Source organism: Halichoerus grypus, chromosome 7 (assembly GCF_964656455.1).
Source record: "Halichoerus grypus chromosome 7, mHalGry1.hap1.1, whole genome shotgun sequence".
NCBI classification, from domain to species: Eukaryota; Metazoa; Chordata; class Mammalia; order Carnivora; family Phocidae; genus Halichoerus; species Halichoerus grypus.
Window position 1 is genome coordinate 66,380,898 of NC_135718.1, and position 71,664 is coordinate 66,452,561.

The window sequence follows — 71,664 nt, forward strand, 5'->3', positions numbered from 1 at the left end:
GACTGGTGAGGCTAAGACTTCCAGTACTATGTTAAATAGTAATTGTGAGAGTGGACATCCTTGTCTTGTTCCTGACTGTAAGGGAAAGAGTCTCAGTTTTTCCCCATTGAAGATGATATTAGCTTTGGGTCTTTCCTATATGGCCTTTTTGATGTTGAGGTACGTTCCTTCTATCCCTACTTTGTTGAGTTTTTTTTTTTTTTATCAAGAATGGATGCTGTATTTTGTCAAATGCTTTTTCTGCATCTATTGAGAGGATCATATGATTCTTACCCTTTCTTTTACTAATGTGGTATATCACGATTTATTTGCAAATATAGAACCAGCCTGCAGCCCAGGAATAAACCCCACTTGATGGTGGTGATTAATTCTTTTAATGTACTGTTGAATTCGATTTGCTAGTACCTTGTTGAGAATTTTTGCATCCATGTTCATCAGGGATATTGGCCTGTAATTCTCCTTTTCAGTGGGGTCTCTGTCTGGTTTTGGAATCAAGGTAATGTTGACCTTGTAGAATGAATTTGGAAGTTTTCCTTCCGTTTCTATTTTTTTGGAATAATTTGAGGAAAGTAGGTATAAACTCTTCTTTTTTTAAAGATTTTATTTATTTATTTGAGAGAGAGAGTGAGTGAGAGATAGAGATAGAAGAGAGCACGCACAAATGGGGGGAGGGGCAGAAGCAGGGGGAGAAGCAGACTCCCTGCTGAGCAGGGAGCCTGATGCAGGACTTGATCTCAGGACCCTGGGATCATGACCTAAGCCAAAGGCAGATGCCTAACAGACTGAATCACCGAGGTGCCCCTCTTCTTTAAATGACTGGTAGAATTCCCCTGGGATTGTTGGGAGTTTGTTGGGAGATTTTTTATTACTGTTTCAATTTCTTTGTTGGTTATGGGTCTGTTCAAATTTTCTATTTCTTCCTGTTTCAGTTTTGGTAGTTTGTAGGTTTCTAGGAATTTATCCATTTCTTCAAGATTGCCCAGTTTGTTAGCATATAATTTTTCATAATATTCTCGTATAATTGTTTGTATTTCTGTGGTGTTGGTTGTGACCTCTCCTTTTTCATTCATGATTTTATTTATTTGGGTCCTTTCTCTTTTCTTTTGGGTAAGTCTGGCTAGGAGTTTATCAATTTTCTTAATTCTTTCAAAGAACCAGCTCTTAGTTTTGTTGATCTGTTCTACTATGTTTTTTTGTTTGTTCCTTTTTTTTTTGTTTTTAAGATTTTATTTATTTATTTGTCAGAGAGAGAGCAAGCACAAGCAGGGGGAGCTGCAGGCAGAGGGAGAAGCAGGCTTCCCGCTGAGCAGGGAGCCTGATGCGGGACTCGATCCCAGGACCCTGAGATCATGACCTGAGCCAAAGGCAGACACTTAACCGACTGAGCCACCCAGGCGCCCCTGTTTGTTGTTTCTGTATCATTTATTTCTGCTCTGATCTTTATTATTTCTCTTCTTCTGCTGGCTTTAGGTTTTATTTGCTGTTCCTTTTCTAGCTCCTTTAGGTGTAAGGTTAGGTTGCATATTTGAGACTTTTCTTGCTTCTTGAGGTAGGCCTGTATTGCAATGTACTTCCCTCTTAGGACCATCTTTGCTGCACCCCAAAGATTTTGGACTATTGTGTTTTCATTTTCATTTGCCTCCATCTACTTTTTCATTTTTTCTTTAATTTCCTGGTTAACCCATTCATTCTTTAATAGGATGTTCTTTAACCTCCATTTGTGGTCTTTCCAAATTTTTTCTTGTGGTTGACTTCAAGTTCCATAGTTTTGTGGTCAGAAAATATGCATGGTATGATCTCAATCTTTTTGTACTTGTTGAGGGCTGATTTGTGACCCAGTATGTGATCTATTCTGGAGAATGTTCCATGTGCACTTGAAAAAGAATGTGTATTCTGCTGCTTTAGGATGAAATGTTCTGAATATATTCATTAAGTCTATCTGGTCCAGTGTGTCATTCAAAGCCATTGTTTTTTTGTTGATTTTCTGCTTAGAAGATCTGTCCATTGCTGTAAATGGGGTGTTAAAGTCCCCTACTATTATTGTATTATTATTGATGAGCTTCTTTATGTTCATTACTAATTGATTTATATATTTGGGTGATTCCAAGTTGGGGGCTAAATACTTACAATTGTTACGTCTTCTTGATGGATAGAAATTATGATAAAATGCCCTTCTTTACCTCTTGTTAACAATCTTTGGTTTAAAATCTAGTTTGTCTGATATAAGTATGGCTACTTCAGCTTTCTTTCTTTTTTTTTTTTTTAAAGATTTTATTTATTTATTTGACAGAGAGAGACACAGAGAGAGACACAAGCAGGGGCAGTGGGAGAGGGAGAAGCAGGCTTCCCACGAAGCAGGGAGCCCAATGCAGGGCTCGATCCCAGGACCCTGGGATCATGACCTGACCCGAAGACAGATGCTTAATGACAGAGCCACCCAGGAGCACCTACTCCAGCTTTCTTTTGGCATACATTAGCATGATAGATGGTTCTCCATCCCCTCACTTTCAATCTACAGAATATTTTATTTATTTATTTGAGGAGTGAGTGAGAGAGCACAAGCTGGGGGAGGGGCAGACGGAGAGGGAGGAGCAGACTCCCTGCTAAGCAGGGAGCCTGATGTGAGGACCCTGGGCTCATGACCTGAGCTGAAGGCAGACGCTTAACTGACTGAGCCACCCAGGTGCCCCTGCAGATGTCTTTAGATTTAAAATGAGTCTTCTGTAGGCAGCATATGGATGGGTCTTTTTTTTTTTCATCCATTCTGATATCCTATGTCTTTTGATTGGAATATTTAGTCCATTTATGTTCAGAATGATTTTTGAAAGATATGAATTTAGTGCCACTGTATTACCTATAAAGATGGTGTTTGTGGTGATGTTCTCTGTTCCATTCTAGTCTTTGTTGCTTTTGGTCTTTTTTTCCCCCACTCAATGAGTCCCCCTTAATATTTCTTGCAGGGCTAGTTTAGTGGTTATAAACTCCTTGGGTTTTTGTTTGTTTGGGAAACTCTTTATCTCTTCTTCTATTCTGAATGACAGTCTTGCTGGATAAAGTATTCTTGGCTGCAGATTTTTCCCATTCAGGTTGTTGAATATATCCTGCCATTCTCTTCTGGCCTGCCAAGTTCCTGTGGACAGATCAGCTGTGAACCTGATCTGTCTTCCCTTGTAGGTTAAGGACTTTTTTTCTCTTGCTGTTTTCAGGATTCTTTCCTTATCTGTGTGTTTTGTGAATTTGACTACGATATGCCTTGGCAATGGCTGGCTTTTGTTGAGTTTAATGGGAGTTCTCTGTGCTTCTTGGATTTTGATGTCTGTGTCCTTTCCAAGACTAGGGAAGTTTTCAGCTATAATTTGCTCAATTGGATCTTTTGTCCCTTTTTCTCTCTCTACATCTTCTGGGACTCCTATGATACCAATGTTATTCCATTTTAATAAGTCGCTGAGTTCCCTAAGTCTACCTTCATGATCCATTACCTTTGTTTCCCTCTTCTTTTCACTTTCATTATTTTCCATAATTTTATCTTCTATACCACTGCGTCATCCATCCTCATTGTTATGGCATCCATTTGAGTTTGCATCTTGGTTATAGCATTTTTAATTTTGGCTTGACTAGCTTTTAGCTCTTTTATCTCTGCAGTAAGGGATTCTCTAGTGTCTTCTATGCTTTTTTCAAGCCCAGCTAGTATCCTTATAATTGTTGCTATAAAATCTAGTTCAGACATCTTACTTATATCTGTATTGATTAAATCCCTGGCCATCATTTCTTCCTGGTCTTTCCTTTGGGGTGAATTCTTTTGTCTTGTCATTTTGGAGATCAAAAAGAAAAAAGCAAAATAAAATAAAAATTAAAAATTAAAATAAATAAAATAAAGGAAGCTAGGTGTGTTATGGTTTGCTTGTTAAGAGATGCTTGATAGAAAAAAGACAGAGAAAAAGATAAAAAATTTAAAAAAATAAAAATTTAAAAATAGCTTTTTCTCTATCCAAAAAAACCCAAAACAAAATAAAACAAAAAACCCCCCCGGGGCGCCTGGGTGGCTCAGTTGGTTGGGTGACTGCCTTCAGCTCAGGTCATGATCCTGGAGTCCTGGGATTGAGCCCCACATCGGGCTCCCTGCTCTATGGGGAGCCTGCTTCTCCCTCTGACCCTCTCCCCTCTCATGCTGTTTCTCTCTCGCGTGCGCTCTCTGATAAATAAATAAATAAAATCTTTAAAAAACAAACAAACAAACAAACAACAAACAAAAAAAAAAACCCCCAAAACTGAACAACAACAATAAAAACTAAAGGCAGCTAAATCCTGTTTCACCTAAAACTGAAGCTTTCCAGCACTCTATGATCAGTAGACTTGGTGTGGGTGAGAGGTTTGTGCTGATGTTCTGGGGGAGGAGATTGTTATTCTGAGTCTCAGATGGATTTGCCCTAGTGGAGATGTGTCTGCAGGGCTCAGGGAGGGTGGGACTTGGTGTAGTGGCTCTCTCCACCTGGTGGCACTGTTTAGCTCACTGAGGTCGGTCAGTGCTGGTAGGAGAGGGGTGAAAATGGCTTTGCCCCACTTTCTTGTCTCTGGATTGGGAAATTCATGACCACCAGTCTTCAGGATGCCCTTACAGATGTGCAAACAGTCACCCCTCCTGTGTCCCCAGCTTCTGTCAGATCCCTGCCTTCACCCTGTCCTTGACTGAGTTGTCCACCTGCCAGGTGACATAGCATCCTGTGTTTTATCTCAGGTGTGGCCATGTTTCAAAACCCCACACTTCAGAGACACCCATGGCACAGACCTTAACTGATCCTCTGCAGGAGGGTCTTGCTAGGCTGTGGCCGATGCAGGCTTGTCCCAGTAAATAGTCACACGGCCACACAGCAGTTTGGAGTTTATGGTAAATCACTGGCACCAGGGTCTGCTGCCCTCAACCGGCATCTTTGTTCCTATACTGGTGAGCTGGGCAGCTAAATGGTGCCCATAGGGTCTGTTGGCTGCAGAGAGGCCATATCACCTCTACCAAGTGCATTTGTAGTGTAATATTGTCTGGCTGTTTGTTGTCTGTATTTATTCATGAATAAAAGGATCATGTTTGTTTTGTTCACTGTTGAACCTCCAGCACTTAATACAGTGGGTATCCTATGGTTGGCAGTCAATAAGCATGTATTAAATGAGTCTGCAGATTCGTCTATATTTATTTTTATATTTTATATTCCATAATAGTGGAAACCAGTTACTATTACACACGCAAAAACTTTTTTTTTCAGTTCAACTGTAAGTTTTTTTCACACAGGTGTGGTCTGAAATCCATCACGAGGGAATATCATGAAGATCGGGAGGGCTCATATTCTATGCAGGCACACATTCCAGTTTCTCAACCTTTGAATGAGTCAGTTCCTTTTTATTTTCTTGTCTTGGGATTAGAAAGCTTGGAAGCAGCTGACACTTGTGCAGGCGCCCTGACACGGGTGGGCTGTGGCCCCTCAGGAGGCCCACGCTGAGGACACGCTCTCGGAGTCTGTAACAGAGATGGGAGGAACTGGAGCTAAGGGTCAGTCTTTTCATGACATTGAAACAAAAGCATTGTCTTTCCCAGGAGGATTTTAGAAGAACAAAAAATTTCAGGTCTTTAAAACCATTGAAAAGTGCCTTTTTGATATAGCTACTTTGAAAGGATGCCTGGAATTGCTCCACTTGTTCTTATAATAACACTGTGTGTCAATCACCTGGCTGCCAAAAAGTACAGGGTACTTTACAAAGACAGAGCCAGAAAGTCTCAAAACACCGTCTGTCTAAGCAACAGCTTCCCCAGAACTGAAATGACCTCTTTCTGCTTCTAGGGCCCTTCAGTGCAGATTCTCAGAGGTTAGGGAGAATATCCGCCACCTGTGAACTAACTATACAGCCCCTGAGAGGATATTTAGTTCTACCATGGAGGGGGGCAGGTAGAATGGGGAGAAGGGTATCTTTATCACTTACCACCCTGATCCATTATTGTGAAAAACCTTTGCCAAGGCGAGCTACTATTACAGAATGATGCTGGAGACATGCCTTCTGGCATCTTGGTATAGGAAAAAGTTGAGATCAGCTTTAATGAAATGATCTTATCAGAGATGATACTTGCTTGCTGGCCAGTCATCTCCATTAATGAGAGCAGTGTCCCAGTCTCTTGTCAGTGTAATCCAGTTCTGTGTTCTGGGACCCAACACAGTACCCTTGAATCTGGCTAGCTATTGAAAAAATTTATTCTGGATCAGAAGAAAAGACAAGCGAAGGATCAGAATAATTCCAAGCCTCTCATTAGCACATTTGATTAACAAGGTAGTGTCATGTCCGAATGTAATACAGGACATACCTATAGATCATTTCACCTGGATCGACTTCCTTTGTGAAAAAAATTTTTTTTAAAGATTTTATTTATTTGAGAGAGAGAGAGAGAGAGAGAGAGAGAATGAGCAGGGGAAGGAGCAGAGGCAGAGGGAGAAGGAGACTCCCCTCTGAGCAGGGAGCCCGACGTGGGACTTGATCCTGGGACTCCGGGATCATGACCTGAGCTGAAGGCAGACACCCTATTGACTGAGCCACCCAGGTACCCTTTCTTTGTGAAAATTATGTTTGTTCTTATTCCATATGTAAAATATTGACTATATACCACAGTAAAGATGATTTGGTATGAAAAAAAATAAGATTCCAGAAGACCATTTTCTTGGGGTCACTTAAATTAGAAATTTATGTGTGAATCTGTGACAGGGAGAGGAAGAGATAACCTCGGGCTCCCTCACCCTCTACAAAAAATGTTTATCCATTCATGGGTTTCTAATAAATGGGCTAAGAGGAAACAGAAGTTTGAAACAGGAACAGTCAAGAGTTTGTTTCTAGACATGAGGAAATGTCAGGATGATGCAAATGAGTTTCAAGGACAGATGGAATCCACTATTAAGATTTGGGGCAGTTCAGGAGGTTTACTAGTTACCTATTGCCATCTAACAAATTAACCCAGAACATAGCTTAAAACATTTATTATCTCCTAGTTTATAGATAAGAATTAGGGAGCAGCTTAGTAGTTGGATGATTCTTGCTTGTGAGATTGTGGTTGAGCTATTGGCTAAGGCTGTGTTTCTTCGGAAGGCTTCCTTGATTTCAAGATGGCTCACTCACATAGTTGTTGGCAGGAAGCCTCCATTCTTCGTCATGTGGCCCTCTCCATATGTCTGCTTGGTGTTCTCATGACACGGTAGTTGGATTTGTAAGACAGAGTTAGAAGTCACACTCCTTCATTTCTGCAATATCCTATGAATAATATGAATATGAATCATCCCTACCTAGTGTGGGAAAGGACTACACAGGCTGTGACATCACTGGGGGCCAGCTACCACAAGAGGTTATGCCAAATGCCAGCCTAGGAGACTGTAGAAAATGCTGCACTTCATTGAAAGTAAGAACTGCCCTATCAACTGGATGAAGAAATGGGTTGGGACAAATATTAGACAGTCTTAGGGAACTTTAGGAGAGGAGGGAAGGGAAGATTATGCAAAGTAGCTACAAGGGGTCTTAAATCTCAGATGTAGAATATTTGGGAGATGTTAGAAAACTGCCTTTCTTAACCGGAAACCTAGAGACCAAAGTGTAATGGGAAAGATTAGAATGGTCATAGAAGGACATGAACATCTCTTCCTGGGACATGCCCTAGGAATGATCACATTGCAGATGACCTTGAAAGCTTAATGTGGGAGGCATTGAGTCTTTTACTAGATGGGGAAGCAGGTTTTGAGAGGGATCAAGCATTACACCAGACCTGGTAGCAAGGCCAACCTAAATCAGCTTCAGCTACGTGGCCAATAGAACAAAAGGTAGTGTGGTTTTAAAACTAAATATAACTTTATTTATGTATGTAGGTACATACGTATGTAATTTCTGCACCCTGTGTGGGGCTCAAACTCACAACCCCGAGATTAAGAGCCAGCCAGGGACCCTGAAATATAGCCTTTAATGACATTAATTCCACAGCACCTACCTTGAGGGGTTAAGGGAGAGTAGCAGGAGGAGTGAGATCTCCTGTTGGCTTCATGTGCGACATCAGTATTTGGCTAGAGTTTAGGTCAAGTAAGACTCAAAAAAATCTTCCTATGTCCTGTATTATTTTACTTACTCATCCATCCATCCATCCATCCATCCATCCATCCAATGTTTATTGATCACTTACTTTGTGCCTTGATTCTCTAGAGAAAAAACAAAATTGTTGAATTTTTAGTTCATAAAATTATATGTTTCCCAAAAATCATTACCACAGTATTGTGTCTCTGGAGCATGTTACTACACTAGTCAAGGAGAAGGGAGCTAAAATTTGTTGGAGGTGAAAGTCACACAATTAACAAATGGCAAAACTACAACTAAATTCAGGTTGGCCAGTCTGTTTATGCCCTTTGGATCACATCTCCAAAAATGATTTATCTTAATTTTTCTTAACACGGTAGCACTCTCTCCCCTGATGCTTCACCAAGAAGCACTGGCTATTGGTTTTTGTTTTGTTTTGTTTTGAGACAGAGAGAGAGAAAGAGTGCAGGAGTGGGGGTTAGGGGCAGAAGAAGAAGGGGAAAGAGAATCTTAAGCAGGCTCCATGCCCAACATGGAGCTTGATACGGGACTCATCTCATGACCCTGAGATCATGACCTAAGCCAAAACCAAGAGTCAGATGCTTAACTGACTGAGCCACCCAGGTGCCCCAGTTATTGCGTCTTTTGAGAAGAGTCTTTGCTCCCAAGGACACCTGAAATAATCTTAAACAAAATTACATTAAAATATCCCCATACCTTAAAAAAGTTAGAGTTAAGTATGCTTTTGTAAACATCTATTCTGGTCTCACGCTGTAATTATGAGACTTCCTAATAGATTATGGGCACTTAAGCAAAAAAAAATTTTTTTTTTTATTTTATTTGAGAGAGAGAGAGAGAGAGAGAGAGAGAGAGAGAGAGAAACAGCATGACAGGGGAGAGGGTCAGAGGGAGAAGCAGGCTCCCCGCTGAGCCGGGAGCCCGATGTGGGACTCGATCCCAGGACTCTGGGACCATGACCTGAGCCGAAGGCAGTCGCTTAACCAACTGAGCCACCCAGGCGCCCAAGCAAAAAAAATTTTGTGTACATAAATAAACATTTAAAGAACAGAGCTTTGTTTATCAGACATAATTCTCAATAGATAATATATATTGTTATTTATACATGATACATAATCAAAACAGAATATAATACTGTCTACTAGTAGATCGTCCTCATTGTTATAGGCTGGATTGTGTCTCCCAAAATTCATGTGCTGAAAGAAGCCCTAACCCCTTCTACCTCAGAACATGACAGTATTTGAAGATAAGGTCTTTGAAGAGGTAACTAGAGAAAATGAGGTCATTAGGGAGAGCCCTCATCCAATCCGATTATCGTCTTTACGAGAAGAGAAGAGGAGGACACTGGCAAGCACAGAGGGAAGACCACGTGAAGACAGGGAGAACCAGCCATCTACAAGCAGAGGAGAGAAGCCTCCGAAGGAACAACTCTGTTTACACCTTGATCTTGGACTTCTAGCCTCCAGGTCTGTAAGAAAATAAATTCCTGTTATTGAAGCCACCCAGTCTGTGGTACTTTGTTATAGCAACTCCAGCAAACTAATCCACACACTTATACAAATGAGGGGATTCAAAGTTGGAGAAGTAAAATGACCTGCACAGGTGTGTGACACTATCGGGCTCAGATGTGGGTTCATTTGACCAGAAGGCCATCTGCTGCACCGCACCCCCAACGGAACATGCTCTAGGGAAAGAATAAATAGTAACTATTGCTTCCCTCTAATGGAGTAACTTTACATCCTCCCATCCTCTGCCACCCAAATCCTTTCCACAGTCCTTTGCAGAGCAAGTCACTGATCACTGATGTCTCCATGTCACCTCAGGTTTCCCGACTCCCACCATGGACTGAGAATTTGTTACCTTGTCTTCCAAAACAGTGACTACAAAAGCTTCACGCATTTCAGAGGATCCAATAGAACATTTTTCTTCCTAAGATAAACAATATATTTTAATGCTTTTTAAAAGGATATTGACTGGAGTTTCGTTTTTAGTCAAAGTGGAGCCCAAAACCCCTATCGCTATCCCTTAAGTAAGCTTGGAACACACGTGGATTTTATCAGGCAACATGAACTCTGGGCATGTCTGTTTACTGACACAACCAGATCAATGTGCAGATCCTGTCGGTGTGCTGGACAAAGAAAAGCAGACTGTTTGGTTCCAGACTGTGTGCTGAGGACACTCCCCCATGATTGTCCAGACTTTGTCTCAACCTTTGTTATCCCTTCCTTCCCTGACATTCAACCCAGAACCAGAAATCAATGAAGCAATCAGTTTGTAAATAGGGTAGCTACAGTGCCATATTGTGTTTATTATTGGCGACCTTATAAATAAAGGAGACAGATTGTTTCAAATTCAAAAGGGGCCAAATGACTTACCGTGCAATGAGATGGTAGGTACCCATTCAGATAAGCTCTTACTCACACATGTGGTGCATTTAGCAGTTACTTTTCCATTTCTCCCTTCCCAGCTTTTGATATTTGGTCTTTCTTAATATTTGTAGCTTTTTAAATGTCTTTCCTTTTCATTTAACATTGGAGTCCCAGAGTTCAGCCCTAGGTCTTCTCCTTAGGTCCTCTCCTCTTCTTGGTCTATACTCCTTCTTTGATGATCTAATGCCCTCCTATCCTTCATCCATGTGCTGACATCTCTAGACAGCACCTCTCTCTGAACTCCAGACTTATATATTCAACTGTCTACTCAATATTTGCTCTTGGACATCTCATAGGCAACTCAACCTCATAGGTACAAATCAAATTCCTAATCTTTCTCCTTGAACCAGCCCCTTGGAGTCTTCCTTATCTTAGTTAATGACAACTTCAGTTTGTCAGGCCATGATCCTTGGAATTGTCTTGCCTCCTCGTGTACCCTCAAACCCCAGACCCAGTGCACCAGGAGGATCATGCTGGCTCTACCTTCAAGGTATGTCCAAAACCTTCCCACCACCACCTCTGCACTCCTGGTCAAGTCCTTCATCTCCTAATTGGTCTCCCCACTCCCCTTGTCCTTGACAGTTGCTTTTCATCTGTAGCCCCAGGGATCCTGGGAGCCTAAGTCAGATGATGCTACTACCCATCTCAATTCCAGCAGCTCTCAGCTCATGCAGAATTGACACTACATCTACCACGGCCTATGTGTGTTTTTCTTTTTTCATTTTTTCTATGCCTGGTCATGGAAGATGATTGCTAACATTTTCCTAGGCACATGAGGCTCCTTGCTGTTTCTCTGACCTGCTGACACAGTCCCTGCTAGCAGGGATTTTGCTGTTGCTCTTCCCTTTGCCTAGAATGCTCCTTCCTCATTCTATGATGAATCAAAGTAGCTCACTATGACTTACACAATAGAATGTTCCTTCCCCAGACACCCAAACACTTAGTGACCTCGATCCTTCAAAGTCCTTGCTCAGATGTAACCTGTGTGAGGCATTCTCTAACTACCTGATTAAAACATACCCCCGTCCCATTCCCTTTCCCTGCTTTTCCTCCTCTGTGGTGTTTTTCACCCTCTGACATGATATCTAATTCACTTATTTTGGTTGCAGCTCTGTGAAGGAGTGGTTTGTGTCTGTTGTGCTGATTGACATTATCCTCAACCACTATAGGCCTCGCATGCAGTGGGTGCTTAATAAATATTTGCTAAATGAGTGAGTTAATGGAATTCCTCCTACACAATTCCCTTATTTAGACAGGAAAACCCCACTGCCTAGGAAGAAAGAGTAAACCCATGGTGGCTTCAAAGGGAACTTTTGAATTAATCTAAACTAGTGGGTGTTGTTTTTGAAGTTCCCTCCTAAGATAAGGTAAGGTTTTTATTTATGTTAAATATGTGTGATTTGGAGGCTCTTCTTTCACTATGTTGATCTCCATTCTTTTAGACATTAAATATACCCCTTGATACACAGAAGCATTCAACAGATATGGGCCGAAGCCAGCCAAATCAAATTGATTGGTTTCATTTCCTTTCCTGGAACAAAGCAAACTTACCCATTTTTGGTTGGTTGTTTTTGAGTCTTTTCTTGTCTGATAGTATTTCTCTGCATTTTGATTTGATTTGATTTGATTTGATTTTAGTTGCTTTTAAAACTCAGGACCACTGTTATAAGGATTAAAGGAAAAGAAAACAAATATTTTTAATCAACAAAATCTTTCCTGCTGCTCATATTCATCTTCTGGGTTATTTCAGATTGATGAATTTGAAGGCACTCCCTTAGGGTATATGGTAGGAATTCACTCTGCACTCTCAAGTCCCAAAGGGCAGAGTTCAAATTCTACAGAAACTAGATCCCAACAGCAACTAGGCCCAGTCTGTATTCCTAGGGAGGAAGAGCCCAGAAGCATTTCTCACCTAGGGCTTCCCAAATCTGGTTCCCTGCCATGCTTGGGAGGTGCAGAGCTCTAGAAGTCATTTCCAGAAGGGTGTAGCGGCAGCAATCCCAGGGGCAGTTGCCACAGAGCCCTTCCCCCCAGCTTTGGAATCCTCCCCAGTGATATTGTGCACCTGTCTTTGCCCTCCATGTCCGTGGAGCTTGTGGGAGCTGAGAGCTGTCTGTGAGGGATGAGAATACCAAGGAAAGCACTTCCCAAGGTGGTGAGCACAGAGGCCAGAATGATGGCAATACCTCTAGCTGGACCTACAAAGATGCTTATGACTTAATTAGGTAAAGACAATGGAAAAGGCTCTCCAGGCAGGGATAACTCTATAAAATATATTTTTGTAAATATTTTATTTATTTATTTATTTGAGGGGGGGCACGAGATGGGGGTGAGGGGTAGGGTCAGAGGGATAAGCAGACTCCCTGCTGAATGCAGAGCCCATTGAAGGGCTCCATCCCAGGACCCTGAGATCGTGACCTGAGTCAAAGTCCTACGCTTAAAAGACTGACCCACCCAGGCGCCCCTAAAATATTTTTAATGTGACTTAAAACTTTCCAATTTTGACTGATTAGAAAGCCATCCGAATTAATGAAATTTTAGAATTACAGAAAAAATTTTCAAACAAAATATTTGATCATGAACAAATCCTTAAGTCAACAAAAGGCCTCAATCAATGTTTATGGAATTACTTTATTTATTTATTTACTTTTTATGGAATTACTTTAATGAATAGATAAAAAATGGTTTTAAATTCACAATAGGACAGTCCTATTATTTCAGAATTGCCGGCTCGGGTGATTACACTTATCGGGAAATGGTGACGTGAACAGTTCTTATCTTCAGGGGGGGCTGAAAAATTAGAGAAGGTCAAGGTTTTGCAATAGCTAAGAGGGGTTTCTAAAGAGTTCTTATCATCTGTAAGGATTTGGACAGCTGGACAATGTTTGACCTGGGGAGGTTCTGTGATGTGTGTTTGGGGAGGGAAGTTGGAAGCATATCAGTTGCTGCAAAGGTCTGGGAAGGAGGCTTTTTCTATCAAAAGGGTCCGAACAGCTGGGAGGGCAAATCCGGAAGGTCGCAGTAGGTCTCAGAAAATGGACTTGGTGTTTCTCATCAGTGGCAGCGTTGCAACAGCTGGGAAGACCCAGAACTGGGGATTTTAAAGAGGAAGAGAAACCAAGACTGGGGGGCGGGGGTGGGCGCGGGCACCTGTGTACGACATGAATGGCAATTCTGGCCTCTTCCCCAGCAAGGTCTTGGTGCCAAGTTGCCTGTCGTCCATCCAAGGGCCCTCCCTGGTGCTCTCATTTTCCTCCAGGAACTTATGTCTATAAATTGCCATTCACCTCTTTCACAGCAGTCCTGCAGGACCAGTTCAGTTTGTTAAAAATACTAGAACACCCACAAACAGCACTTGTGGAAGATGATACCTATATTAAAAGTAACTATTAGATGGGGTGGCTGGGTGATAGACATTGGGGAGGGTATGTGCTATGGTGAGTGCTGTGAATTGTGTAGGACTGTTGAATCACAGATCTGTACCTTTGAAACAAATAATACATTATACAAATTTAACATTATATGTTAAAAAAAAAAAGAAGAAGATAGTAGGAAGGGAAAAATGAACGGGGGGAAATCAGAGGGGGAGACGAACCATGAGAGACTATGGACTCTGAAAGACAAACTGAGGGTTCTAGAGGGGAAGGGGCGTGGGGGGATGGGTTAGCCTGGTGATGGGTATTAAAGAGGGCATGTACTGAACGGAGCACTGGGTGTTATACACAAACAATGAATCATGGAACACTACATCAAATACTAATGATGTAATGTATGGTGATTAACATAACAATAAAAAAGCAAAAAAAAAAACTATTAGAAATGTAAATAATGTACAGTAGTACTTCATGATATGTGGAAAAGTTTTGTATAAATAGGGTTTTGGCCAATCAAACCACATTGAAATTTTACTCTAAGGGTTTGTTATTCCATTCAAAAAGTGTACAATATGTATACCACTGTGCTAGGCTAAAGCAAACAGTTCTTTAAAATGCAAATAACCATCAGTCCTATTTAATACAATTTGTAGGTTTGAATATTTTAAACCATTATAATTTTGAAATATAATGAAATACATTAAGGTGAAAAAACAAAAATATGGTATAATAATTAATTAGTATAAAGTGAACACCTATGTAACCACCACTCAGAACATATCTGAACATCAGAAGCCCCCTATGGCCCCTCTCCTTCCCAAATGTAACAATTATCCTCAATTATTCTGACATCTAATGCTGTTTAGTTTTTCTCATTCCTAAACTTTTTGTACATCAAATCAGATAGTTTATGCTTTTCTTTTGTATCTGGCTTCTTTCCCTTCTCATTATGTCAGTGAGATTCGTTAGTGTTGTATTTATCTGCAGTTCATTCATTCTTTTGAGTAGTATAACATAAATTCCAAAATTAACTCATCCATTTTACTGTTTTGACACTTAGATTGTTTCCAGTTTTGAGCTCTTACAAAATCGCTGTTGCATGCCTGGGTACATGCACAGAAATGCATGGTACACAGAGAGAGCTGTAAGCTCTGGGAGTCATTTCCAAGATGAAGCATTTAATAGTTGGCACATGACCCTCCACATTCTCTTTCCTGAAAACCATATGTCCCAGGTGGCATAGTTATAAGACACAAGCAGATTGGATCCCTGAGTCACCACTTGGAAGAGAGCTGCCTTGGAGAACCACTAGATCTGCAGTGAATTTTGAATGACCAAAAAATAACTCCTATGTTTCTAGACATTACAATTTTGAGTTTACTTCTCACTGCTCCACAGCCTAGCCTAATCTGGCCAGTAGAAACAATATAGACATTTGACCTTCAGAAATATTTTTTACAATCAAAATCAATGATTGATTTTCACATCTGAAAATTTCATCGTGCTAATGCGAGCTCTTAATTTATTCATTCTATTTATTAAGAGGGTGATGGCAAGTGACAGAAGGACATGTGGAGACAGGGGCACCAATACCAACATGTTGGACCATGTTCATGACCCCTTACTGTAATACTAACTGATGGAAGAGTTCAGGGCTTTGTGATTGCTGACAAGGACTCACTGGTGGACCAGCTAATGGTTTGGTGCCATTTATATGATTTCCCCCATGTTTTCTAGTGAAAAATGCCAAGATTATTTTCCTTGTCAATTTTCTCCCTAGGATGTCATCCCAAGTGGTAAACAGAGACTAAGGAAGGGTATGGTCACAAAAACAGCCACTCCAAGGTACAGGGGCTAAGAAGGGGAACTTCCATGAGTTTGCAAGTTGCCAGGGAGTTGCTAGCTGGTGCAGGGTACCAGCTAGAGCTTGAGAGAGAACCCAGTAGCCATGCAGGTGTGGCCATGAAAGGGAGCTTGAGAAGTGGAGTGTGGGAGCTGCAGCCTCTGTGGGGACAGGAATGGCGGTGGGCTGGGGGCTGCTGTGAGGGGGGTGAGGTGGGCACAGAGCGGGAGGAATGTGAAGGCACGCTGGGCCCCTCTGTGTCTGTCTGCCATCATGCTTGGCCATATGATCTTCTTCTACCACCCTCCCATATTCCAAATCCCTGGGGAGCTCCTCTTATTGGACATCTTTAGACTGGAACCACATGGAGAAGGGTGTTCTGGGAAACATCATCCCAGCCTCAAATGGAAGCCATAGTATCCTGTTGGCAACAGACGACCCAACTCAGAATCTTCAGTTTATGAGAAGTAATTTTCTCTTCCAAGAGTCTCTTGGACTCTTACAGGACATTTAAAAATTAGGGCACAGCTGAGGAAAAGATATGAGATCAATTTGTCCAAGGGAAAGGGTTGTGGCTTAAAGAAAGAATAAACACACATAGCTGTATGACCTGTTAACATGAAAGATCCGGAAACCATACACTTCTGATTTGGTTATCTGTTGTTATTTATTTATGGAAGATGGGTAAATAGTGAAATGTTATAAATAGTAGAAAAATAGCTTTGTATTGAATTTGATGATGGAAATTATAGACTGGCAAGAGATATATTAATTAAAAAATTATTATAGCTTACTTCTTGAATATGTCAAAAGGTAGAAAAGTGAAAGGTACACAGTGAAAATTCCATTAAGATGGTTTTTACTACATTAGTAAAAAAGTATAAAGTCACTATAATTAGTAAATTTGAAAATTAGATAATCTTTACTAGTGGAACAGGTAGAAGAACTTTATGGAAAAAAAAAACACTGGAAAATGTGTTGGAGTTAAAGAATTTGGTGAAGCAAGGATTCCACCTTTTAGGAGATGAAGAGCCAGTATCAGTAGGTTATTTCAGCAGGAGGCGCTATGGTAGGGCAAACACAAGTACATCAACATCAGAGGGCCAGGGAACACTTCCTGGAGGAGGTGATATCTAAGCTGAGACCTGTGTGATAAACAGGGACAAGTCAGAGGAAGAAGGGGGAAAGGAGTGCAGACTCTTGGTCTGGGTGTGTTCGGCTGTGGTGGGCAGTGGGGTGGGGTGGGATGCTGGAAGAAGTGGAGGAGGGTTTCAGAGTGGGGTGGAGTTCACACCTGGGCTGGAGGGCCACATAGGGACGAGACCTTAAGAGTGGAAATTCCGTGCCCGGGCAATTGCCAGCATTTCCCAGGTTTCCTACACCCAAGACATCATGGAGAGAGACATCGCACCAATTTTGTAGCCGTGGTGAAATCAAATGGGGGTACACTAAAAGAGAGCAAAGAAATGGTCTTTCCTATTCACTGCTGTAAGACATAGTCAGATTTGATTCATGTGTTCCAAAAATATTTTATAGAAGCATAAAAAGTAGTAATAGTCGTCTCTTATTTGCCCCACGTGATTCTAAGTGTGGGGTATAGGGATGAACAAAATAAAGTCCTTGACCTCATGCACTTGTGCGAGGAGACAGACAGTAAACAAACAAACAAACAAACAAAAACACATCATTCGATTTGGAGCCACACACTGTGAGGGGCCTCTGGCAGTGCCAGACCTCAGTCGGCATTCTGCTGCTCCAGGCTCTCTCTCTATTTTTGGTCTGGAATGAAATACATGGTGGATGTGGAGCCTGCTTTCCTGAATCACCTGCAGAAGATTCTTATAAATATGGGAAGAATTAGTTCTGGGTATTTTTTTTTTTTTTTTTTTTTTTGACACTGAGGTTTCTGGGTATTTTTGATAAGGCTGCAGGAAGTTTATTAAGCTGAATCTAGAAAGATGGGCCAAAATGAGTGGGGATGGGACAATATGCAACATAATAAGGCACAGCATACAAAAAAGGAGCACAACTAAAAAGCTTCTGCACAGCAAAGGAAACCATCAACCAAATGAAAATGCAGCCTATGGAATGGGAGAAAATAATGTGAATCATATATGTGATAAGGGGCTAACACCCAAAATATATAAAGAACTCATACAACTCAATAGCAAAAAACCTCAAATAATCCAATTAAAAATGGGCAGGAAATCTCAATAAACATTTTTCCAAAAAACATATGGATGGCCAACAGTACTTAATAAGATGCTCAATATCATTAATCATCAGGAAAATGTAAATCAAAACCACAGTGAGATACTACCTCACACCTGTTAGAATGACTATTTCAAAAAGACAAGAAATAACAAGCATTGGTAAGGATTTGGAGAAAAGGGAACCCTTGTACACTATTTGGTGGGATTGTAAATTGGTGCAGCCATTATGGAAACAATACGGAGTTTCCTCAAAAAATTATAGAACTACCATATGATCCAGCAATCTTACCGGTGAGTGTTTGTCCAAAGAAAATGAAAACACTAATTCAAAAAGATATCTGTGCCTCCATTTTCATTGCGGCCTTATTTATAATAATTGAGACATGGAAGCAACTTAGGTGCCCCTCGATGGATGAATGGATAAAGAAAATGTGTTATATATACACACAATGGAATATTACTCAGCCATCAAAAAGAATGAAATCTTGTCATTTGTGACAACATGGGTGGACTTTGAGGGCATTTTGCTAAGTGAAATAAGTCAGACAGAGAAAGACAAATATTGTATGACCTCACTTATATGTAGAATCTAAACAAACAAACAAACCCAAGCAAACAAAAAACAAACAAGATCACAGATACAGAGAACAGATTGATAGTTGCAAGAGGTGGGGGTGGGGTGGGGTGGGAGAAACGGGTGAAATTTTTTTCAGTTTAAATAAATTGAATAAAACTTTTTTTTTTTTTAAAGGGAGTAAAGCAGGAGTAAGAAGGATACAAAAACTAACATATGACCAGATGTAGGGGTAGAGCAAAATTCTGTACAGCCTAAAAGCTTATTAAATTTGAGGGCCTTCTTTAAGAGAAAGAATACCAATTAGACAATTAGGTATAAAAATAAATATTTATTTGAAATAAGAAATGCATCACAACAAGCTATAAAATTTAAAAGGCCAACAAGTACCATAAACTTCAAGAAAAATCCACAAGAAAACATTTAATAAACTGCCTGACACACCTCCCTACGCTGTTTTCTGACATTTTTTAGCTGCATACCCTTTTCTTCCAATTTTACTGAGGTATAGTTGACAATTAAATATTGTGTATATCAAAGGTATACAACTTGATAATTTGATACATAGATACATTGTGAAATATTCACCCCCACTCAAGGCAATTAACATTATTCATCACCTCACATAGTTACCTTTGTGTGGTGTGTGTGTGGTGAGAAATTTAAGATCTACCTTCTTAGCAAATTTCAAGTATATGATACAATGTTGTCAACTATAGTCACATGGTTGTACATTAGATCTCCAGAACTTATTTATCTTGTGAAACTGAAACTTTGTGCCCCTTGAACAGTATCTCCCCTTTTCCTCCTAGCTGCATACCCTTTGACCACTTCTTCAATTTTGTAATTTGGTAATACACCTTCCATGGGAGGAATAGAAATGTACTTCACATTTAGGTGAACTTGCTGTTTGTGATACCGGTACAGGGTTTTGCCCTCACAGACATAGGAAGTCCTATCTATTCTATTTCATGTGATTTCCTCCAAAAATGTATGATGCATTTGTAATTGTCTGTGCTACATTTAGAGTACACTTCTGATAGGAGAGAACTCCCATTTTGACCAGGTGGAGTGGAGAGAGTCAAACTCTCTCTAGCACTCAACACTCACAATACTGTGTTTTATGATGTAAAAAATCGCCACAGACTAGCTTCTGGCTCTGTCTGTCTCAAAATCTGTTGTTACTCCTTTGCTACTGGGACCCTTCCAGTGCTGGGGAACGTAGAAAAGTTCAGGTGGACACCAACACGACACAGAGGGTAGTAGGTGAGTCATTGGTAGCCATTTGTACACCTGGACGAGGAACTATAAAACCACATAAATGCATCCCATGGGGTCAGGGCTAGGGAGAAGCAAGCCAGGTGCCTGAGGCTCAAAATGTAAAGGGGCTCTCATTCTCAGGGTCGCGCAAATGCAAGGCTGGCCTCCCTAAATTTTGCTCCCTTGGCACCTCTGTTACCTCACCCTAGTCCTGACTCTGTATCCATTAATCCCAAACAAAATTTGTCTCCAACTTCACTTTCCTCGGTTAAAAAGTCCATGGCCACTTTAAAGCCACTTAATATGAGGGGAAGTTAGAGTTGAGACAGTGGACTGAACTGGTAGTGGTTAAAAATATGTTATTTTGGGGCACCTGGGTAGCTCAGTCGGTTAAGCATGTGCCTTCGGCTCAGGTCATGATCCCAGGGTCCTGGGATTTGGGCTCCCTGCTCAGTGGGGAGTCTGCTTCTCCCTCTCACTCTGCTCTTCCCCGCTGCTTGTGCTCTCACTCTCTCTCTCTCAAATAAATAAATAAATAATCTTAAAAAAGTGTTATTCTGCAAAATTTACAGTTCACATTGCCAGGGCCCCTAGGGCCTTGGAAGGGGTTCTCTGCAAGTGAGGGGCCCTGGGTTCATGCATCTAGCCTCTTGATAAATCCACTTCTGCATTCCAACCATGGTCATACTTCCAAGTCTGAGTTTATCACACCAGCTTATTTTTGCTTTCAGGAAATTGGTTAAGAGCTTAGTCTCTTATCACTAAATTCTATACCTGAAACTAATATTACACTGTATGTTAACTAGCTAGAATTTAAATAAAAAATTGGAAGAAAAAAGAAAAGAAAAAAAAGAGCTTAGGCTCTGGAGCTAGACTATGCGGGTTTGGATCTTGTCACTGCCACTTTATGAGCTGCTGAACCCTGAGCACTTTTTCAATATGTCTGTGCCGGAGATTTTCTCATCTGTAAAATGGGTATAAGTAATATTAAGATTAAAGGAATTAGTTCAGGCAGAGTGCTTACAACAGTGTCTGGCACATAAAGGCTCAATATGTATTGGCTATTGCTGTTACTGTTATTGTTGTAGCATCAGTATTCATGTTAATAGTATGTGCTCTTCTCAAACCACACTGTGAATCCTGAGGAGCCTTTGTGTCCTGACTAGACCCAGAGAGGCTTCGCTGTTTTCTGAATGGACTGTTTGCTAAATGTAGAAGGAAGGCAGAGAGGAAGTCAGAGGTAAATGGAACTCCCCTCCGCCCCATTAATATTAATGTCACCAAATTACATTTAAGTAAAAGAAGAAATTGGGTCTATAAATTAATTTGCTGGCTCATGGCATACCAAACGAGCATTAACACTGGACCTGACATCATCTTGCTCCTAAATACTATGAGGATAAATTATTTTAGAAGAAAAATCACACGATGGGCTGTAGGTAGACTTTAAAAACTTGCCTTTTAATTCAGTCTCCTGCAGACACGTCCCCAAGACACTTCATTCCCCCTTGGGTGGAGCACTGTGGCCAGCAAGGGACCCCAGAGCACAGGCTGCGACCGAGAAGGGGAGGTGGGCAGCGAGGGGAACAGGAGGAAGCTCAGGCTTCCCCGCCAGCGTGGGCGCAACAAGGCCGAACCGCTTCGGCCCCTCGGGCGGTGGAGTCGGTCTCGGGCGCCGGGGAGGATGCTGCCCTCGGCCACCCCGCTCCTCCAGGAGCCGCGCCCCAGCATGGGCGTTCGGGATCCATCCCCAGAGCGGGTGTTGGCCGCCCCTCCTACCGCCCCGCAGCCGCTGTTCGGGCCCGGAGCCGGCGTCCGCGCTCCCCTGCTGCCCGGCGTAGCGCCGCCTCCGGCCCGGGTGCAGGGGCCCGGCGCGCAGGCGGGGGGCGCTGTGGCCTCGGCGCGGGGACAGAGCGACCGGGCCGGACCCGCCTCTTTCCCCTCCCCGCCCGCCCCCCACGCGTCGTGTCGCCGGGAAGCCGGGAGGAGACAGAGCGCTCGGGCTCCACGGCGCTCGGACCGCAGTCCCCTGACCGCGCGGAGCAGAGCCAGGTGGCGCCGCCGGAGCCCAGAGCCGCGACCCTCCCCGGCCGCCTTTGTCTGGGAGCGTGCGGCCTGGAAGCGCTGCTCTCGGGGGCCGGGCACGCGCCCACAGCGCTCGCTGACAGCTCTTCCCTCCCGGAGGGCTCCGGGACGGAGGGGCGGTCGGGCCGGGCCCTGCTCGCCCGCGCCTGCACGCCCGAGCGCGCGCACCGATGCCCCCGCAGCAGGGGGACCCCGCATTTCCCGGCCGCTGCGAGGCGCCGCCCGTTCCGCCGCGCCGGGAGCGCGGGGCGCGCGGGGGGCGCGGGCCCGGGGCGCCGGGGGGCCGGGGGCGCGCGGGCGGTGCCGAGGGGCGCGGCGTCAAGTGCGTGCTTGTCGGCGACGGCGCCGTGGGCAAGACCAGCCTGGTGGTGAGCTACACCACCAACGGCTACCCCACCGAGTACATCCCCACCGCCTTCGACAACTTCTCGGGTGAGCCGGGCCGGGTGGCGCTTCTCGGGCCGGGGCGCGTGGCCGCAGTCCGCGGGCGCGGTGCTGACGGCCCGGGTGCCGGGGGGGGGCGGGGGGGAGCGCGGCGCGAGGGTCGCGGGCCCCCGAGGAGGCTGCTGGGCGGGCCGGGCTCCAGCTGGGAAGCGGACCCGGCGCGGAGCGCAGCACCTTTCCCGAGCCTCGGGGACGGGGCAGGCGCGGAGCCACCTGAGGGACCGCGGGCCGACGGGGAGCCCCCAAAAGCGGAGCCCGGCGGAGGGGGCGGGGTACGGGAGACAGAGCCTGTGCAGAAAGAAATGATACGGCAATTTAGTAAGGAACGGGTCGAGTTCAGGTTGCCTGGTCAGTTTGCTGCGTAGAAAAGTTGCGTCAGGTCGACGTTGCTGGCGCAGCTGCCGAGTTTCCGTGGGAAGGTGACGCGCAGGTGCCATTACCTGTGGCCCTGAGAGTCAGTCCCCTCCTTTCGGTGGCTTCCCTCACAGGGAAGGGGCGTCTCCACTTTGAAGAGCCACAGAGACGGCAGAACATAGTTGACTTAGTGAAAACAGCACTAAGGGCTTAGGTTTGGATTAAACCTGGAGAGTAAACGCGATTTCTTCTGAGTCCCTCTCCCCTGCTCCCACTGCTCCCTCTTCCATCTCCCCCGTTGGCTCTGTTTCTGTTTCTTAGTATCTCTTCAGTGTCTCTTTAAGCCATTTACAGCCCTTATGTGCTATGTTTTTTGCTTTGCTGGAAACAAAGATAAAGGATTTTTCAGGTCTTTTTGAAATTTACTAAAAAGTTAAAATCCACAGTGAAGCACTCTCTCTGCTCTTAAAAGGACAACAACAACAACAACAACAACAACAACAACAATGCTTCTTGACCTCTTAGAAGGTCCCGGTGGCAAGGGCTTGCTTTCTTCCACCTCTAAGGTACCCTTGATAAAACTGCTACACTAATGGGTTTCCACCCAAACGGTTTTGTTTTTTCCTCCTTTTCCCTCCCAGCTGACTCGTGTAAACATTAAAAGCAACTTAGAAAGTTGCACTTAGAGGGACCTGAGTGCTTAATTCAAATGAAACCTCCAGGCTGTGCTCCAATGCAGGCCCCTGCCCAGTACCCAATCCCAGTGGAAAGGTGGGCAGGCTTTCTTTTCTGTGTTAATCCTCCCTTTGAGCGGACACGGTGAGATAAGCACTGCCCTCTTCTATAAACAGGACAATGCAGGCTGCCTGTGTTTGCTCATGTTCTCAAAACAAGCTACAATTTTATGATAAACCATGAAGTCTTGGAACGTTTCCCAAGGGAAAACAGAATTATTTGTAAGGTTTTCCACTGAGTTAAAACGGCAAGGTTGGTTCCCATTTACAAGCCCCCCCCCCCCCCCCAGTGTTGTTTTTAGGTTTTTTGAAATGAGTGTGACAGGAAAATAAATCTTCCGGGGCTGAGCGAAAAGCGCAGGCCCTTCTGGGGTGCCCTCAAACGGCTCAGGGATTTGCAGCTTCAGCCCCGGCCATGCGATGAATTGCCAGCCCTGGATGGCTGGACGGTTGGAAGACAAAAATGCCTCCGTGGGGCCTCCTTGTTTTAGGCAAGTCTTTAATTCATTAGGGGACCCAGAATAGCCGAAGGGTTTGGAGGGAGAATGGTAGTTGCAGCTGAAGGCATTATTTTCCTGGAAGGGTTAAAAGACACCCACCCCCTGATCATTGTTTTCGTCTTGTTTTTAAGCTGTGGTGTCCGTGGACGGGCGGCCTGTGAGACTCCAGCTCTGCGACACGGCTGGGCAGGTTAGTGGGTCATCGCGGCTCCGGGCTGGCCAGGGAGCCGGCCTTAGAGAGGCCTCACAATAAGCTCCCTCCATAACCGGGTCATTCTAAAGGCTCGTGCAGTGGCCCCAGCCCTGCTCTCTCAGAGGGTGGTGGGGAGGGGAGATAGCTCTGCACCCCTAAAACAGGGTTTGGCCCAGCTTTGCATGCTCAGGGCAGGGGGAGAACAGGGTCAAGAACAGCAGTTCTTACAGGACTTTCTGATCTTATTTACTGTCTCGTTTATATTAAAAATTATCAATGATGCTTTGTGATTATTTCTCAGAGTAAGTTGGTGATAGAATCATTTTATTAGAGGTCAACACGCCAAATACTAAATCTGCTCAAGAAAAAGATGGAGGTTTTTAAAAAAGATTTTATTTATTTTAGAGGGAGAGAAAAAGAGAGAGCACGGTAGGGAGGGGGAGAGGGAGAGAGAATCTTAAGCAGACTCCACGCTGAGTGTGGAGCTGGACATGGGGCTCGATCCCACGACCCTGAGATCATGACCTGAGCCGAAACCAAGAGGCAGACACTCAGCCAACTGCACCCCCCAGGCACCCCCCCAAAAAGATGGAGTTTGTCAGTGGGTGTATTTCCCTCCCTAAGCTGTGGTTTGACTCTCTAGGGCCACCCCCATCCTTTGAAGCAGAGATAACAGTGGTCGAAGCTCTCCTGAGCTGGGGGAATGAATGAATCTGGACTTAGTCTTTCCAAAGTGTGAATGTTTATTCTTGTCTTGAGGATCAAGCACTTGGATGACCCACCCAGGGAGGGACAGGGATTGGGGTGTTCCCCGACGAGCTCCAGGGACTCATCATCAGCCAGTCGTCCCTTGGCACGGTGCTCGTCACTGAGGTCTCCTTGTTCTCTGTGCGAACCCAGGGTGCCATCTCCTGAGTTTGTCATAGTGACAGTTCATCAACATGGAGTCTTTCCTGTCCTTGTTAGAGTTAGAGCAAATGCTGAGGGGCCCTTTGTAGGCACGTAAAAGTGCCCACCTCACTTTCTGAGGTGTTGTCACATGACGATCTGTGTTTAGGAAGCTCGCTTTCCAGCATTCCCAAGTGCCTCATCCAAACTGCTTGCCTACCCTGGGACAGCAAATTCACAGGTTTATTTTTCAAAACTCAGGGTGACACAAGACTGGGCAGCTTTGGTCCCCAGCTCAGCACGGGTTTGGCAGTGGCCAGAGTGGCCTGAGTGGTGGCCCTGCCCCTTCTGCCCCTTCTACACTGGAGCATCTCCGTTTCCCCTTCAGCGGCAGCAGAAAAAAGCAAACGCACTGTGTATCTTCCTGCCTGTGGAAAAGAGGACTCAAAAGAACACTTTCTTCTAATATTGAATCTTTCTGAATGCCCTCTTGGTATTTGTCATGAAAGCTTAATTGCTCTTTATAAAGTAAGAATCTTTGTCCTACTACGTGTCTGATTTTCTGATCTTTAAAATGAGGTCAGAGTTGCACGTGGATAAATATAGACGTTCCTGCTAACGCCAGAAAGGGGCAGCTGAATAGCCCAAGAATAAGACCGTAGACAGGAAGCCCAGAAGGCACAGTTCCTGGGGACCCTCGAGGGGAGGAGCAAGCAGTACAGAGCACATCCCTGCCCACTGATGGGGCTCTCCTGTTAGCTGTTGACTCTTGTCACAGACCCGGCTTCCTGAGTTGGGGTTCTAGGCCTAGGGCCCTCATGGTGCCTGGTGCAGAATAGGGCTTAATCATGGTTTATAATGGATACATAAAACGGAGTGCTGGGTCCTGGGGAATGCAACCTTAAGTCCTGGCCTGCCCCTCAGAAGACTTATAGTCTGTAGGGAAGATAAACCAGTTAGTAGAACTTGTGAAAGAAACCAGGGAAGTGCCATAAGGAGGAAGGCAGTGTTGGCTTGGGGTGCAGGACAGGTGGGTCTGGGGAGAAGACCACTGGGCAGTTTTGAAAGAGGCATAGGACCATCATCAGAAAAACTTTGTAGAAATGATCCTGAATTACTGAGGCAGAGGTCGATTTTTCCTTAGTATGGTCTGTTTAAAAGCTGGGGAAGCGCAAGAATAATTTTGGAGATATTTTCATGAAAAAAGTTTATAATTAGGGAAATAAAAGGACTTTAGTGCAAATTGGTAAGCTTTAGTTTATTTGGAAATTATTCTTCTGGTCTCCCAGTGATGTTTTCATTGAGTTTGACTATTTTTTAACTGATGTATTAGTTAGTAAAGTATACCTTATTATGTAATGAATGAATAAACCAACCTCAAAAACTATGCAAAGTACACAGCTGGTAAGATAAGATCATTTTTTTCCCCTACTCTGCAAGTATCCATTAGGACTTATTTTGACTAATAGCAAAGCAGGTCAGAGTGGTAGTTCTTTCCCACCTTCCTTATTCCTTACTCCCGATCTGATAAACAACCTTTTAAGGGACTTGATTTGACACCTGCTGTATTTCCCTAATGATGACTCAGCCAGTGAAACCCGCCCCTCCCCCCCCCCGCCCCCCCCCCCCCCCGCCGCCCCAGGCAGTCCTCAGGATAGCCTTGTGGGCTTAAAGTGACTTGTGCGACCTCTGTTTCCAGCTCCAGGGGAGCGTGAGCACAGGTAGCCCTAACCCGGGGCCCAAATGCAGGTTTTTCATCTGGAAGCTCAGAGCAAGAATATGGCTCTACTGGATGAAGAAGTAACTAGAAATTGCTTTTTGTGTCTTTGGGATTTCTTGTTAGGGACGTAGGTGAGCATAGAAGATGTTAAAGGGAGTTTTTAACACTGGACTCACAGTCTTACTCAAGTGAAAATAGATCCGAGACCGAGGGTGTTGAGAACATACCTTTGGCATAAGAGAAGGGACCGTCACTGAAATAGGAGGAGGTCACAGTGGCATTGTGAGGAGAAGCTGAAAATTCCTCAGCCTTCTGACCCGTGAGGCACTTGGAAAAATCTCTGTGCTAAAAAAACCAAAAACTCAGGTTGCAGCTTGACCAGCACTACTATTCAGTGGCCTGTCCACCACACCCTGTCCCTGACGGAATTCTGTATGTCTTCCCCACAGACCTGGCAGGTGCGTGCACATCACTGGGCCTCAGCACACCTCTCCTGGAGGGTACATTCCAATTGGCCTCGTCACGCATATGTATGTTGTGTTGATTTCAGCAAATATCTAGGGTTTCTGGTCAGGCAGTGAGGAGGCGGGTTTGATTTCTGCTTGGCTCCCTGAACCCTTTCGCCAGAATCTCAAGAGGTCTGGGGAGCTGGATTTCCAAAGCCCTGTCACAAGGCCCAGCCCCTGCGCTTGCCTTTCTTTTTATTGGTAATGCAACCCCAGCTCGCAGGGCACCGCCAAGGGTGACTGACTTCTAGCAGTGAGCTGCAGCTGCCTGAGGGAGCTGACCTTACGCGGGGCTCCGTTTTGTGCTTTTCTGGGGCCTCTGAGAACAGAGGGAATGTTTTATTACAAGATCTTTGCTGGGCCATCGTCGACCTGGTGGATCTTCTATGTTGATTCTTTCAGCACAAAGTTGGCACTAAGAAAGCCAAGTTGTTCTTTTTTTTTTTTTTAAGATTTTATTTATTTGACAGAGAGAGAGATAGCGAGAGCAGGAACACAAGCAGGGGGAGTGGGAGAGGGAGAAGCAGGCTTCCTGCCAAGCAGGGAGCCCGATGTGGGACTCGATCCCGGGACCCCGGGGTCATGACCTGAGCCGAAGGCAGATGCTTAACGACTGAGCCACCCAGGCGCCCCAAAGCCAAGTTGTTCTTTTTTAACCACCGTGTGTAGAAGTCTGACAGGCGGCAGTGATGAAATGCCAGATTCGTTCCTGAGCATTTGAGCTGGTTGACTTCTGTACTGTTAGCTCGTTGTTGCCCTACAACTGAACTGTGGAGCCTCAAATGGTGAAAGTGCCTTCAAGTAAAACAGATCCAGGTTTCCTTTACGCCTCCAGAAGGGCCACAGATGCAGAATACTGTGCACGTAAATAGGAGTTTGTAAATAGTCAGAGTGTGCCAACGGCGTACTGAAAACCTGGATGGCATTTCACTTTTTCATGCCACTGGGAAGTTATCTATCATAGGACATGTGTGTGAGGCTGGCACCCACAGATAGAAATGTTATTTTACTTTATTTTTTTATTTTTTAAAAGTTTAATTAATTAATTAATTTTTTTTAGTAATCTCTACACCCAATGTGGGGCTTGAACTCACGGCCTCAAGATCAAGAGTAGTATGTCTTCTGACTGAGCCAGCCAGGTGCCCTCACAGATAGAAATTTTAAATAGGAATGAGATGATGTAAGTATTTTCCTATGAGAGAGTTGAGTGAAAGCTTTCAGTTCATTGAATAGGGCACTGCAGGGGACTATGAAGAAATGCTGGTTTGGAGGCCGACATCTCTACAAGGGCTGAGGCCAGGTCTGTCTGTTCCCAGCCGACTCCCCCGACCCTGCACAGTGCCCGGTGGCCAGCGTGCATCTCTGCCAGGTGGATGACTCTGGCAGGTATTCAGCAGCATGATGCTTGGTTATCTTCCCAAAGCTGCAGGGAGGTCCCTGGTATTTGCAGGGAAAAGGGAAGGGGAAAGGAAGTTCCAAAAGGAAGAAAGGAGGGAGAAAAAGAGATCAAGCAAGAAGAAAGGTATATCAAGCAAGAATGAACATGTATTATCCAATGTGACATTGTAAGTCACATTGTTGTAAGTGACTTTGAGAGGCATAGGCTCTCTGAATTGCCAAGGAGAGTGGGCTGTCAGAGGTCCTCAGCTCCAGTTCTGGGTCTGTCCTTGTGTCTGATTGACATTAGTCTGTACTCTGTGCGTGCCCCGACCGTGTGCGGCACAGATGGGACCAGGCGGGCATCACTCACAGCTGTCGAGAATGGGCAGGGCTGGATTCTTCAAGAGAGGAGCTGGGTTAGATGGGGTTCACTGGGGTCAGATTGGAGACTTGGGGATCCGTGGGCTGCTAACCCTGAGTCTAAAAGAGTAGCTAAATACCAGAGTTGAAAGAGTAAATCTGGGGTACTCTAGGCTGAAGGCTGGAGAAAGTAAATTTGCTTTCTGCCATTCACCCACTGTAAGTACTTCTCCTGTGGTAAGTTGCCAGAGGGCCGTGAACACTGATGTGAACATCGAACGCACTGGGCAGGTTTCGTGGGGCTGGCAAGCAGCGGGATCGCTTTCCGAGGCGCTGGCCTTTCCTTCCATAACCGGACCTGCCAGACCCTTTCAAGGAAAAAAATGGTAAAATGGTCTTTTTGCTGATGAGAATCAATTGAGAAGGTAACTTTCGGGTGCTTTGATTGGTTGCAGGATGAGTTTGACAAACTCAGGCCTCTCTGCTACACCAACACGGACATCTTCCTTCTGTGCTTCAGCGTGGTGAGCCCCTCCTCTTTCCAGAACGTCAGCGAGAAGTGGGTGCCAGAGATTCGCTGCCACTGTCCCAAAGCCCCCATCATCCTCGTTGGAACGCAGTCGGATCTCAGAGAAGACGTCAAGGTCCTTATTGAGCTGGACAAATGCAAAGAGAAGCCCGTGCCCGAAGAGGCGGCCAAGCTGTGCGCCGAGGAAATCAAAGCCGCCTCCTACATCGAGTGTTCAGCCTTGACTCAGAAAAACCTCAAAGAGGTCTTTGATGCGGCCATCGTTGCGGGCATTCAGTACTCGGACACTCAGCAACAGCCAAAGAAGTCCAAAAGCAGGACTCCAGACAAAATGAAAAACCTCTCCAAGTCCTGGTGGAAGAAGTATTGCTGTTTCGTATGACGCCGGCCGGGAACCCGCAGTAGAAGCTATATTAGCTGAATGAGTCCTCTCATCGTGCCGGAGCTGTGTAGAGAGCGTGTGTGTGTCATAGGTCCAGCTCTCAATTTACGTCTTCTTTCTTGCCTTGGCTATTCTTGTTTGTTTGAGCTTAGGGACGAGCTGATTATTAATTATGCAAGATATTTTTGAAGTCAGTGGAGCATTTTTCATAACTCTGGAAATGTAGAGCTCTAGACCTCTGGATTAATTTATATCTAATATGAAAAAGACACCTTGGATCTGGGTGTCAAGAATGAAATTTTTTTTTGCTACGTTATAATGTACAGAAGAACAAAAGAAGAAATGGTGTGGTTAACCCTGCCTTGATTAAGGGCTCCTTCCTGCAAGTGCGTTGTGTCCCCTGGCCAGCTATGGTGAGAATCACTCTTAGCCCAAAGACTCCACACACTTCTAAAAAACTTTTTAAGGGACTAAAATCTGAGAAAAAAACAAGAGACCTCTGCCTACAACACCTCAAACCAGTCACTTTTGTCATATGCTAATACCTGGTTGCTTAAGATCTAAAATCAACCAGCAAAGCACATCCTACTAACCCTGTGGCCCTGGGTACACCAAAAAGAAAACATTGTTTATTGGGATTTTTCATTCTTAGACCAGTTGTGTTGACATCGTATAAACATAGCCAACATGCCATGTGGAGTAAAGCAAGTATTAGTCAGAAGCTCTTGTATTTTCTTTAGGGAGTGATTCATGTTGAGATCAGAATGTGGTATTTGCTGTTCGTATGTGTGCACCAAACTGCCTAAACCCTGGTAGTTAGAACACTAGGGAGCACCTATGGGAATTGTTTTAAAACTTCCATACTAACTAAATAAACTAAACCATCTGCAGGGACGTGGACACTCTTGAAAGGCCTGCAGCCAACAATTGTAGGAGACAAAATGTACTTTTTTCCCCTTAAGTCAGCCAAAATGTACACACACACACACACACACACACACACACACGTGTATATGGCTGTTTTTGCTGCTGATTCAGACTTTTAAACAGTTAATGAGAAAAAGCATGACCACAAAAACATGTGAGGGAAGCTCAGCTTCCTCTTTTTGTTACTTTTTTGAACAGATCTCTTTTTGATTATATCCTACTCCGATAGGATTTTAAGTATATTTTGACACAGTTTTGAGACCATCTTAAAACACGAACATCTCTTAAAACCTGTTTTAAACTGAATGTCTCTTGAAACCTGTTAAACCACCGGTTAAAGCCGCAGATGCCTTTGAGGGAAAGGGCAGCAGAGACCAGGGCTGTGAGTCGGAGGGCTCACGGGGGCGGCCTGCTGTGGCCGCCGGGAGCGGGGTGCGCGTATGGACCCCAGCTCCCCCTCTCAGCTGCATCCTTGTGGGGGGACAGCCAGAAAACCACATGCTTGTGAAACATTTGTGTTCTTCAAGGTGGCAGTTTTTAGGGCTTCATCTTGAGAAAAAAAGTTGCGTATCAGAAGAGTAGGTTTGTTTACTTTGTGATGGTTATGCTTCTGAGATGCCAAAAGGTAGCCTACCCCACGAATTATAATGTCTGGTTGCGGTGGGTGAAGCAGATGTACCAAAATCGATTCAATAACTAGGGAAACTTCTGTAGAGCTGGTGGATGGAAAAGTCTTGTCTTTCTGTGGGTCTTGCATTGTCTTTTTTGTATTTAAAACGAATTTATGTTTTCCTGTAGAAGAAGTAAAAGATTGGGTTAGGGGCTTCTTTGATTTGTGTTAGTAAATAAAATTAACTGATTTCTCTGTTTTAAAACTAAAATACATGGATTGTTCACTATTTTTCATTATTGAAATTGGTATCAGTCATAGTTTCCCGAAGCATTTAGTCACATAGCCTGAGTGAATAAAATTACATCATTTGTGGAAAGGCTCCGAACAGACTCTAAGCTGGCCTGCTTGGCTCATCTGTCTGTGGGGGGGCCAGTGTCCCAGGCTGGGCTCCGCCTGCTCTGGGGTGCAGGGGTGGGAGCGGTGGGAGACTTACTTGGTGAGTAATTTTAACCAGTATTTTTATATTTCAGCAAATGTCCTGGAGTACAGTGCAAAGTAATTTTTAAGATAGAACACAAGACTTGAAAGAAATTTTATGCACGCGACAGCAAATGGGGCTGCTCTTGGTCCCCCCGGGGCGGGGGCCACGGCCCCCTCTGCCTGGGGGCCACTGGTGGTAACCTGGCAGGGGAGCGCGCCTGTGTGGCCCAGTTCTGAGAGCTTTCCTCAAGTGGTTTATTTTTAACCCAACTTGATACAACCCGAACCATTAGCGCTAAAAATCTAGAGGGTTGACATTTAAACACAACCGTTTTTAACATGTTGCTGCAGTTTATAGAATAGTAAAGTACGTACGATTGATTGTACTTCAGGTTTTCCTCCATTTTTCTTTCTTTGTGTGATTGGGCAGAAAAGTTCTTAAAAGTATGTGCTTGAGTTAAACATAAAGTTGGTTCACTTCAAAGCTCAAGCACTGTTAAACTTGCAGCTTGGTATTGCAGAGAAGATTTCATGAGTTGTGCTTTAGAAAATGCCGCTTTAGCTTAACTCCTACAGTGTAGGCCAGTCATAATTGAAAAATACAATATACTTCCCACCTGTTCTATCACTTTTTACCATGTATGTGGAAATGAACCTTTTGTAAGATTGTTCTCTGTGCTTGACAGAATTCAGGAGAAACCACCCAGGTATTACACAAGCCAAAATGAAGGCAAGGTCTCCCCAGACTGTCGTAACCCGGTGCCTTACCAAGTTGTGCTTCTCTGTTTTCAAGTGTAAATGATGTTGAGCAGAACGTTGTCCTTGAAAATGCTATAAACGAGGTGGTATGAAATAAATTCTGACCTATGGATATAACTGCACTTGCCTTTTCTGCCGAAGAAGATCACTGGAAGTGAATAAAAGTTTAGCCACGTCAAAAGCAGGCTGGTTGGGAAGCATCATGGCGTGCCCCCAGAGGCGTCTGGGGAGTCATCCCTAACCAACACGAAATGCTTATTGAATACGGGGTTTTGAGAATTCTGGGGTCACAGTCGGATACAAGCACTCTCTGACTCTGGGTCTGTAATGGATCGTGTGCTGGTGGCCCATGTGTGTCCCTGACAGGAACACTGTTCTTGGAGCCAAAAGTCGAGGCCCAGAGAAGCACTTAGTGTGTGATGTTGTGTAGGTCAGTAGATCTGAGCCTCAGTTTCCTCATGTGTGAAAGTACTGCTTTTCTCCCCAGGCTATTTGAATCCTGAATGAGAATACATGTGCACATGTGGGGTAAATGTCCAAGATCTATAATGGCCATGGAAGGGATTAGAAGGTGCCACGAGCCCCACCAGCTTAACAAGGAAGGCCAGCAAGGCTCAGAGTTCCCCATCTCTGAGGGCTAGGGGATGCCCATGTGGTATATGTGAACTTGCGGTCAGCCTTATCATCATGCCACCAGGATGTGGCCCTTACACCAGGGAATGTGGCCCTGATGACAGGACCATTCTGGGAGCCCAGATGTCATCCTGCTTCCACCCTTAAGCCTCAAGGGTGAAGGGCTCCTGATCATCTAGTGAAGGATGGGCCTGTCCACCTCGTTCCCCACGGTGCCTCTGAGGCCAGACTTTGAATTTTTGTATCTACCAAACATTCAACCACAATGCACTGGGTTACTGTGCAGAGAGCAACTAAAATTACTGGCCATCAGCCTGTGTCCAGAAGTGCTAAAACCCAGCTCGCCCTCAATGGCCTCCATGGGCAGCCTAATCCCAGCTCAGAGGGACCTGGAAGTTTCCCTTCAACCAGCCCCTGTTTGCCTCCCATATCCAGGATAGGCCTTCCCAGGATACATTGACAGAGCGCCCAGTCCCTTTAGAGGAGGTCAGGGAGTGCTTCATGGAGACGTTTACAAGACCTGAAGGAGGTGAGAATGATGAGTATCTGGGAGAAAAGTTTTCTAAAGGGAACAGCAGGTGCAAAGGCCCTGAGGCAGAGCAAGTGTCTGGCATGTCCTGGAGGCCAGTGTGGACAGGACCAAAGTAGTACAGGGAGAGGAGCAGGAGATGACCTAGAGGAGGAGAGGAGGTCAGGGAAAGGATGAGGTCAGAGAGGCCCCTGACATCAGGGAGGGCGTGGTGTGATGGGAGGGCAGGGGAGGAGAGGGCTGGGCTCCAGAGTCAGGCTGTTTGGGCTTGAATCCTGGCTCTGCCACTTAACTGGTTGAGATTCCTTAAGCAAGTTAAACTTTCTGTGTCTAAACTTTAGAATCTATAAAGGGGATAAACCTGGCACCTACCTCAGTGGTCTGGTGGGGTTACAAATGTGAAGTGCTCAGTAAATGTCCACTTTGACTGGTCTCGTTGGCAAGCTCTGTTCATCTCTCTCACAGGAGGCTGCCTAGGTGATTAACTTACGATTGGCCCCTAATGGCTCTCATCTTCAGCCCTACTAATTTTTGTGAGCCTTATGCTTTTGATGGATAATAGCACATCTATTTTTCATTTCCACTCATTTTTATGAAAGAAGAGCGAAACAGTATGGATTACTCCAGCCATTGCACAGGCTGACCCTGGAGCAGAGATGCTGCTGCTTGAGCAGCTGGGACTGCTAGGGGCTGGCCACCGCTGGGAGAGCCCAGGCCAGCCCCCTCTGGAGGGGAAGGTGGAATTGAGCCTCTGAAGGTGGTTTGGTGAGCGGAGTGAGACGACAGAGTAAGGATTGTGTGGAAGTCAGGCATCACGCTGCGAGGGTGTCTGTCCCTTGACTCCTTTCATGCAAGAAGTTCTTGCTTCAGACGCGCACACTCAGCTTTGTGAATCTAGAGCCATTTTTAGAATCCTTGTTTATCAGCCCAGCTCAGCCACCCAGTTTCCCCCGGGTGGTCCTAACAGCACAACTGCATCCTGAAGAGACACAGTCGGCACGTGGAGGAGGCACATGGTCGGGAACCGGATGTTGCTCTCTAACCTGACGTTTGTTGTCCAAAAGGAGGACACGTTCCAGAGCAGAGTATCACATTTCCATTCATTCTTCTCCTGAATGTCCCACAGATACTTCAAATTTGACTCATTCTGTGAGTTTCCATTCACTACTGTAGCAAATTACTACGAATTTCATGGCTTAAAGCAACAGATTTCTTACCTTACAGTTGTGGAAGTGAGCAATCTGAAATGGGTCTCACTGGGCTAAATCAAGGGGCTGGCAGGCCTGCGTTCCTTCCTGGAGGCTCTAGGGGAGCAGTGTTCTTGACTCCTCCAGCTCTCGAGCCCTCCTCCAGGCCTTGGCTCCTGATCCTCCGTCACCTTCAAAGCCAGCAATGGCTGGTCAGGTCTTTCTTAGAGGCCATCCCACTAACACTGACTCTTCTACCTCTTCTTCCCCACTTAAGGACCCTTATTATATGGGGCCCACTTGGAGAGTCCAGGGTAATCTCCCCCTGTCAAGGTCTGTGGATTAGCAATTTTAATCCATCTGCAGCCTCAGTTCTGCTTTGCCATGTAACCCACAACATCACAGGATCTGAAGTGTAGGATGTGGACATCTTTGGGGGCCGTTCTTCTGCTGACCACACTCATGTCCTGGAAGTCAGCTCAGCGCTCCCCAGATCATTGCCTCCTCTGTATTCTTTTTCTTAGGGAATGTTCAGAACACAGCAGTCAGCAGCAGTCTTTTTTTTTTTTTTTTTAAGATTTTATTTATTTGACAGAGAGAGACACAGCGAGAGCAGGAACACAAGCAGGGGGGTGGGAGAGGGGGAAGCAGGCTTCCCGCGGAGCAGGGAACCTGATGCGGGGCTCAATCCCAGGACCCTGGGATCATGACCTGAGCTGAAGGCAGACGCTTAACGACTGAGCCACCCAGGCGCCCCAAGTCAGCAGCAGTCTTGGTCAGATGTGGGCAACGTTGCCAGGGGCCCCCGTGGTTTAGCTGGTTGATGAGGGGTAGAGGTGCCAGGACATCCCTAGTGAGGGGAGAGCTACGGGGGTAGCAGTCAATGACTGGCTATTTCTGATCCCATTGGCGAAAACACCTCTCATGTGTGTTACCTTGATATCATTAAACATCCAAATCTCCTGCCTCTCTTTATTCTTCAAAACACCACAAGCAGTGCTTCTCCCTCTCCCTCTGCTGTTCCTCCTGCTTGTGCCCTCTTGCTTTCTCTGTCAAATAAATAAATAAAATCTTAAAAAAAAAAAACCCATGGGCGCCTGGGTGGCTCAGTTGGTTAAGTGACTGCCTTCGGCTCAGGTCCTGATCCTGGAGTCTCGGGATCGAGTCCCGCATCGGGCTCCCTGCTCAGCGGGGAGTCTGCTTCTCCCTCTGACCCTCCCCCCTCTCATGCTCTCTCTATCTCATTCTCTCTCTCAAATAAATAAATAAAAATCTTTAAAAAAAAAAAAAAAAAAACCCAAAACAAAATACTACAACAGCTTTATTATGATTTGGCATCTCAGGGAGGTCCCCAAAGGGAGAGGATGCAGTGATCATACCAAGTGCCTGAATTTCCTTTCCCAAGACCGTGTTCTCTCACATTACTTAGTAGAGTGGTTTCTGATTAGGATTTGGCTGAATTGAGGAGAAAATGTACTAAAAATGGCAGTGGGACTATTTTACGTCTTTGCCTGGCTTTGCAGAAACAGGCTCCGTCTTCACAGAACTGTTTCTAACATTTCCTCTCAGTCGAACAGCTGGAGGTGTGACGTTAATGTGGCATATGGTGGCTGTCGCTGTGGAAAGCCTTCCCACAGGGGCGTGGGTTCTGATAGTCCAAGCTTACTGCTTTGGAGTGTTTCAGCTTAAAGCACAAAAGGAACTTAGACGTTCGAGAAAATCCCTTAGCACAGAAGCTTTCGGGAGCAGCATGTGCATCAGTCACACCTTGACACATTCTAGATAATCGTTGGTTAGGGGTTAACTTAAGACAAGTACCGTATTGTACGTGGCTGGTGGAAGAGAGAGTCATGTGCTTCAGGAGCAAATATCAAAACTAACATTTTACCATGGAAATCAGGAAGCCTGCCTACCATTACTTGTCATGGATTTAGAATACAGCAGACCCGGCCGGCCGGGTTTCAATTCCATTTTGAGTCTGCTCAAGTGTCTGAAGAGGTATTTGTTAGGAACTTAGAACTCTGATACCTAAAACATCATCACCCATCGTAGGATCAATGGAACGGGGTTGGCTTGCCTTATTTATTTAGCAAATGTTTTATGGGTAAACATACAGAAAAATCACACATATACCAAGTCATCGGAACCCCAGACTTCTCCCTCTGCTTTGATCTTCTTAGCTCTCCCTCATTTTCCTACTTGTTTTTCTGTAATGAAGTCTCAGGCCAGACCGTGAAGCTAGAAGGGCTGTACACAGGCTCTTGCCCATTACTGCTGTGAACCGAGATAAGTGGATTTTCAACGCATTTATTTGATCTACAAAATTTACTTCCTTTGCCATTTTATTTCAGGATCTAAGGGATGAGAATGAGGGTGGGGCCATTGGATGAATAGTTATTGCCTTTGTAACAACCTTGAATAATTGTTAAGACCGGCTCTTGTGTTGCTGAGAGCTCATCCAGAGTTAGACACTCTCCCGTGTCCCCAGTCACCCGGCCCCTAACCGAAACCACCTCACCTTTATCCTCAAAACCGATCGGGTGTTGTTGAAAGTCAGGTGTTTCTATTTCAAAAGGGAAAAAGTGGAAGGAAATCAATTATTGTTTAGATAAGGAATTATTTAGATAAAACAGTCCAAAATTTTCTTATACAAATGTTGGTAAAAGAGATCAGGAAACAGAACGGGTTTATAAGAGGAGAAAATGTGTTGGTAAATATCATAATATCTGAAATTTATGAACCACGTTCACTTATTGAGCATGTAAAATATTTTACCTATTACTGTAATCTGTCTAAATCTTCTCCTAACCAAATTGTGTTGTGAATGAACAAATAAACACATCTCTTCTAACCTCATACCTCCCATGGGGAGCGTGTATTGGATTGGTTGCTATTATCCTTATTTATTAGAGAGGGAAACAAAAGGGCTAACTTGCTAAGTAAGGAACTCTGCGTGAGTTAGTGGTAGAACCATTAATCAGTGAGTGTATTTTAAGCCTGAATTTCCCTTTTCCATTTCTGCTCTTATACAGAAGATACAGAGGGGCCTTTAGAACCACCAGTAGGGATGTACTAATTTAATGATCTATTTCTGTATAACAAGCCACCCCATCACTTGGCTTAGTGGCTTAAAACAACGGCTGTTTACTCCTTCTTGTGATCCTGTGGGTTGACTGGGCTCATGGGGCAGATATTCTGCCGAGGTCACACGCAGCTGGGAGCTCAACTGGGGTGGACTCTCTAAAGAAACCCCGGGTCTCTCTCCTTGTCCCCTCTCATCTTCAGTGTCTAGCCTGAGTTTCTTTATTTTTATTTTTATTTATTTTTTATTTTTTTAAAGATTTTTTTTTTTTTATTTATTTATTTGAGAGAGACAGAATGAGAGAGAGCAAGCACATGAGAGCGGGGAGGGTCAGAGGGAGAAGCAGACTCCCTGCCGAGCAGGGAGCCCGATGCGGGACTCGATCCAGGGACTCCAGGATCATGACCTGAGCCGAAGGCAGTCGCTTAACCAACTGAGCCACCCAGGCGCCCTAGCCTGAGTTTCTTTACAACATGGCGACTGACTTCCAGGAGTGAATGTGCCAAGAGAGAGCACTCCAGTGTGCAAGGGCTTACCAAGCGTGTTTGTACCATGGTTGTTAAGGTTCATGGGTCAAAGCAAGTCCCAGAGAAAATGTGGGTGGCAGGTGGAAGGAGTTGCACAAGTATGTGAACCCGGGAAGGTATGTTTATTTGGGGGCCTTCCAAGTGGATTCATGTGGGAAAGGAAGACTCTGAGGCTGCCAGGTCTGGTGCAGTCCATCGAGCGTGTCTGTCCTGGATGAAGAGAGGCGGATTGTATATATTATCGTGCAGGTGGAGAATACAACTAGCCTAGCAGCCAGGAATCCTGGTAATAAAAGGTGTGCTTGTCACCTATGTTATTTCAGTGAGGGTCTGACTATTGAAATGGGTGACAGAGGATGTTGCCTAAACCCCTCATTGGATCTTCTTCCTTTGCGGAGAGAGTACACGCTGAGAATGGGTGAAACTTGGCACCTTGCTGAGTGTCCAGACAGCTGGATGGACGGAATTTGGATATTTCTGTTGTTTCCATCTGTTGTTTCCATATTTCTTTTTCCAGCAAAAGAGACAGATTTCAGCTGTATTTGGACAAATGGATTGATATAGAGCATGGGGTATATGAAGCACTTTTAAAACCTTATATTAAAAGTATCACTGGCGTGCGTGGGTGGCTCAGTCGGGTTAAGCATCTGCCTTCAGCTCAGGTCATGATCTCGGGGTCCTGGGATCGAGCCCCGCGTCGGGCTCCCTGCTGAGCGGGAAGCCTGCTTCTCCCTCTCCCTCTGCCCCTCCCCCCATCATGTGTGCGGTCTCTCTCTCTCTCTCAAAATAAATAAATAAAATCTTAAAAATTAAAAATATCACCATTGCTACTGTGATTATGAGTAGCAGTATTCTACACAGAGCTGAAATTACTCTCAACCATCTGTTAAGTACCCATTTCCCAAAGCAGTAGAATTGGCTTACAGAATGGCTGGTTTTACTCCCCACGCTGCTCCTCTCCCTCCCTAAAGGCATTTTCATAGGTACTTGTGCCCCAGGATGCTGCAAGACCATCTGATTTTGACTGTTATTGTTCTGCCAAGCCCTGCTCATGCTTCTGAGACCATAGCTTGCTTTTCTCTTGCGTGCAGTTTCTAATGTGCCCACGTTTGGGATTTAAAGGAGAATTTGGATTGCTGTAGGGCAGCATGCCCCCAGGAGGGGCTGCATGCCACAGAGCCGAGAGGAACGCCCCAGGATTACCAGGCTTCCTGAGTTCTCATCCTGCCTTTGCCACTGACCAGCTCTATACATTTAGAGAATGAGTTTAATTTATTTGGGCTTTAATTTCTTCAACTTCACCAGGAGGTGAAGCTATGAAATCTCCATTGTCCCTTTTCTCCATTATTTTAGGATAATCACGCTTCTTTTCAGCCTTGATCTCTACAGGCTTAGGAACTTTCATCTTAAGCAAAATCAGTATCAAGTTAAGTAATCAGTAATTCTCACCGGATTCCAAGTACGGAAAATTTTGAGTCCAGACCCCTGGTTCATCTGGTCCATGTGCACGCCCAAGGCCTCCCAGCAGCTTCTGCAAGGACGCATGGAGAGAGGAGGCAGCTGTGAGTCTCAAGAGCCTGGCAGGCTGAGTCCTGGGTAAATATCACTTTTTCCAGGAAAACAGAAAATCTGTCCCTTTCTGATGCATGAGCAGTGCAGTGAGTGGACTCCTCACTAATCAAAACCAGTTAAAGGCAAAGGCAAAGAAGAAAAAGGAAAAGAAAAACAGTCAAATAGAAGAAAATAGGAGGTTGGTTAAGGTGAGTTAGGCCATGAGAGTTTGTGGGCCGCTCTCTCTCTCATAGGTGCATTATTATGCACCTCTGTGTGCCTGCCACTGTGATCCTGAATCCCTTCAAGAACTTCCTGTGCTGGATATGGATATCCAGCACAGAATAAACATGCTCCCTCTTTGATCTGCTCTTACTGAGATTTCCCAAGTTAATTAGTCTCTTTTGGGGAGACAGAGTTATCTCTTATTGACTCAATAACAATTAACTTTAACAATTAACCATAACCTTTAACCACAATGTGCCGCGATTTACACAATATCGTAATAGCGTCAACTGACAAAGATGCGTCAGTCCTCAAATGCTTATTAATTGGGGACCTTTATCCCCAAAGAACTGTGTTGAGCACAGGTCTGCCAGGCCTTGAGTTTGACGATTTAATGCATAACAAATATGGGAAAAGTTATTCCTGTGCATATGGCTGCTGTGGGAGGGTGAATAAAGAACGAGTCAGGGAAACTGCATATTTAGGAAGAAGTTATATTTGGAAACTACCATTAGCAGCTGTTTATTTGAATACTTTTAACTCATAAAATCAATATATTCTCATTATAAGAATATTGGAAAAACTAGAAAGCTAGAAAGGAGAAAAATAATCATAGTCCTATCACCCAATATTTTGTTATTTTTATTCCAGTCTTTCTTTTATGCACCTATGCTTTCCCCTCACCATCCCTTTCGGTCTTTCCAACACCAACTATCATCAGGCACTTTTCTTTTTTAAGATTTTATTTATTTATGAGAGAGAGAGAGAGAGAGAACAAGTAAGAGGGAGGGGCAGAGGGAGAGGGAGAAGCTGACTCCCCGCGGAGCAGGGAGCCCGACATGGGGCTCAATCCTGGGACCCTGGGACCATGACCGGCGCCGAAGCAGGCACTTCACCGACTGAGCCACCCAGGCGCCCTGCATCAGGAGATTTAGTTAAGGGTCTAAAATGCCTTTAGTAGCAGAATCCCCCTGAAGGGCAATAGTGTAAGCAGTGGTTCAGGTCAGCTGTCTGACCTGCTCTCAGATCCATGCTCGGCCATGTCATAACTGTGGAACCTTGTACAAGTTACTTAACTCCTCTATACCTTAGTTTCCTCAGCTGAAAAAAAAAATTCCTCCCTCAAAGAGCAGGTTTGAGAACAAAACGAAGAACCAGGAAGGAGTTCTAGGTAAAAAAAAAAAAAAAAAAATCTCTCATGCTTCCTAACATTTGATGTGGTTGCCGGGTTTCTGAAAATTCACCAGATACTGGGAGTTCAGAGGCTGAGAGCTGGCTAGGGATGGGGTCATCGGTTTAGCTGAGCTCAGTTTTAGGGTTCGAACCTGAGGCGTGCGATGGCAATCACTAGGTGAGGTACCACTGCTTTAGGAGAGACACTCTGTGCTGGTCAGTAAACTGATCCTAAATGGGAGGACTCATGATGGGTAGGTCCCAGAACAGGGCGCTTCGTTTCCTCCATGTGGTCGTTGCATGTCTGTCTTCTCTCTCCCTCTGTGTCACTTGAGATCTTCCAGGAAGCAGACTAGGAGATGGGGTTACGAGTGTGAGAGGTTTACTGGAGGGAGTGACAGCTGTGGAAGATAAAAGGGAGGAAGCAGGCTGCATTGGGCCACCGCAGAGGGTGATGCAGATGAGACAGTCTTGGTCAATCTGAGGGGAAGCTCTAGAGCGCTCGTGCCTTTCAGAGGATCCCCACTTTGGTCAGGAATAGCCCCACCCAGTACCCTGCCCCCTCGGTCAGCTGGGGGCTGCCTAGGAAGAGCAAGCCCTCCCTCGAATGGCTGCTGGTAGCTGGAGGCTGTCCCCCTCTGTGTTCCTCCCAGCTGGGCTGCAAGCTCTTTTGTGGGGTGCAGGGATGGGGGTGGAGGCCCATGGCTGCCACGCCAACCTGGTGAATCTGAGAGGTCCGTGTGCTCAAAGCTCAGTCGTGAAAACAGTGATATGTATTGGACTCTAGTATGTACTTGACAGTGTTTTAAATAATTGTATTTAAGCTTCAAAACAACCCCAAGTTAACTTTTATTTTCTACATCTCTCAGCGAGCTTAAGTAATTTGTCCAAGTTCAATGACTAGAAAATGGCAGAGCCAGGGGATTTGAATGCATGAAATAAAATGATCATCAATGTAGGGTAGAAACTTCTCTTAAATTCTTAAAAACATAGGGGCGCCTGGGTGGCTCAGTCATTAAGCCTTCAGTCCTTCAGTGCCTTCAGGTCAGGTCATTGATCCCAGGGTCCTGGGATCAAGTCCCCCATCGGGCTCCTTACTCAGTGGGGAGCCTGCTTCTCCCTCTCTCACTCCCCCTGCTTGTGTTCCCTCTCTCACTGTGTCTCTCTCTGTAAAATAAATAAATAAAATCTTAAAAAAAAAATTCTTACAAACATAGAGGATGGGCTTATCCAGAAAATGTAGGGATTTTGCCCTGGTCCACAGTGTGTGGCGGGAGGGAAAGAGTGGAGATAGGCTATTGAACTCATTACATACAACAGAGGACATAAGTGTGTGGTTGTAGTAGGACCAGCAACCTCATGGCCACCTGCCTCCAGATTATTGGCCTAAAGAACCTGGCTCAGACTATGCTAGCATTCAGAAAGTAAGTACAGAGGAATGGTGTATAATTAAGAAGCGCTGGGAACAAGGCCTTTCAGATTCCCAACTGTCCTTATCAAACCAGAAACTGGAAGGACTGGCCCTACTTTCATCCTTTCACAAAGCAAAGAGAGCCCATTTAAGTTTATGGAAAGTCCACTGACAAACGATGGGAGAGGAAACTTCTTTCTCATGACATCCAAGGTGGAATTCTGGAAGATCCTCAGCAAAAGATGATCATCAAACTTTCCCTCTATTCACTGAGCTCATCCTGCTAGTCCAATATTGAGAACAGATACCAAGATACCCGTGCCCTCAAGTGCGGGCAAGATGATCCCTTAATTCCCAGCCGGGGCTTCCCTTTTGGGGAAGCAGAGATGGTGAGCTGGTGCTCAGGTCCTGGGGCTGCCCAGAGAAGGAGAAGACTGTGGCACTGAAGGGGCCAACCTGGACTCGAGGGTGATTTGAGAGGTGGCCTCCAATCTAGGGTTGCCAGGCAATATTTGAAACGTACTTATACTAAAAAATTATTGGTTGTCTGTCTGAAATTCACATTTTTTTGACTTGGTATTTTATCTGTCTATTATGTGTATTTATTTATATTTCAAAATCCTTTGTTTTATCTGGTGGCCCTACTCTAGTTACAATCTCTAGAACTGAAGAACAGAGCCAAAGTGTCAATCTGAAGGGGCTAGATAGAAAGGTAGATTTTAATAACCAGGCAATGAGATCAATTAGAGATTACAGATCAAAGCAGGAGCTTTTGAATTGTTGGAATCATAAAAGTTATTGCCTATATGAAACATACCGAGTTTATAACAGTGTTTGATGAAGGCAGGATAGCCACTACAAGGTGTGACTCTTAGATAGACACTATTATTACCCCTGTGTTATAGCTGAGGAAATCGAGGCATGCAGAGTGCAGGGGACCTACCCTAGGACACTCAAGTGACAGAATGGGGACTTGAGCCAGAGGAGTCTGCCTTGTAGATCTTGGTTCTCTGTTTATTTCATTTGCTTATACGAATAGGTGCTTAAAGGCATTAGAAACTTCCTTCTGAAGACAATTCCTCCGTGCATGGGTTAGGGGTGGGTTAGTGGAGAGGAAAATCAGACTTATCAGACTCTTCCTTAATAGTCACTGATTAATAAAAGACAGACATTGTTCTAGGAAGAGGGAGTTTTCGATAATAGTAATATGTGATGTGTTGCTTGTTTTAAAAACCCAGAAATCATGAATGCTCTCCTGTTAGTTATAATACCTTATATTTCCAGAGCACCTCCTTTGTCATTCGTTCACCGATTTGGCAAGATGTTTGTGAAGCACATGGTGTGTGCATTTCCGCTGGGCTGAGTTTTCTGTTTGCTCTTCTAGATCTCTTGGCTGCCCTTCTCAGCTTTGCTGTGTGGACTGGAGAGTTGACCTCTTCCTCTTCATCCCCTGGATCTCTGCTTCCTGTTGGGTTTGCCGGATGGCAGGCACTGGGGGAGCGAGGTTGGAGGCTTCTTTGCGTGGCTCCCTCCCTAACAGATGGTGGCCCTGCAGCATTCAGTGGCTCCTCCCCTGGACCCCCAGGGCCTGTCTGCAGCCATTGCTCAGAATTCTGATCAGTGGTCCCCACTTGACCTTCCAGGCCTAAGGGTGGTAAGCTTCTGCTTCTTGCTTCGCCCTGGGGGCTTTACCTCAGCTCATTGGTTTCCTAAATCCTCTTCTGACTCTTCTAAAGTCTCTGGTTGCCTCTTTGAGGGGGTCATCTCTTTCCTGCTGGGACACTGATTGATCCCCAGCTTCATTATCTCCCCTATGATTACTGCTGTTCAGATTGTCCATAAAATCTGAAAAAAAAAAAAAAAAAAATTCAAACCAAAGACAAAAACACTGGGGTGATGGAATTTACTTGTGAGAAAAGTAAAACTCAAAGGACGTGCATGCTGACTGCACCCCAAGGAGGAAAGAGGCTGTCACTGTGAGGACAGTGTCACTGACCAGGGCCCGTTGCAAAAGCACTTCTCATATGGATTTTATCAATGTCAGTGTCGTATAGTTGTATAGCCCCACGTGGAATATCCGTTGCTGAACCACACGGTGCATACATTTCTGTAAATATATATTTTCTATACATACACACATCTCATGTAGAGAAGACCTCTAATAATTGATTAGATGTAGCAAGGAAGAAAGGAAATCATGCAGGACAAATGACTGCTATGTTTGCTTAAATACATTTTGAGCTGCTCTAAGAGAGCTCATAGAGAACAAAGAAGGATATTCCAGGGAAGAAAATTTCACTTCTGTGTGAGGGAAAACTTTGTAACAGTGTGAAATCCAAAACGAATTTACAGTTTAGCTATATGTTCTTTCTTTCTTTTTTTTTTTTAAAGATTTTATTTATTTATTCATAAAAGACAGAGAGAGAGAGAGGCAGAGGGAGAAGCAGGCTCCCCGCTGAGCAGGGAGCCCGATGCGGGACTCGATCCCAGGATCCTGGGATCATGACTTGAGCCGAAGGCAGATGCTTAACCATCTGAGCCACCCAGGCGCCCATATTTGTTTCTTTTTAAAGATTTTAATTATTTATTTGAGAGAGAGAGCATGAGCAGGGGCAGGGCAGAGGCAGAGGCAGAGGGAGAAGCAGATCCCCATAAGCAGGGAGCCTGACGCAGGGCTCGATCCCAGGACCTGAGCCCAAGGCAGATGCTTAACCAACTGAGCCACCCAGAAAACCTGCTATATGTTATTTCTTCACAAGGATCACTTGATTTTGGCTTTTGGTCATTTAACCTATTGTGACTCTTAGAAGAAAATTTCATGAGTTTCATTACATTATGTAAATAAATTTTTTTAAAAGTCCCTGATAACCTCTCTTAATGTAGCTCTCGTTTGTTGTTGTTGTTCTCTTGTATGCTAAGAGCTGAATTTTAAAGAGCCTGAAAGGAAAATGGATTCTTGGCAGAAATATCTAAGAGTTAGCAGTCTTTTGCATTTTGGCAGAGGGTAGGGGGTGTGTGCGGTATTAGAAAAAAATAGCTCACAATGTGTTAATGTAGCTAGGAGAACACTGCCTGGCTCATAGTAACGGTTATGTAAGTGTCTGCTGGCATTATTACTATTATTATTTTACTTTGACAGCATCTTTTTACCCAATAGTTGAAGGTTCAGTAGGCCCAGCCATGGGTCCCCCAACAGCAGGCTCCGCTCCACCCCCAACAACAGGACCCCCCCTCCCCCAGGCTTCTCTGCAGCTTGTCTCAGCTGTTGCCACCTGCAGCCATGGAAAATTACACCTGGTCTCTACTTCTGCAGAGACTCTGCAGAGATTGAAAAGGAAGAACAGGACCTTGCTATACAGACTGCGACCAGCGAGTTTCAGGGGGTACTGACCTGCCCAGCTCCTGAATTTCTGCTTCTCAGCCGGAGGTTGTCCACGGTCAGCTCTCTACTGAAGCCTGGCTCCTGCCCTACTGCCCAGGCCGCGACGTGACGCACACAGCCACAAAGCGGTCATACTCTGTCCTCGCGCAGACTCTGGACAGACAGAACGTGGAAATGAGGCTGAGGGAAAATGAACATCAGTTTCTAAAAAAAAGAAAGTATGATTCTTCACCTGGCAATTACAGTAGATCCTTGAGCTGGCCCGACAGACAAATAGTCATCAATAACCTGCAGCTAGATTGGGGGGCGCCCGGGTGGCTCAGATGGTTAAGCGTCTGCCTTCAGCTCAGGTCATGATATCAGGGTGCTGGGATCAAGCCCCGCCTGGGGCTCCCTGCTCAGTGGGGAGTCTGCTTCTCCCTCTGCCACTCCCCCTGCTCGTGCTCTCTCTCTCTTTGTCAAATAAATAAATAAAATCTTAAAAAAAAAAAACCCTACAACTAGATTGGAATTTTTATTTTGTTTTATTTTTTAAAATATTTTCTTTATTTATTTGAGAGAGACAGAGATAGTGAGAGAGAGCATGAGCGGGAAGGAGGGGGAGAAGCAGACTCCCCGCTGAGCAGGGATCCCAATGTGGGGCTCCATCTCAGGACCCTGGGATCATGACCTGAGCCGAAGGCAGACGCTTAACCATCTGAGCCACCCGGGTGCCCCTAGATTGGAATTTTTAAACTTAATTATGCAATAAGTAAGTTGAATACTTCTGTTTTGTACTTTTTATTTCCTTAAAATATTTCGAGTCTTTGTAAGATTCTGATTAACTCTCTTGCCATTTTCACAGAATATGAGGTTTATTATTATTGTTGGTTCATGTAACTGTTACAAAAAATGTAATATTAATCCATCACTGTAGTTATAATTTTTAGATACACAATTCATTGCAATGGGAAAGATCTAGGAGATTTCTAAACAGAAGAAGACTCAGAAAAAGCCATTCTTTTCTTTCCTTGCCTCTTTTTAGATATGGATCCTATTTTTATTAAATGACAAAAGCTATAAAATAAAAATAAAATGCAGTTGTTCCCCTATGAGCTGGCTTTAGCCAGGAAGCTTGTTTCGTAAGTCTCATGCAAAAATTAACCAAGTAATAAGAAACCCTACAAGACAGAACATATAATATCAATTTATTTAGATTCACTGTGACATGTATTTGTTGATCATTCATTATGTACCAGGCATGATCGTAGGCATTGTAAATTCAGAGATGACTAAGATCATCTGTATCCTTAAGAAGCTCACAATTCCTTCCTGAGACAGGAAGCTGGATGAAGCATTCCTGTACCAGGAGAGGAATTCTGTAGATGGAGCCTGGGATCCAGAGCCTTGACAGAGCCCAAGGAGACTGACGACTGTTCCTTCTGGAGGGAGCTTGCTCTTATTTAGTTATGTGACTGTCCTTTCTGATAGACTAGAGACTGCATGAGGACAATGACAATGTCTACTTTGTTGTATCCCTACCAAAAGTACAGGGTTCAACTTACGTTTTTATAGAAAAATAGAAAGAAAGAGATGGGGGGAGAGAGAGGGAGGAGGGAGGGCAGGAGGAAGGAAGGAAGGAAAAAAAGACAAATGTTAATAATAGAGGTGATTCTTTTTTTTTTAATATTTTTTTACTTATTTGACAGAGAGAGAGACACAGTGAGAGAGGGAATACAAGCAGGGGGAGTGGGAGAGGGAGAAGCAGACTCCCTGCGGAGCAGGGGGCCCGATGCGGCGCTCGATCCCAGGACTCCGGGATCATGACCTGAGCCGAAGGCAGACGCTTAACGACTGAGCCACTCAGGCGCCCCAATAGAGGTGATTCTTGAGTCAGATATTAAAGGATGAATATGATTTTTCTAAATTGGAGAAGGAGGGAATAATTAATTCTGCCTGAAATGGGGAAAGAGATGACAAAGATTTCATAAAAGAGATGACAGTTTAGCCAAACTTTGAAGGCCACCAGAATTTGTCACTTGGAGCTTAGCTCCCCAGCCCTTGATTTGTGCTGTGCTCAGTGACTCATTTCCAAGAGTATGGAAAAGGGAGTAAAAGGAGCTTCCTAGAAAAGCCTGGCAAACACCTCATCAGCCAGGTGATGAAGACCAACATCATCAGTGTAAGTCACAGTGGTGGCAGGTGGCCTGGATATGATGTGATGAAAAGGACACTTGGCATCTGTGGTCTTTCTCCCTAAAACCATAACCCCGGTCTAATCATGAGACAAGCATGAGATAAACTCAAGTTGAAGCACATTCTACAAAATCCCTGACTGGGACTCCACAAAACTATCCAGGTCACCAAAAACAAGGGAAGTCTGAGAAACTGTCACAGCGTAGAGGGGGCTAAAGATACATGCCAACCAAATGTGATGTGGTATTGTGGGGGGGGACCCTGCGCCAGAAAAAGGACATTAGGGGAAACTAGTAGAATCCAAATAATGTGTAGAATTTGGTTAATGGTGATGTACGAAGGCTGGCTCCTTAGTTATGACAAATGTGGCATATTACTGTAAGATGTTAACAATAGAAGGAACGGAGGTGGGTTTTGAAGAAACTCTGTGCTATCTTTGCAACTTGTCTGTAAATTGAAAAATATCCTAAAGTAAAACTATACTGAAATTAAACAAGAAGAGGCATATGCTATTTCCAGTCACAAAACTGACCCAAGAACTCAGAGCTCCTTGCTCACGCTAGATCCTACCTCTCAGATACCGTCACTCAGTACTATTACAAGATTACTAAAATAAATGAAGTCTGTGTTTCATTTGTCAATAGCTTGCGGCCGGGAGTGACCAAATATCAAATAAATATACCAACTGTAATTAGAGGGGAGAAAAGAAATCAAGTCAAATTGTGTAGGCGAATGGTCTGCAAAACAAGGCAAAACAGCAGAGAGAAAGAACACTGTTCAACATCGTCACTTCCATCCTCATTCCATCGGCCAGGGCCAGAGGGGCCACACGTCACCCACGTGGGCGAGGGGTGGCTGGTGTCCCCGCAGTGTGTCCAGGGATCTGAAGCTAAATGCCGCACTGCTCCTATGACTTTGGGCTAGGATTTGGAATTTTTCTCTGCCTATCCTGGATGAGCATCACCCTTGGTCCAGTCTGGCCTCGAGAACGTGAAGTCCCTTCTCGTGTGTAGGGCTCCTGCCAAGCGTGCCCAGCCCAGCAGCCCACAAGCAGGGATAATAGTATCTGGGTTGCAGCATGACAAGCCATTGGAATTCAACAGAACTGAGGCTGGGGAGGGGAGCAGACTTGAATAAAGCCGGGACCAAGCACGCTCTGCAGGGGCTGCTGCAAGGGCCCCGGGGGCCTGGCCTGGAGGGCTTTGCGGGAAGTGGTGGGGGTGAGGTCGAGGCGGGTGTGCTGTCGGACTGTGAAGGGCCCTGTGCACTCAGGGGAGGAGATTTCGCCCTTGCTGAGTAGAGAGAACCACTGAGGGAATATTGAAGGGAGGTTGCCTTGCTCTGGGCAGATGAAGCCTATGACGGTGCTCAGGAAGCAGCGCGGCCCACAGTCTGGTTAGACCTCAGAATCTGGGACATATTACCCGTGGTCATTCAAATTACCATGAGCGTTTTGGAGTAGAAAGCAATAAAAGGAAGTTCAAAGGTGTGAGGTGAAAGTTGTCAGTTTTAACTCCGGAATGTATGTATCTATTGTGTATTATCTGTTCTTGAGATACGTGAGAAAGCGATTTCCCAGAGGTCTACACTGAGATGCTTGCTTCTGGGAAACTGCTCCGGGTGAGCTATGTTCTCGCTTTCTCCTCTGACTTTTCCTGAAGCAGTGTATCATCCTTATTTTCGCTTCTCCTGCCCTCAGAGTGGCAGAGGAGTGGTTCACAGGGTCACTTCCGCCTTTGATGAATTAGCTGCTGGGCAAGGAGCCAAGACCAGGCAATTCCATGTTTACAAAGGGCCTTGCTGCATCTGCTGGGCTAATCCCAGTTTGTGGGGCCAGCCGGCGGCAGCGTGCACTTGCTATGCCCCCGAGGATCTCCTGTTTGCTAGCGTGAACTCCTCATCAGGGTCCCCCCATTTCCCCTAGTGCTGCCACTGGTTGGGATTTGTTTCAGGAAGGAAAGCCCTTGAGTTGGTTTCTTTGCCAGAAGGGTGCAGTCCACTTCGACAGCACATACTGTAAAAGGCGAGCAGGAATGGGGCAATAAAGGGACGAGCGCTTGAGGGAGAGGCGGTGACTGCCCTGGGTCTTCCTTGTAGGTGTGGCACAGGGCATCTGAGAATTGGGCTCAGCCAGTTACCTCTGCTCTGCAGAAAAAAACTGTCTGCCATTTTATGAAGTGCTATTTAGGTAATAACCATATCATTGTTCTAGGTACTTTACTCCTTTGCGGAGGTTCTTTTTTTTTGTGATCTCTACACCCAACGTGGAGCTCGAACTCACAGCCCCGAGATCAAGAGTTGCACTCTCTTCTGACTGAGCCAGCCAGGTGCCCCTCTTTACAGAGATTTTTATAGCATCTGTGGGGTCCCTTTGCTAAGGGAGAATAGGATTGTGTACAACGGTGAAGCACAGTGTGTAACACGGGGGTAAAAAGAAAGGAAGTATCAGCAGCTTGCTGTTAAGTTTCCAATATCTCTTGTTTCTTTTGGCCGTGGCTTAATTTTGCTTTGTTTCAGAAAATGTTAGCATATAAAATTCAATTTGGCTTTCCTCCATCCTCGATTAGAAGTTAATGAATTTTGCTGGTATTTGATCTGGCCACAGGCTATTTCATTAGCTAAATAAAAGTTTCATTAATTTTAGTGATGTCATAATTATACCGGATGGTAAACTCTGGTGTAAGCATGTAGTTAGGCTGTTCCCAGTTTCATCTTTTATATTTCCCCCGGAGATGGACAGTAGGGCCTGCTAATTTACATTACTACATACATATAGATTTTAAAAACCCAGCATTTAAGATCAGTTCCTGTCATTGTTCTCTTCTCAGTTCTTAGGGTAATCAGAGGATGCTTCTCTGGGGGGAGGGTCTGCCTCCAGAAAGAGGGCCCTCTTGGGGACTTGAGGGAATGGAGCAAGCAGGAAGATGCTCAGACAAAACCCATTAGGCACCTGGAGAATTTGACATGCTCTGAGGAGAGGGACAAATCGTGGCTCCTATGCCACTTCTTTTTCATAAAGGAAAGAATTTTAGATCCATTATATGAATATGTTTAAAAAATAAATCTTTGCTCCTGCTGGTAGCTTTTAAGACAAGTAGAAGAAATGATTGTTTTAAATGGCATTTGAAGGGGCGCCTGGGTGGCTCAGTCGTTAAGTGTCTGCCTTCGGCTCAGGTCATCGGGGAGCCTGCTTCTCCCTCTCCCACTCCCCCCTGCTTGTGTTCCCTCTCTTGCTGTGCCTCTCTCTGTCAAATAAATAAATAAAATCTTAAAAAAAAAATGGCATTTGAATGGTACAGCTAAAACCAAATGTAATTATTGCTGTGCAGTTTAAAAACATTCAGAATGACAGCTATACATGACAGTGTGGGTGGGTCTCACAAATATAATCTAGACCCAGAAGATTATATACTGTATGATTTATTCACATAATAATTACTTACGTAATAATTACTATATAATTACTTATATAGACTAGAGAGTGGTGTTAGAAGACCAGAGAGTGGTTTTCACTGGGCATCATGATGGGAGGAGGGAATGCAGGGGGCCTCTGGGGGGCTGGTGATGTTCGCTTTCTGATGCTGGGCAATGGTTACATGAGCTAATTCACTTTGAATTAGGTCACTGCAAGCTGTGTACCTTTTTGTAAATAGTTTGCACTTCCAAAAGTTTCAAAAAGGAAATAACCTCCCACCAAAAGAGAGAGAGCATATTCATATAAATTATTTCATTTAACTTTTTTTAAAAAAGATGTATTTACTTATTTGAGAAAGAGTGTGTGAGCAAGTGGGGGTGGGGCGGGTAGGGGCAGACAGAATCTCGAGCAGACTCCCCGCTGAGCGGGGACCCCTACACGGGGCTCGATCTCACAACTCTGAGATCATGACCCGAGCCAAAATCAAGAGACGGATGCCCAACCGACTGAGCTACCCAGGTGCCCTTCATTTAACTTGTTGATAACAAGCTGTAAGGAAGGCGTGTGGGGTGTTGGTCCCCAACCCCCTGAGATGTTGTGGGTCTTGGAGAATTGCTCTCTGCTCCTGAATTGAGAAAGGCCTGACCCACCCATCTTCTGAGGTGGGTCCCGCACATTCCTACCTGTTCGTGTGGCTCAGTGATCGCAGTGTGCCCGCAGCAGCAGGGGAGATGAGAGGAAGCAGAAAAGCCCTTTTGACACTTTGATTAATAAAAAAACTGAGATATGAAATATGCAGTTTCAAAGCCAAATGGACCCGCTGTTAATCTGCTCTGCAAGTGTATACGACCTTTGTCTCTCTTAGCCCAAGAGAGAGATATAGAGGTAGGAGAACATGAAGGTTTCTCAAGGGAACAAAGGGGCAGGATGACCACCACCCTGGGTGGTAGAGCCCACCAGGTGCTAGCTCCCATCAACTTTTTAATATCTCACTTCTAGCAAAAAGAGATGTCACCAGACACCTCAAGAAAGTTTTTATCATGAGAGGCAAGAAACAAAACAGATGGAAAAAAAAGGAATGTTAGAGGAAACAAGAGACAATGCTGGAAGAAAAGAAAAATCAAGAGATAAGAGGATTTTGTATCTATGAAACAAGAACAGTATGCCAATAAAAACACACACACACACACACACACAAAACTTGGGGAAAAAGAAAGAAGTCTCTTGAAAATTAAAAAAATATAGTAGCAGAAATACAAATTAGAACAAATGTTTTTCCTTGTTATTAGAATAAAGGTATGAAAACCATCACTAAGCCCAAACCCAAAAGAAAAGGAGCCACATCAGCTTCCAAATCCTGGTACCCATACATTGAGGCAAGTCAACCTCTGCTGTCTGCCTGATCTCAAATGTAGTGGAATCAGCAAGAAAGTGGGAAGGCCAGGGATATGCAAAGGGCTTCTTCAAACACAACCGGATCATAAACAAACTAAAAACTAAGTAGGAACACAAATCCCCACTGATGACTCCTTGTGGAAGTTTGAAACCAGCAAGTACAATGTGACCACGTCGACAACTGCAGTTATGAATTTCCTCTTGCTGCTATAACAAATAACCACAAACTCAGGGGCTGAACACAGCACAAATGCATTATTTTAAATGTGTTCCACATAGGTCTCACTGGGCTAAAACCAAGGTGTCAACAGGGTTGCTTTCTTTTTCTGGAGGCTTGAGGAAAAATCCATTTCCTTGAGCATTAGGTTTCTTAGCAGAATTCAGTTCCCTGGGATTGTAGCACCCAGGTTCCCATTTCCTTGCTGGCTGTCTGCTGAGAGCCAATCCCAGAACCGAGAAGCTCCCTGCATTTCCTGGTTCATGGCCACCTTCCTCCATCTTCAAGCCAGTAATGATGGGCTAAGTTTCTCTCAGTCTTCCAACCTCTCCTGCCTCTTTTGCCATCTTCCCATCTCTCTGACATCTGCTGGGTTCTCTACTTTTTTTTTTTTTTTAATTCAAGTTAGTTAACATATAGTGTATTATTAGTCTTAGGGGTAGAATTTAGTGATTCATCAGTTGCATATAACACCCCGTGCTCATTACATCAAGTGCCTTCCTTAAGGCCCATCACCCAGTGACCCCATCACCCTATCCCCACTTCCCCTGGGTTCTCTGTTTTTAATGTAACACATTCACAGGTGCAGGGATTAGGACATGGACATCTTCGGGAGCCATTATTTGACCTACCACACTTCAGAACACTTTACCAAAAGAGACTTTACCTTTACCAAAAACACGGTCATACCCACATCTCAGGTTGACTCTCCTGATTGTTGCCTGAGGGTGATGAATATGTGGCTAGTGATGCGAGGGGAGAGGAAGCAGAATATGAGGAAGTCATTGAAGAAGTCAGATGTACGTTTACAAAAATTGCTACAACCCAGATCCACTAGCATTTATGTTACTTTCAGGTGACAACGTGTGGGAGCCAGGTCCTATCAGGGATGGGACGTCACTGTGAGAATGGCCACTGGGGCTGACTACTGACCTCCTCCTACTGACAGGGCCTCTGTCTCTGTTCCTCCAGGGCAATTGGTGCTGTCCCTGTGGGTCAAGTGGAGACTGACATTCCACACGTGGCGGTCACATTTACTCAGTCACAATCACAACCAAGGAGTCCGTCAAAATGTTTCACTTGAAGCAAAGTTCAGCCTCATGATAACGTGGGCTTCAGCATCAAAAACATGTCCATCAGGCATACTTGTTGCAGCAAGAATGACCTCTTCTCCCACGGAAGCTGCCAGCTTTTCTGCACAGGTGAGAACGCTGTGCCAAACAAGCCAAATCAGAACTGGGTCAGCCCTGGGGCTGCACAGCCATGGTTCTTCGCAAGGAGAAGGTTGACCTGGTCAGAAGCTGGAAGAGGCACAAAGTCTTCAAGTCTGGTGATGATGCCAGCATTGGCATGGTTTCTGGCAGGGCTCTCCAGATCATCTTCCCTGGGAGAGTTTTACGGGCAGGGATCGGAGAGGGTCTGTCCTTCTGGGTGTCTGTGGACAGTTAACAAGAAGGCCGATGGAGGCAGCGAGGTCAGAATGTCTGTCCAGAAAACTCAGAGGCTAAAAGAACATTCTATCCCGTACCTGCCCCCAAGTCCCACCGAAGCCGAAGAACTAACTTGACACTGTGTGTCCTGATGGACAATTTGAGTTGTTTGTTCAAGAGGAAAAAGTTGCCTGATGAAAACAACGTATCACAAAAGCTTCAAAAGGAAAAGAATGTTTTGTGGCCTTGTTGGTGGCAATCGTAAGTTTTTAGGCTTTAAAATTGGTATTTAAAAATGAAAATGACTTGACCAAAAATTTAATGTGCACAAGTAACCAAAGGAACTATTATAAGATAAAGGTGAGGAAATCTCCCAGGAGCTAGAGTAAAAATACAAAGAAATAAGAGAAAAAGACAGGAAAAGTAAATGATCTGTCCGCAAGGCCCACCCAACATCCTACTAAAAGGAATTCCATGTGAGGATGAGGAAGTGTTTGTCAAAGCGTCATTTAAATAAAAATCTCAGAAATGGAAGACCTGAGGCATCGGGCCCACCACATGCCCATCACACAACGAGTGAAAAACTCCTTTACCAAGCCACGTCAGCATGAATTTTCAGGGGTAAGGATAAGGACAAGATCCTAAAACTGTCCACAGGGGGAAAAAAGCTCCATAAAGAGATTGAGAGTTTGGATGCTATTGGATTTTTCAACTGTCCCATTGGTGTCTAGAAAACGGAGGAACAAGCCTCAAAATTCTGAGAGAAGATGATTTCCATCCTAGAATCCTATGTACAGTCCACTGGGTATAGTCAGATGATATAAAGACAATTTCAGACAGACAAGCTCTCAAAAATCTATATTTCCCAGGGCACCTGGATGGCTCAGTCGATTAGGAGTCTGCCTTTGGCTCAGGTCATGATCAAGGGGTTCCTGGAATTGAGCCCCACATCGGGCTTCCTGCTCAGGAGGGAGTCTGCTTCTCTTTTTCTCTCCCTCTGCCCCTCCCCACTGCTCGTTCTCTCTCTCTCTCTGTCTCTCGAATAAAATCTTTAAAAAAGAAAAAAAATATATATATATATTTCCCTTGTACCTTTTCTTAAGTCCTTAACCAAAAGAAAAGTAAACCAAGAAAAAATGATTTGGAAGTCAAGAAACAGGGGATCCCCCAGGAGAGCATCACGGGGGACTCCCCAGCATGTGGTAGAAGGAGCCCAGGTGTGTGGAGCAAGGCCTGGAGAACAGCCCGTCCAGGTTGGCCATGGGGCGGCTCCATGTTGTGCTTCCGGAGGGATAGTGCCAAGAAAAACAAAAAGCAAAAAACAGATACGTTACCTGATGTCTTTGTCTATACTGGTGGAATTTTGTAGCTTTGCTCAGAGAATTTAAGAATCAGTGAGGGAGATGGACAACGATGTCATTACTATTGAGTATACTTGCTCCCTCCAGAGAAACAATACATTGCACTACAAATAAATTATAATTATAGCACATTATATGGTTCAGTGTTGAGCCATATTTACATGGTTGTTCAGAGTGGGACCATTAGCTATTCATTGGGCCCCAAATTGTGAATATAAGTCCATCAAGAGGTTGGGGGTGAGGGAGTGGAAATGAAAGGGGGAGATGTTGAGAGAAGGGAGCTAGATTCCAATCCCACGAAATAAGAAGTCAGTAGATGATGTTTAAAACTGCCACATTTTAAAGAAGCCTTGTAAGTGTAGCATTTAAAAATATAGAGGCAAATTTCAGAAAAAAAAAAAGCTGAAAGGGCTGCCTCTGATTGACAGGCTCAGCAGATGAGGAAAATGTGTCAGGAGACCCTTCTTTTTCATTGTAGGACTTGTGGTACCATTTTAAACTAAAAATGGTGCGCATCTCTTGCTGTGATAAAAATACAAATTAAAAAATGTAACTAACATTAGATTTCTCTGCTATAATAGCAGCCGTGGGCTCCGGCACTGCTCACAGGTGAATCTTGTGCGCGGTGGGACTGCTGCCCGCATCACACGGCAGAGACACCAATGTCCAGGGGCCGGTCATGCGTCAGGCCGCCCGAGAAGCTGGCCCACGCCGGTCTTGGCAGGCTCCCGCAGACTTCCCAGAGGCCACTTCGTTCTTCCCCCAGAATCAGTGCATTCCTGGGAAAGGGTTGCTTAGATGTACTGAGAGCCGAAAGTGCCATATACTGAGGTCAGGAAATAAGAATGTAGGGTGATTGTCTGGATAATTGTGAATAATTCAGGTAAAAAACATGCCATCATTTACTGGGGAGCATATTTTGAATTGAATTTCCTGATTTGGGTGTTTATCCTGATCGAACTTGCTAAGCTTCTGCTGGATAGATGCTTCTCCCTTGCCTGCTTGGTAGCCCAGTTTAAGAGCCTCCTAATGGAGTTCTTGCCTAGCCCCAGCCTGAATCTAGCCCCCATGTAGATGAACCCGAGTCCCTTTTGTTGATCTTAGAACTCATACTATCCTTGCTCAGTGGCTTTGAGTCCAAATAACGGTCTTTTTCAGGGCATCCTTCATCTTTCTGTGGCTCCTTTGCTTTGAGATCTGTGCTAAAAGCTGTCTGTGTTGGGTCAGCAATCAGAATTCTGTGGGTTTAGACAGCAGAGGCTGGTCCAGCTAGGCTTCCCACCCCCCAATCTGGCTTTCCTGTGTTTGTGTGGGGGCTGGGCAGCAGCCGCCAGACGCAGAGCCTCCTGAGCTGCACAACTGACCCCCATCCCCGAGGGTCCTTGCCCTTCAGAGCTGGCTCGGACCAGCCTGTCTCTGAGACAGCTGGGCTTGGGTGCACCGGGGTGATGCAGTGGTCTCGTGTGTCACGGCTTTTTGCATAATGCAGGCCTGGCGCTGATGGGGCTAGAACTGGACTTGGAAATTCAGCTGTGGGTCTGTGAGCTCCTGGGGAAGACCTTCCTGTTTTTTGTTTGTTTGTTTGTTTTTACAAATGTCAAATAAAACAAAAGAATGGATTGATGATTTGTCCAGAATCAGTTCAAAGGATTGCTCTTCATTTGGAACATCTAGAACAATGAGAGAAGAGAATGCAATGTTCACGACATGAATTAGTCCCTTGATTCTTGGCATTATTTTACATGTGTATGCGGAGCTGGGCTGTTGGGCTGGGTCTGCTCTAAATGCTTGGCCTGTCTTGGAAAACTTCATGGTGACCTTGACAATCTGGATTTGGCCTGGATTTGGCTTTGCGCTAGACAGAGGCATGAATTATAATCAGTCCAGGAGCACACCCAGCCATGAGTAGGCACAGCCAGAAGCGGGCACAGGTAGAGAGCTGTTCCTAGCCCTGAGGGCAAAGTGCTCTCGGGGGCACTGAGCTGATCTGAATGACACTGATCGAGGCTCCGCATAGCCTGGCCCTGGGGTATGCTCTCGCAAGTATTCACTCGTCACGGGTACTACCCCTGTTCACTATGAAGAACCTGAGCTAATGAAGGTTTACATGACTCACCAGAGCTCATAACTGGCAAAGTCTGGATTCGAACCCTGGTTTCCCAGTCACAAGCCCAAACTCTTAACCACCCTACCTCCCTCTCCTAGAAGCTAGTTATGTGACTGGGGGCAAGTCACTTCCTTCTCTGAACTTCTGGGGCTTTTTCTGTCTACAGTGAGAAGTTTTGACAAGAGAAACTCTGGGCCTTTGTGTGCTCTGGAACGCACGCCCTGCGTGCGGCAGGGGCTCGCACACAGTAGGCCCCTGATATGTGCTGGGCTGAATGAGTGAATGATACGTGAGGAAACGGTTCTTTCTCAGTAGCAGAAAATCACTTACCTATGCAGGCAACGAGCTCCCGTTTGGAAGCCAGAAACTGTGGAGATGGGAGTCCTAGGGCACAAAAGGGCCCTAGAGTAGTTTCTCTTGTCAAAACCACCATGGAAATATCGGGAATGACTTTGTATTGCAGTCATGTCTACTTTTTACATCCGTAAGATTGCCAGCTTCCTGAGACCCGGCCCTCACTGTGTGTTTTGCCCTGCATGTTCTCAAACTTCAGTAGGTAGAAGACATACCTAGAAAGGTTGTAAAAATGCAGATTCCTTGGCTTCACCCCCTAAGGGGTCCTGACTCAGGAAGTCTGGGATGTGGCCTAGGAATCTGAATTTTCACACTCAAGAATAACTTGGTGCGTTGTTCTATGGTTCTCATTGTGGAACATTCTATGCTGGATAAGCTCTGGAAAATCAGTTACTCGATTAAATCATGTGTTTCAAAAGACCCGTCTTAACCCACGCCTATGAGTGGAGGGTCAGGGTGGGTCCAGTTCAGGAATGGCCCGTGTGCAAGGGAGTGCTGAGTCCCCAGGGGCTCAGGTCCAGGTTGGGTGGCCCACGTTAAGTAGTAAGACAAAAAGTAGGAACCCAAATGATGCAGAACTAGGCAAATTGAATGGTGAAGAGAAAATGACCAGAAAGGGAGCCAGTCTGTTTCTACAGCTGCACGGGCATGTCAAGGACATGGGCAGAGCAGATCCTGAAAAAGTGACCCAGGCAACCCCCTGTGAATATCTGAGGTCCACAGCTCAGGATGTCCTGGGAATAGGGGCCATGGTGGGGAGAAGGGGCTGCTGGATGCTAGCAGGGCCTGTGCCTGGGTGGTGCTGGGCCCTGATGCTATGCCCCATGTCCCCATTGTGAGGCCCAGGGTCCTGCCCTTCACGGGTGGTGCACATGGCAGGTGTCTCCTTAGTTGGGAAAGGTCATAGGCAACAGCCACGACTCTGATCCTATATTTCAAAATGGGGAGGGATTCTCCAGAGCAAATCGATAGGGCAGTTGTTAACATTGACAAGATGGTCCTGGGCAAAAGTCAGCTCCTCTGAAAGGCCAGGTGTAGAATTAAGCAAAAATAGTAACCACATTAGAGTCAAATCATAAGAACAAAAAGGCCTTTTATCTCAATAGAAATCCTACTGTTCGACTCAGAGTCTCCTTTCTCTTCTGTGTAAAATAACCTGATCAGATAGATGAGCTGCTCTCCTCTTGGAGAATGGCAGTGCCCTAGGGAGGCACCCCGCCAGGGCCAGGCTGGGCAGCACATGAGCTGCCCCCCATCTCTGCAGCGTGCAATAAGGAAATGCTTAAGTTGGGGCACCTGGGTGGCTCAGTCAGTTAAGCGTCCAACTCTTGATTTCGGCTCAGGTCGTGATCTCAGGGTCATGAGATGGAGCCCCATGCCGGGCTCTGTGCAGCTGAACATGGAGCCTGCTTGGAATTCTTTCTCCCTCTCGCTCTGCCCCCCACTGCCTCTCTCTCTCTAAATAAAAAAAAAAAAGGAAAAAAGAAAATGCTTAAGTAGATGAGAGAAATAGAGGGAGAACCCTCGTGAGAACCACTGTCTAGCTCTAAGTGTGCGTCTGTGTTGTGATTTGAGCAGCACAGATGGAAAGGAAGGGGGGTTTAGTTATGTTTTATTGTTTCATCGTCATCTTTTGTTCCGATAAGATCTGCCCCATTAACCCCCAAGGCTGCTTAGTCCTTGTATTTTTGGGGAATTTAACTACATCTAAATTACAAATGATGGCAGGAGACACTTATTTTAGGGGCAGATGCGGCTCATCTGACAATCACCTGAAGACTCAATGTCTCTTAGGGGAGGAAAACAAGGGGCTGATGGGAAATCCCAAACCAAGCTTCTGTTTCAGAGATAGAAATCAGCTCCTCCCAGAGACAAGGAGACTTCTTATTCCACTTAAAATCATTCCCAGGATTTTTACGTGTGTGTGTGTGTGTGTGTGTGTGTGTGTGTGTAGGGGGACAGAGACATAAAGAGACATTTTGGAAGGTCACCTCCATAGGAATGACAGATATATTCTCATTTATTTTAGAACTCAAAAGTTCAACGAATTAGCATCCAGCACCGTGGACTTTTGACTGTCCTAGAGCCCAGATGAGTCATCCAGGAGAAGAACTCAGTAACAGCTTCCAAGTTTCAGGGCCCCTGAAAGATCTAATTCCTAAGAGCTGAGGTAGCTCACTGAGGCCTATCCTGTAGATGAGGGTGGGGATGAAGGAGAGGAAAGAATTAACATTTTCTTCCACTCTTTTTACCCTGAAGGGCAAGGGAAGGTGCACAAAGGTCAGTTCTCGGGTCTGTTTTCCCACCTCTCCCCAGTACGGAGGGTGAGATTTCTCCTGCTTTCTCATGCACGGGTCTGCTGATGGCGCATCTGTAGCGAGGCCCCCCAAGCCTCAGTCAGGAGTGCAGCCCGGTATCAGAGCGAGTGGGTTCAAAGTCCAACTCTGCTATTTCTAGAGAAGTTACTAAACTCTTCGTCTTTGGAGCGGGCTTGATGATGCCTCTCCTTACTTCCCAGCATGGGCGTGAGGGTCCCGAGCATAAGCACGTGTGAGCTGCACCTCTCCAGCTGCCTTCAGGCATCCCATTCAGCCAGATGAGCCGTTGACCGAGGCCATCACACGTGGACCAGATGCTGGGCGCTGAGGGGACCAAAAGCAAGTCAGTCAGATCTTGGATGTCCATTGGTTTCCAGACTAGTGGAGAGACAGATGGCCGCTGGGCCTTGTTATGCCCCATCTCCACTTGGACCTCACATTCACTGCACACTCAATGCATCAGTTGAGGACAGTGTAACTTCCTGAGCCCACTTGCCCCTGGCCTTTCTGTTCTGTCACCAAGGAAGGCTTCAAGGTCAGCCTCGGTAACCGCTCCTCTCCTTCACACCCTCTGCACAATCGGGAGGCTCCCAGGATTCCGCCTTTGTGGGCTCGTCCTCCTGCCTGTCCCTGCCCTCCTATGGCCACTGTCCTGTTGCAGACCTGAGTCAGCTCAGCTGAGGAAGCCCAGAGACATTGCTTTTAATACCATCCCTTACCTGCTCCAAGCCCTCCCAGGCATCCCTCTGGCCCACAGCTGGCTCTCCGTCTTCATGAGTCCCCACACTGAGCACAGGCTTTTCTCCCTCGTCCCCCAAACTTGCCCTTGTCCTTCTCAACTTTTTGTCTCTGACTTGATTCTCATTCCTGCATCCCTCCCTCCATCGCCCGCAGACTTGGGCTTGCCTGAGTCTTGTTTTTCTTTCGAGAGGAATCAGAGGCCTCTCGCAATGTCTGGCAGCAACTGGGAATCCGGCCACGGTTGCTGTACCCAAGTCAGCCCAGACCTGGTGGCCCGGTTCTATTCATAGGCTGTGCCTGCATTTCTGAGACCGATCTTGCACTTCGTTGCAGGAACTGGGTGTATTCTTTCATATTCCGGGGCACCAGGCCCTACCTTTATAATCTATTCTAGAGTCCAGAATCTGGACAGGACTTAAGGCCACTTAAAACCACTCCCTCCCTTGCCCTTACCTCCCCACATCTCATCATAGGCATGAGACATTTATTTTATATGCTTAAGTCTCCTTTCTTCAAGATTCCTCCTTCCATGGCGTTAGTCCAGGCCTCTAGGAATTCTTTGGAGGATTGGAGAGGCTTCTAACTTGGCCTCAAGAAGCACCCTCAGCCATCCTTTCCTCCCTGTCCAGGTCTCTGGATTACGTCTTGGGCACACTTCTCCGTGGCTCACGTCTGGTCCTCTCTCCCCGCTGCTGCCCGACCCTCCCTGGCAGCACCTCCAGTCCTTCCGCATCTGGGAACGATGCTTGCTCTCACTTGAAGCACTGCTGCACACAACCCAGACTTTGAAACGCCCTCACGGTGGGCTAGGGCAGCCCTTCTCACACTGCCTGAAGGCAGGCCCCTTGTAATAAAGCTGAGACCCTCCTGAGACCCTGCGCTGCCCCTTCACGAAAATGAGCACTGTAGCCATGAACAGGGAGGAGCCCCCGCCTCTCCAGCTCCCCGTGCAGGCTAAGCGCCCGTGACTCCAGCATGAGCCCCTGCTTCCCAGGAGGCCAGTCAGGGCTGCACTGGCTGAGGCTTTGTACTTCTTTTTTGTAGCACTTGCCACAGTGGGGTTTAGATAATTTCCCTCGATTCTCAAATAACTTGTGACAAGCTGTTTCATGTGTGTCTGTGCATGCGAATGTAGGCTCCATGAAGGCAAGGACTGTTTTGTTGACCTTTGACCGCCCCCCCCCACCCCGGCACCTAGCACAGGTCCTCTGAACAAATTCTGGCTCCCTGAAAATACCACTGTATAACCTGCTCATAAGCCGCGTCCCTTGCTTACTGTGGTCAGGGACGGCATGACCCGGACCGTTTTAAAAGCATCTCAGAGAGGGGAGTCAGTCAGGGGAATTGATGAGGCTTTGGGTGTGGGCTTAAAATAGTCTTTCAATATAAAGGGGGTGAGGGGTTTAGATCAAATTGGGTAAAGGTCATGATATTAGAGTTTAGGTTTGATGAACACAGACAACAATGTGAGGGTTTTGAGGCAGGGGTTTGAAGAGTCTTGGGGTGTAAGTAGTTGTTGATGCTATCTATTGAAAAATCTGATAGTTTAGTGTTCCTTTGAATGGGGTTTTCAGGGCAATTCTTGAAACAAACAGTTATTTGGAACTTTGTTTTCCTGGGTCAGAGTTTCCTGAAAGAGCAAAGTCCTGTTAATATTGACAACAAGATGCAAGGGTACAGATAATTGGAGTTCTCAGAATGAAAGATCCCAGATGTCCCCGGGCCCTCCAGGCTTCTGGAATCACACTTGAAAGTACAGGATGACCAGTGCTGGCCCAGTTGTGCAATATTTCTGAGAGGTCCTGTGGGATCCTTGCCTTTGGGTGTGACCCCGTCACCGGCCCCCAGAGGAGGTTTGTGCAGAGCACTTCAGACCACCCCCTCTCCCATCCTGGCCCTGAGGGCCTTTCCCTCCAGTGTAGACGGGGCTCTGGCATTGGTGTTCCCCAAACACCACTCACACAAGGCAGTAAGGAAAGCGGGCTCTGTGTGAGATGGTGGAGGGAACAGCTCAGCTTCAAACCCAATGTGGGGCTTGTCTGCTCCTGGAGCTTGCTGGCCCAGGGCCACACTGTGCAGCCCATTACTCTGCAGTTTCTTTCTTAGCACCAGGGCCTACTCTCCCGGGACCCAGACCTCCCTATCTCACTTGCCCTGCCACAAAAGGGAAATTCCTCTGTCTGAGATAATAGACAAAAACAAAACAAAGCAAAACAATCTTGAGAACTTCAGGATTTGATTAAGCAGAACAATTTTATCTCCCTTTAGCTTCTCCCAGCGCTAGTCTTTTACACAGCTTTAACATAAAATGCCATGAAGGTGTGTCCCCAAAGAAAGACAGTCCCAGCCCCAGAGGAATTCTGTTGTTATCCCAGCAAACAACTCTTTCCCTTACCCCATCTGCATAAGTACGAATTTCATCAGTGGTCGAAAAAATTAGGTTGAACCCTGAGAAACTCATTTTGTAGGTCAGAATGGTCAAATACCAACAATTTTAGATTGCCCAACATGAAACCATGTAAAATGCTAAGATAGTGAACTCATTCAAATTGCTCCTGGGAATTAATTTTATACCTATGACCAAACAGAAAGAATTCCAGCAACAGGTTGAAAATAATTTTTATCACTGTCCGTATGAACCGTAAGGATAAGAAGAGGGTTTAATGATGGAGCTAGAATATGGAGCAGTCTGATTCTATTTCACTGTCAGTTCTAGGAGATTGTTTGTGCTAGGAAATCAACCTGGAGTTGAAAACTGCTATCAGATTTCTACTTTAACCAGGGTTCCTACGTAGGTTGGAAAAACAAGCAGGACCGAATTGGAACTGCAACTGTGGGGAGAGCAGAAAACCTGACCCTGGGTCAGTGAGGGAGAAGGAGAGGCCCGTGCAGACCAGCATTTCCTATGGGCCCTGACCCCAGGCTCTGCTCTGAGAGGTCTGCATGTATTAACCCCCGGGAGGAAACGGGAAACAGGCGGGTTGGGGGAAGGGGGCGGGAGGGAGGGGAGGCCCCAGAGCAAGTGAGCGGTGGAGCTGGTTTAGCTCCAGGGCCAGGCAGTCAGGCACTTAAGCTGTTGGCTCTGCTCTTTGCCACACACGCAGACACCGGCTCCTGGGGTTCGAGGGAAGGTTGTGGAAGAAAACGTAATCGGTATGGGGAGAGAAACTGTTTTCAGAGTTTACACCCCCTCCCCCGACTCTCGCGGTCAGATCAACACCCTGGCTGAGGGGATGGGCTGGAGGTCGCACACCACACTCCCGTGTGAGCACAGGATGGAGCTGGTGAATTCTCCATAGTGACGCGAGAAACTGGCCTACTCCTCAGCTCCGTCCAGGGTAGACGAGGCACCACTCTTTGCCAGCCCGGATCTAGGCTGCCCTTAACTTTTCCGGAGAATTAGGCAGCCTCACTTTTGCTCAGGTGTTTTATTGTGAGGCGTAATCTTATTTCCTGTTAGAGACTACCCTCCTTCTCCAGTCCCATTCTCCTGGTACGCTTCCCCATCAGGGGACATGGAAAAGGGAACCAGGAGTTTTGATTTGTAGTCACCTCCCCACCCCGCACTGCTCCTCCTCCACTCTTCCCAGCTCTGTCAAATCATAAACTCAGGGCATCTTGCACCACTCCTTTTTGTCTGCTCCTCACACATGCTCTTTACCTCCAAAATATTTTTCAACCAAGTGTCTCTCTCTCTGCCACCTTCCTTCTGTTCTTTATAGGTCACCCAGTTTATGGTATTTTGTCCAGGTGGACGAAGACAGGGAGGTATGGAACCACTGAAGCCTGTCCTACAGGCTTTCTGTTCTTAGTCATCACTTTGGCTTATAGCCTACTCGTTCATTTAATAAATATTGAAGTGCCAGGTTCCAAGCTAAGTACTAGGAATATGGAGGTTTATAGAAAGCTAGCAGTGTGTTTGAGAAACCCACTGTTTAGGGGGCCATATGGGTATGGAAACAAGTATCCCAGAATAGTGTGGTAAGTGATCAAGGAGGTAAGTGCGAAGCATCGCAGGAGTGCAGAAAATGGCTCTGACCAGAAGGCACTCGGGAAGGATATGACAAAAGAAGTGGTGTTGGAGTAGGGTTCTGAAAGATGAGCCAGAATATGCAGGTCGAAATGGTAAGGGAGTGTGTCTGCTCGAGGTATAAAATAGCACGGTGTGTTGAGGGCCTGCCAGTTGCTGGGCAGAGCTGGATTTAAGGTAAGAGGGGGGTTGGCAGTGGGCTAGGCTGAGGAGGGGTGAGGGTTGGCATGTGGGAAGGACTTTGGGTGTCCTACTTAGGAGTTCACATTTCATCCTAGAGGCGATAGGAGAGCACTAACGGTTTTAACGCAGCTCTGAATTTTGGTGGCATGTTGGAAGTGACCGTGTGGGAAGAGGCTGGAGAGGGGGAGTCTCCTCTGGAGGTCTGTGAAGTGCTTCAGGCTGGAGACAGGAGAGGTGTTGGGGCAAAAGATCAAGGGGAGATACTCGGGAGCTCCCTTCAGCAAAACCTGCTCCCTGGAGTACGCTAAGACTGGGTAAGGATCAAGAATAACTCTGAGGTTTCTAGTTTGAACAGCTGAGTGAAAGGAGAAAGGGAGGGTAGGAGAAGTGGATGTTATCCAAAGTGACATGTTGAAGTGCCCCCTGAGAAGAGTCTGGAGTCTTTGTTCCTGGCAATATTTCTGTGTGTTCCTTCCCTCCTGGAAACCCCTCCCTGCTGGTCTAATTTGGTGTCTTGGTCATGGTCTCATGCCTGGTTTCTGTGTCTCTGCTGACCCCTTTTGAAGAGAAGTTTCATGTGAACTTCCCCATAAACATTGGCATTGGATGTCCTTGATTGTGAGGCCTCCAGCTCCTGCCTGGCCCTGTCTTACTCGTCCCTGTGTTCTGCTTTGGCTTCCAGAATCCTAGCCCAGGGGCCTTGCTTGTCCAGATGAATATGCAGAGGAAGATGAGAAGAAAATCATTTTTGACATGTTAGGCTGGAAGTGTCTGTGGGATATCTGTGCAGAGATTTCCAGTGGGCAGTGGGAAAGAGTTCAGGGGAGGTAGGGAATGGTATTTGGAAGCCAACAACATAGGGCATGGCCAAAATTGCTCAGAAAGAGTGTAAGTGAGAGTGAAAAAAAGCAGAAGGAGACTGAAGATCGACTTTTAAGTGATGCTAATGTGAGGTGGATAGGGCTTGAAAGCCAGGGAAGCAGAATGAGGAAAGAGTCACTAAGGTCACAGTGGACCACAGGGAGATCATGTACCAGGAGCCAGGCAGCAGTGGGAGGAAAGACACAATGAACACCAGTATAAAATTGTTGCACAGAAGTAATTTTATCTAAACATGAAAATATTTACTAGCCTTCCAATGGTGACAACCCTATGCCAGGAACAGAGGTTCTTTATCCCCTGCCCATAACGATCTTACAGTTCAGTCAAAGAGATGCCATAAACAGGTACGTGGACTAAATTGCAGAATACACGGGGAACTCGGGACCATAGAGTGACCCGGTGGAGCAGATTGTTAAGGCTTCTGACTTTCAAGGTGAGGTAGTTGCCCTATGCAGATGTCCTCCGGGTGCAAACAAGGGAGCAGCGGGAGGTCTCACAGCACTGTCGGTGGAAACATGGACAGGGATAAAGCATGAAGTGAGGGGCAGAGAGAGGAATGTGAATAGTCAGGGTCCAGATTGCTGGGGGCTTTGTGGTTTGGAGCAACAGGGTTATGGTCGTATGTGTTTCCTGTGGCCGCCATAACGATTCACAGACCGGGTGGCTTAAAACAAAAGAAATTTATCCTGTCACAGTTCTGGAGGCCAGAAGTCCACAATCCAGGTGTTGGCAGGACCATGCATCCTCCAGAGGGTCTAGGGGACCTTGCTTGCCTCTTCCAGCTCCTGGGGGCTGCTGGTGTTCCTTGGCTTGTGACTGTATTATTCCAGTCTCTGCCCCTGGGGCTGCATTGCCACCTCCTCTTCCATTACTGTGATCCCCCCTCTCTCTTAAGGACACCTGTGATTGCACTTGGGGCCCATCTGAATGTTCCAGGATAATCTCCCCGTTTAAGAATCTTTAACGTAATTACATCTGCAAAGATCATTTTTCCACAGAAGGCCACATTCACAGTTCCATGGATTAGGACCTATATATCTTTGGGGCCATTATTCAGACTATTGCAGTGAGGTAAATAAAATGGTAGGACAGGCAGTTAGGTATACTTTCCTGGAAGTGGAGGCCAGAATGGAGAGTCATACTGAGTCAGGGATCACTTTGGAGAATACTGAAGAAGTACAGGTAAGAGGTGACCAAAGCCTGAACTACGAGGACAGTGGCCACTGGGATGGGAGTAAGATCTGAGTGGCAAATGTCAGTAGTGTTGTGTGGTTCTCGACATCTTTAGTTCTGGGACAGAAGCCCAACCACACGGGATCGAAGTGACAGGAGATTTCGCTACTTTTTAATCATCTCTTGAATACTGAGCTAGTCGTCAGGGGCAGCAATGAGCCTTTGTGTGTCTGGTAGTGCGAAGTGAAGCTCAGAATAGGGTGTCAGAAAGGAAAAGGAGGTGAAGAAACAGGTTCTTTAACACCTGAACCTCTTTGGAAAAATCAGCGCTATGTTGAAATATTTTGTCTCTATCTCACTGCAACTGGAAAAAATCAAGCAGGTAGAAGATATTTATTGACTAAGAATCCTTTGATATTTTGAGCCTTGAAAAAATCCCATCTAAGAATTTGTTTAGAAATTGGTTTTGAAATAGGTACTCTGGATTCTAAACAGTTAGTTGCAAGGTAGAAATGGGAGGAAACAATCTGCAAGCCCTGCTTTTTCTGTGTTGAGGGTGAAGGACTCACAAGCCCCTAGTCATTAGCGGTTCAACTTAAGCCAGTGCCACTGGCCAGGAATGAGCAGCCACAACCCCTCCCCCTCAAGACTCCCTAAGGTTCCAGACATCCCTGGACCATGCAGGAGTAAGAATCCTCGACTTGCAGCTTCAAGGGACCTGATGAAGGATGTTATGCACCTAAAATCGTGTAGAATTGGGGCGCCTGGGTGGCTCAGTTGGTTAAACATCTGCCTTTGGCTCAGGTCGTGATCCTGGGGTCCTGGGATGGAGCCCTGCATCTGGGGAGCCTGCTTCTCCCTCTGAACCCTGCTCTTGCTCTCTCTCGCTATCTCTCGCTCTCAAATTAAAAAAAAAAAAAAATCATAAAAAAAAAATCATGTAAAATTGCATCTCATTACCTACATGAACAGGATAGCTGAGTTTCTGTAGGCTTATTGGCTTCTGGGTACCAGAGGGGGTCATATGAAAGACATGAGTTCTGGAACAGTCTGATCCTGTCTGGTGCTGGTTTTCTGCTTCTGCCTCCCCTGTTATTCTGCCTCCTGGGAGCTGCCTTCCTCGTTCTGGTTATGGTTTGGCAGACCTGCTCGGTAAGGCTGTTGTCCTCCTAGGTGACACCTGCCTCAGGCCCTTGGGGCACCAGGGATGGACTCTGTGGCACAGGAGCCTCATTTCGTGTCATCTGACACCAAAGCCACTCTAGTGAAACTGGGTGCCTCCCCTGTCTGTCCGCAGGCCTTCTCCCCGTGGGGCTGAGATCTAAGGCTAGGGCACAGGCCAGGAGGACTAGTGCATGGGGCAGACATCCGTTTCCTCCCCTCCCAGCCCCCACCCTGTTGTTAAGAGCTACAGACTCCTTTTCCCTCCATCCTCCACATCCTGCTTCCTTCCCTCACCAGAAAAAAGCCTTATGCAAACTGGTTCCTATCAGAACTCCATCAGCTTGGGCTGATTCTGAGGACACAGTCATTCATTACTTGGCCTAAGAATTTCTCTCGAGCTCTTCCTATTTGTCAGGCAATGTACTAGGTGCCGCATACACACTGGTTGGTAAAACAAGCTTGAAGCAGAAGAGACATGCCCTGGATGTTCCAGGAAGCACTCCTTCTGATGAACCTGTACATTTATAGGCACGTGCGCTTGCCATGCTAGCTATAGGAGATGTTCTTTGTGCATGGACTTCTGTTTATATATGAGCTATTGTCCATTAAAAGTAGTCCTAGAAGGGAATAATTCTAATATGTCCCTGTGGTTCTTTTCTTAAAAATTAAAGTGCTTGATTCGGACCTCGGCTTTCTGTAGCTCCATCTGTTCTTTTCGAAGGTAGGAAAAGAGGCCTACTCTGCTATCAGGAAGAGAGCTTGGCTGCAAGATCATTTTTATTTTTATTTATTTTTTTAAATTAAATTTTATTTATTTTATTTTTTTAATTTAATTTTATTATGCCATGTTAGTCACCATACAGTACATCATAATTTTTTGATGTAGTGTTCCATGATTCACTGTTTTCGTATAACACCCAGTGCTCCATGCAGTACGTGCCCTCCTTAATACCCATCACCGGGCTAACCCATCCTCCCACCCCCCCTCGCCTCTAAAACCCTCAGTTTGTTTCTCAGAGTCCATAGTCTCTCATGGTTTGTCTCCTCCTCCAATTTTCCCCCTCTTCATTTTTCCCTTCCTTCTCCTAATGTCCTCCATGCGATTCCTTATGTCCCACAAGTAAGTGAAACCGTATGATAATTGACTTTCTCTGCTTGACTTATTTCACTTAGCGTAATCTCCTCCAGTCCCATCCATGTTGATGTAAAAGTTCGGTATTCATCCTTTTTGATGGCTGAGTAATATTCCATTGTATATATGGACCACATCTTCTTTATCCATTCGTCTGTTGAAGGGCATCTCGGCTCTTTCCACAGTTTGGCTATTGCGGACATTGCTGCTATGAACATTGGCCCTTCTTTTCACTACATCTGTGTCTTTGGGGTAAATACCCAGTAGTGCAATTGCTGGGTCATAGGGTAGCTCTATTTTTAATAGAGCTCCACACTGTTTTCCAAAGTGGCTGTACCAACTTGCATTGCCACCAACAGTGTAAGAGGGTTCCCCTTTCTCCACAACCTCTCCAACATTTGTTGTTTCTTGCCTTGTCAATTTTTGCTATTCTAACTGGTGTAAGGTGGTATCTCAATGTGGTTTTGATTTGAATTTCCCTGATGGCTAATGATGATGAACATTTTTTCATGTGTCTGTTAGCCATTTGTATATCTTCTTTTGATAACTGTCTGTTTATGTCTTCTGCCCATTTTTTGACTTGATTATTTGTTTTTTGGGTGTTGAGTTTGAGAAGTTCTTTATAGATCTTGGATACCAGCCCTTTATCTGTAGTGTCATTTGCAATATCTTCTCCCATTCTGTGGGTTGCCTCTTTGTTTTGTTGACTGTTTCCTTTGCTGTGCAGAAGCTTTTTATCTTGATGAAGTCCCAAAAGTTCATTTTCCCTTTTGTTTCACTTGCCTTTGGAGATGTATCTTGAAAGAAGTTGCTGTGGCTGATGTCGAAGAGGTTACTGCCTATGTTCTCCTCTAGGATTTTGATGGAGTCCTGTCTCACATTGAGGTATTTCATCCATTTTGAGTTTATCTTTTTGTATGGTGTTAGAGAATGGTCAAGTTTCATTCTTCTGTATATAGCTGTCTAATTTTCCCAGCACCATTTATTGAAGAGACTGTCTTTTTCCCATTGCATATTTTTTCCTGCTTTGTCAAAGATTATGTGACCATAGAGTTGAGGGTCCATATCTGGGCTCTTTGTTCTGTTCCATTGGTCTATGTGTCTGTTTTTGTGCCAGTACCATGCTGTCTTGGTGAGCACGGCTTTGTAATATAGCTTGAAATTGGGCAACGTGATGCCCCCAGCTTTGTTTTTCTTTTTCAACATTTCCTTGGAGATTCGGGCTCTTTTCTGATTCCAT

General features: G+C 45.5%; 1 protein-coding gene across 1 annotated transcript; it reads left to right on the plus strand.

Annotated features, from left to right (window-relative positions):
• Positions 1-21,745: 21,745 nt before the first annotated feature.
• On the plus strand, positions 21,746-32,778 carry RHOU (ras homolog family member U). The gene is made up of 3 exons (XM_036119340.2): positions 21,746-22,310; positions 24,042-24,100; positions 29,413-32,778. The coding sequence occupies exons 1-3, from the start codon at positions 22,049-22,051 to the stop codon at positions 29,866-29,868; spliced, it is 777 nt and encodes a 258-aa protein (XP_035975233.2). The 5' UTR covers positions 21,746-22,048; the 3' UTR covers positions 29,869-32,778.
• The last annotated feature ends 38,886 nt before the right edge of the window (positions 32,779-71,664 follow it).

Excerpts from the sequence above, each read along its gene's own strand:
- RHOU (XM_036119340.2), top strand. The coding sequence starts at position 22,049 with ATGCCCCCGCAGCAGGGGGACCCCGCATTTCCCGGCCGCTGCGAGGCG. Across the intron at positions 22,311-24,041 it reads CGCCTTCGACAACTTCTCGG|CTGTGGTGTCCGTGGACGGG; the intron begins GTGAGCCGGGCC and ends CTTGTTTTTAAG. Across the intron at positions 24,101-29,412 it reads TCTGCGACACGGCTGGGCAG|GATGAGTTTGACAAACTCAG; the intron begins GTTAGTGGGTCA and ends GATTGGTTGCAG.